This window comes from Sorex araneus, chromosome 3 (genome assembly GCF_027595985.1).
Source record: "Sorex araneus isolate mSorAra2 chromosome 3, mSorAra2.pri, whole genome shotgun sequence".
NCBI classification, from domain to species: Eukaryota; Metazoa; Chordata; class Mammalia; order Eulipotyphla; family Soricidae; genus Sorex; species Sorex araneus.
Genome location: NC_073304.1, coordinates 182,314,750 through 182,375,697, shown reverse-complemented (window position 1 = coordinate 182,375,697; position 60,948 = coordinate 182,314,750). Strand labels below are relative to the sequence as shown.

General features: G+C 57.9%; 3 protein-coding genes across 4 annotated transcripts; all 3 read right to left on the bottom strand.

The window, feature by feature from the left end:
* Window positions 1-1,784: 1,784 nt before the first annotated feature.
* IZUMO1R (IZUMO1 receptor, JUNO) lies at window positions 1,785-3,333 on the bottom strand. Its single transcript, XM_055133465.1, has 4 exons — window positions 3,168-3,333; window positions 2,717-2,909; window positions 2,458-2,613; window positions 1,785-2,392 (listed from the first exon to the last, which is right to left on the bottom strand). The coding sequence occupies exons 1-4, from the start codon at window positions 3,315-3,317 to the stop codon at window positions 2,112-2,114; spliced, it is 780 nt and encodes a 259-aa protein (XP_054989440.1). The 5' UTR covers window positions 3,318-3,333; the 3' UTR covers window positions 1,785-2,111.
* A 2,649-nt stretch (window positions 3,334-5,982) lies between these two features.
* PANX1 (pannexin 1) lies at window positions 5,983-14,793 on the bottom strand. 2 transcript variants are annotated; one of them, XM_004605169.2, is made up of 5 exons: window positions 14,486-14,793; window positions 10,382-10,521; window positions 9,689-9,897; window positions 8,679-9,349; window positions 5,983-8,600 (listed from the first exon to the last, which is right to left on the bottom strand). In XM_004605169.2, exons 1-5 carry the CDS (start codon window positions 14,664-14,666, stop codon window positions 8,539-8,541), a joined length of 1,263 nt encoding a protein of 420 aa, XP_004605226.1. In that variant the 5' UTR covers window positions 14,667-14,793; the 3' UTR covers window positions 5,983-8,538. The 2 variants fall into 2 exon arrangements, with proteins under 2 accessions (XP_004605226.1, XP_054989437.1); XM_055133462.1 differs by having other exon boundaries at window positions 9,689-9,798.
* A 1,928-nt stretch (window positions 14,794-16,721) lies between these two features.
* HEPHL1 (hephaestin like 1) lies at window positions 16,722-47,047 on the bottom strand. The gene is made up of 20 exons (XM_004605168.2): window positions 46,878-47,047; window positions 41,757-42,001; window positions 38,548-38,760; window positions 37,444-37,623; window positions 35,459-35,713; window positions 34,071-34,239; window positions 33,543-33,682; window positions 33,297-33,428; window positions 32,616-32,827; window positions 31,081-31,231; window positions 29,010-29,222; window positions 27,498-27,711; window positions 26,009-26,148; window positions 24,105-24,245; window positions 23,489-23,595; window positions 22,633-22,855; window positions 21,678-21,817; window positions 17,215-17,377; window positions 16,997-17,068; window positions 16,722-16,924 (listed from the first exon to the last, which is right to left on the bottom strand). The coding sequence occupies exons 1-20, from the start codon at window positions 47,045-47,047 to the stop codon at window positions 16,722-16,724; spliced, it is 3,483 nt and encodes a 1,160-aa protein (XP_004605225.2).
* Window positions 47,048-60,948: the final 13,901 nt, after the last annotated feature.

The window sequence follows — 60,948 nt, the reverse complement described above, 5'->3', positions numbered from 1 at the left end:
TCCCTGCCCGCTGGATCAGCATCCACCTGGGTGTTGGCTAGAACCTTTACTCAAAGGCTGAGGTGGATTCTGAGGCTCGCTGCTGTCCATCCACTCTGCATTTCCCCTAGAAGGCGCGGCTCCCTCCCAACCCAGACCAAGGCCCAGAGTTCCCAACCTGGGTCTCAGGTCTTGGCCCTCCTTGGAGAACTTCCTCTCTCGCAGATTGGCCCATGAGCAGAGTTGGTGAGTCTCAGGGGCTGGGCAGTGGGGCCGCCAGCCAGTGACCCTGCAGATAAGGGAGGAGAGAGAGGGGAGAGGGAGAGAGGAAGGGAGAAAGGAGAAAGGGAGAGGGAGAGAGAGAAAAGGAGAAGGAGGGAGGGGAAGAGAATGGGAGTGGGGGGGAGAGGGAGAGGGAGAGGGAGGGTGAGGGTGCCGCTGGGCCACAGCAGCTCCTTGCGGGTGCTGGGACCTGGCAGCTGACAGGACAGTGGCTCCCCCAGCAGTGGTCAGTGAGGCAGGAGTTGGGGTGTGGGGAGTGGACTGCAGGGCCTGGCTGTGGGCACGGGCCATGGGGGGCTGCAGGGAAGATGAGGCAGCTCTGGAGCCTTTGCACACAGATGGGCCCAGAGTGAGCGGCAGGCGTGTGTGAGGGCTCCCAGCCTGGGCTGGATGGGGAGGAACAGGCCTCAGGGCACCCTGGGGTGTGCTGGGGAGCGGCAGACATGCGGCTTCCTCAGAGGTGAGGGTGCTACAGCCTCTGACCCCGAGAAGGGCACTGTGCACCCCCCACCCTGCCACAGAGCTGGGCCCACCCCACTGCTGGTCACCCTCACAGCCCTTCCACCACTGCCTGCAGCCAGGACTCAGGGCCTGCCACCTTCCTGTCTCAGTTAAACCCCAGCCTGACAGTGCCCCCTCGAGCCTCACTGCAGCCAGTGCTCCAGCTCCCACCCGGCTGTGCCTGTCCACACATGGGATAGTTTCCCACCTCGAGCGAGATCCCAGTGGCCTCGACAGCCCACATGTGGTTCCTCTACATGCCCCCAGGAAGCAAAGTTTCTCACCCACAGCCTCCCTGGGGCACCCAGAACCTCATCCCCGTGGCCAGTTAGGAGGACGGCACCCAGCCCGCAAAGGGAGAGAGGCAGCCCGTTAGCCCCTCTGGGGACCCCCAGAGTAGAGGGCGAAGATTGCTCAGGGGGAAAAACCAGCCTGAAAAGCAAATGCCATTAGATCTTCAGTGCGATTTAAAGAGCTGCCACAGCATAAGAACCAATAGCTGCGGGGGAATGGGGACGAGCGAGCAGCCCTCCGTATAGTCAAGAGAAAGAGGACAGAAGAGTGGGGACAGTCACTCAGAGCCGCCCTTTGGGATGTCCTCGGGGTTTGCGGGCCCTCTGCCCCAAGGCTGGCCTGGGTGGCCTGAGGCCACGTCTGTCCCCTCACACTCCCCTGGGGGGGTCTCTGTCTGGAGGTCTCTGGCCTCTGTTCTAAACCCTGTGTTTCTGACTCCTCCAGGAAGTAGGGGTGACAGGAGTCCCTGGGCAGGTGTGCCTGCTCCATCTGCCCCCGCCAGCCTGGTGTTCATCGTCAGGGCCCCCACCTGGCTGGTCCTTAAGAAGCCACACCTGCACACCCCGAAGCCACTTTGCTGCAGGTGAGGTCACTGGAGGCCTGCCCCCACCAATCCCCCTGCCCCCCACTGGCACGGGACTGGCCTCTCCTTCCCTTAGTGAAGTGATCCTTCTCTGGGGGGGTCAAACCCAGTCCCAGAGGCCGGCTTGGGGCCCCAGGGCCAGACTGTCCTTGAGGTCCGCAGGGATGCGGGTGTGGCTTCTGGGCAGGACACTTCTGGCCTCTGGAGCCTGAGGTGAGGGTGTGAGGTGGGGGACCGGGAGGGACCAGCCCAGTGAGCCAGGAGCAAGGGGCATAGGGCTGCAGGTTCCAGGAGGTTCTGGTGGGTGTGGGCTGCCGGCCCCCTCCCCAGCCCTGTCCGAGGGGCCCTGTAAGCCGCTCTGGCCATCTTTGGGCAGGTCATACTGTGCCTCCTAGAGGTGGCTTGGGGTGGTGGAGGGAGCTGGGGTAAGCTCAGGGCACAGGTCCAGCGGTGGCCATGGGGTCCGGCGGGGTCAGGGCCGCAGCAGCAGGGCCAGCATGAGGGGCAGCAGTGCGGCCAGGGGCATTGGCGGGGCAGTGCGGGGTACAGCGGGATCAGCCAGGCGGCGTGCCACATCGTCGTTGGGGTTGGCCAGTCCCGGCTGGAACCACTTGCGAAGGCAGCGGCCGCTGGCCCGGGGCTCCGGGCTGGCCCTGAAGGCGCCATCCCACACCCCTGCACACAGGAGGGCAGGCGTGGGGAAGATGGCGGGGAAGGGCCGGCAGGGTGCTCCCACCGGGCAGCGGCTCCGACCTGAGGACGAAGGGGCAGTCAGCGAGGCCATGGGCACCCCTCGCCCACCCCCCAGCTGTGCTCACCCCTGCTCCAGTGCCAGCCACCGCTGTGCCAGTGGGGCCTGCAGGTGAGGGCCGTCCTGCAATCCTGCCACCACTTCTCACAGTCCTCCCGGCACAAGGGGACGGCCAGCACACGCTGACCGCCGCCTGGGATCTGCGGGAGGGTGGACAGGGGCGCTGCATTGATTGGCACCCACCCGCCAGTCCCCCAGCACCAGCTTCCGTGCACCGGAGACCCCCCTCCCCCGCCCCATGCAAGTGCCCCTGGCTGGCCTCCCACGCACCTTCCGCACCCAGGGCCCCAGGTTGGGCGAGCACTCGTAGAAGCAGGCCGCTCGGGCAAAGTGCTGCTGGCAGGCGGGCGGGAGCAGCCCGCAGTGGGAGAAGCTGAAATTGTAGAGCTGGGAGCCATCCAGGTGGGCGCTGAAGGAGGTGCCAGCCGAGCAGCAGGCCCTGGGCTCCCAGGGGGCACACTGCGGAACACGGGGCTGTGTCCACTCCCCACAGACATGGCTGTGCAGGGGCATCAGATGGCAGTCTCCCCTCAGCCCATGCTGCAGGACTCTGGGCAGTAGGCAGGGAGACCCAAGGGAGGGGCGCTAAGACTCACCTGCTCGATGTGGGCACTGAGGCCAGAGGCCCTCCAGGGGCCCCCCTCTCCAGCACCCTGGCACTGCCCGGGCAGTTGGGCCCCCGCCCTGAGGGCCACCCAGTCCGGGACCACCTCATACCTCCTGGAACAGCTCTTTCTCGGGGCCCGGCGTGGCCTTGTGGTGTGGGCCCCGCACACAGACACCCTGAGCCCCAGCCCTGGCCCACATGGCTGCCACCAATAGGAGCCCACACCAGGCCAGGGGCCCCGCTGTCCCGGAAGCACGCATGGACGCCGGCTCTTGCTGGGCGCTCCACTGTGTCCTGGGCACTGGTGTCCTGGGCGACAGCAGTGGGAGAGCTCAGCGGGACTTGGGCACAGAGACCCCAGTGCCCAGGCTGAGGATGTGCGAATACTCCCAACCCCCAGCCCAGACCCTGACCCAGAGGTGGTCCCGGCCCCACACTGCTGACAAGCAGCTCCACAGGTACCAGAGTGTGGGGCATTGGGTGGGGACAGGTACCACCTCCCAAGCCTGGTCCTGCTCCCCTTCCCTGTCTCTCAGAGGGCACAAGCTCTGTGCCCACCAGCCCCCTCCCGGCTCCTCCTGTAGGCCCTGATCCATGCCAGGTAGCAGCTGCCCTTACACCGGGCTCCCAGAGCACTGTGTCTGGGCCAGGCCCTAGCTGGAGCACCCCCAGGATGGGGCCAGGGCCTGCACCCAGCCTGCCGAGTCATCAGCCTCAGTGGACAGGTGGAGCTGCAGCACCCGACTCACCTCCACCCACTCCTGGGCACAAGCAGAGCTGGGAGCTCGCCAGCCTTTATCTGCAGGCCCAGGTGCTGCCCATCACCCCCCTCCCCCTAGTGGAGCACGTGGCACCTGGGGTATTCCATGGGCTCCCACGCAGATGGTGGGTATTGTGGCTGGCGGGGAGGGCCCAGAGGGAGAGCGGGGTTGAGTGTCCATGCTCCGTGCTTCCCGGGTGGCCTTTCTCGGTTGAGGGGTCCTTGGGGCCGGGACAGAAAGGTGGGCTCGCCCCCAGCTGCCCCAGAACCCCTCCAGGCCCAGGAGACTGGCCTGGGGCAGGATCTCTGCTCACCTCCCCCTCCTTCATGCTGAGACCCGGCTGGACATGTGGTGGGCGGTGGACACTCACGCTGACCCAGTGGCAGCAGCTTGTTGGGCTTCTGCGATGAGAGTTGCTTCCATGGGACCCCGTGGGAAGGGGGCTCGGGTGGGGTCAGGCACAGAGGGGCACCAAGCCCTCCCTGCGTCCCTGTGTGGACACAGGCAGGGGTGGACAATAGGGTGTTCTGAGAGATGCTGCTGGGGGCTGTTTTCACCCTGACGGCTTTGCCTCAAAGTAGGAAGTCTGAGCAAGGCTGGGGCATCGGGGGCTGTGGAGGGTGGGGTGGAGACAGGGCCTGGCGGTTCAGGCGCAGAAGTGAGCTTTCTGGGCACAGAAGGGATCACTCAGGGCTCAGGATGGAGCAGCTGCTGCTGGCAGCTCTCCTCACACCTCCAGGTGCCAAGAGCTCACAGACGGCTCCTTGGCTTCAGCTGGTCTCGCTGGGGGCGCTAATGGCTCCATGCTTGGGGAATCCAGTTCACAGAACAGAAATTCTAACGAGCTAAGTGACTCCTTGGGCTTCAGCTGCTGTCCTTGGGTTGTCGGGTCGCCATGGAGATGAGCCTGGCATGCGGCCAGGGCCTCCTGCCGTGCTGGCCTCAGGCTTGGCTCCACACCAAGTGGCCCTTCTCGTGTTCAAGACACCTTCGGGAGGCTTGGGGGCAGGAGGCTCTGGGCCATTTATCCTTCCGTGAAGAGACACATGCGGCTGTGGTTCTATCCGGCCAGAGCCCGGTCCCTGAGCCCTGCGCATGACCTGGGCAGATAGATAGCTCCAGGGACCTTATACTTTGTCTCTGCTGTGAGCTGATGGGCACCATGGCCACATGTTAAAGGGACAGTTAGAGATGGGAGTGGGGAGAGACTCACCCAGCCCCAACCACGCTGGGGGTGTTAGCCTGTTGGGGGTGGTGGTGCCTCTGGATGTCTTGGGGGGGGGGATTCAGCACCCCTTGGATGTTCTGGTGCAAGGTGCTGACAGCTACTGTGTGACCTGGGGGTGCAGGAGCCTTGGGGACGCTGGGGTCAGTCTGTGAGGACTCAGAATCTGCCTTCTGCCTCCTAGTCCTGTCCTTTCCTCTGACACTGGACACTGGAAAGGTGTCCATGTCCTAACTTGGGCTGGGCAATACAGAGAACATAGGTGGGGATACAGCTTTTTAAATTCATGTTCTTGTGTCCAAGGAGAGAAGCTAAGAAGTTGAATCCTGGGTCTTTAGAAAGCTCTATTCTCTGAGAGACCAGTGGGTCTCAGGAGAGCTCGATTTTTACTTCTCTGAGGAAGCCCCACAGACTAGATGGCATTCCCACCCCTCAGGTGGGAGTGGTCTGCAGCGAGCACCCTGGCACTGGCCAGGACAGGCCATGAGGGCTCCTGTCACCACATCCCACCAAAACTGCTTGTTTTGTCTTTTTGGTATCACGCTACTTCATTGCCATTTTGATTTGCATTCCTTTGACAGTTGTGAGGAGCCTCCTGGACGTCGCCCACTTCAGGGGAGGGTCCTCACCTGCTTTTTGCTACCCTTCTGCATTGCTGGGATTTTTCCTGGCTCTGTGCTCAGGAATTATTCCTGGTGGTGCTTGGGGGACCACATGGGATTTCAGGGAGGGATCCTGGGTCAGTCATGTGCCAGGCAAATTCCCTCCTTGCTGTATTCTCTCTCCAGCCCCTGCTCACTCAATGAGATTGTTGGATATCTTGTGCTTTATAAATCTTGGAAATTAGCCCTTTACCTGGTTAGGTGCAATAATTTTTCCCACTCAATAGGGTGCCTTTTTATGTTAGCCTGAGATTTTTTTCTAGTACACAAACTTTAATGAAACACATTTATTTTGGCTTTTGCTATCTTAGCCTCTGGACTCAAATTATCGGAAGACACCTCTGGTGCCCATATCCGGTGAGCATGCCTGTCCATGGGTCCTGGACCAGTCTCCAGTCCACACTGGGTTGGCGTTTACATACAACGTGAGATGGCTCCAGTCCTCCTTCCTCCTTCCTCACACATGGCCAGCTTCCTCGGCCCCATCTTGGCCATCTGTCTGGGCAACTTTCCACCTCATGCTGTGGCTCCTGTCAGATTTGGTGTCCACAGATCTGAGGGTTCACCTCTGGGCTTAGTTCTAGGTGCTGCCTTGAATGTCCTGAGTCCATGGTCTCCAGACAAACCGCCAATGTGCAGGAAGGGGGCATCTTTGTGCCCAAGGGGAGTGGGCACTCAGAGATGCAGGGCTGTACCCAGGCTCCGGGCTTGGCTGCAGGGGTGTAGCAGCTGAGCACAAGGAGCAGAGTGGTGGGAGAGGAAAGGGTGGGGCATTTGCCCAGCAAATCTAGGTGGTCCATCACTGCAGGACCCAGGTGGCCACCGGACCAGGACCAGACCAGCGACACCCCACAACCTGGGGACCTCTTAGCAGTGGGGATTCCAGATGTGGGGTGGGAAGGTGCTGGGGCAGAGTCCCCGACAGGGCACCTGTGCTCCATGAGACCCCATGGGCGCAGGCCCAGTGTGGGGGGCATGAGGCTGTGCCCACCCCCCCCACTTCTTCGGGGGCCCAGCATTTCCTCTACAGCCCTCAGGCCCCACTGGGGCAAGATGCCATTGCTGGCCCTGGGTGCCTGATGGGAACTGTCGGGAGCAGCTGGGACTGCCTTGCTTAGGCCCTGGCCAAGTTCCATGTCCTTTGTTACAAGGGCTGATGGTGGTTTCCAGGAGACCTTGCAGGGCTCGAGGCTCGGCTGCCTCCTCTCTGGGTGAGCTACAACCCCATTGTTCTACCCAGGGAAGCTACAGGCCTGGGGGCGGAGGTGGTCCCACTGCAGCACAGGCAGCAGGCCAGGTGAGTGACAAGGCTTATGAGGTCATCTCTGCTCCATGTTCCAGCCGGGGGTCGGGAGGGAGCGGCTGGGGTCAGAGTCCCAAGCATGTGCAGTGGGACGCACACTTGCATACACACACACACACAAACACACTCACATGTGTGTACACGAGCTGTCATTGACCCTGGATGTAAAGGGGGCGTCCAGGGACCATGTGCCAGATGTCGATGTGGGGGTCAGACAGGGTAGTGGTGTACATCAGAGGCACGTAGCTGAGTACCCAGGAGGGACGGTCACTTGGAAGGAAGCTGGACAACAAAGAGGCCGTCATCGGGGTTCAGGAATGTGCTCAGGCAGAGCCCTGCCACGTGGGGGATATGCCCGCCCCCTGCAGGCTAGTTTGGACACAGGAGGCCTCAGAGGAAGCATGGGGAGGGTGTCAGGGGCAGCCCAGAGGGTGTGGGAGCTGTCCGAGGTGCTGATCTGACTCCCTCTCTCGCTTCCTTCTGCCTGGCTCAGCATCACAGTCCTGAGGGTCCCAGCAGCTTTGATGCAGAAGTGGGGGGCTCTGCTGCTGCACCGTGGCCCCTGGGATGGCTGGCCCCAGAGCCCCAGGGCTTAATCCCTGAGAGTGAGGGTCGGGGACGAGAGGCTGGAGCACCATGGAGTGGGGTGGGGGTGACCAAGGGCTATAAGCATCTCTCTGGGCTCTGATGGTAACACCTGACTCCCCAGCCATTGGGGCCCCCCGCCATGAGTCCCTGTCCAGCTGGTCACTGGCCCTTTTCCACCCGTCCCTTCTAAGAAGCCCTGGCACAGAGCTGGGCTGTGCCTCCCTCTGCTTCCCAGGGCCCAGCATACAGCCTGACAGACCACGACCTCCCCTCCCTGCCTGTGCTCCCATGCCATGTAACCACGCTGAGCTCCAAGGCAGAACACTGGCTTCAGCCAGGCAATGCGCGGGGCCATGATAGGGCCACCAACAACCCCGTGAAGGTAGGTGCCCATGTCTGTGTGTTTGTGTGTGCTGGGGGTCGGGGGAAGGTACAAGCACAAACATTAGCCAGGCGTGGGCCAGGTCTGAGGGTCCGGTCAGGTAGGCTGGGAGCCGCCGGCCGCCTTGGCCTGAGAATCAAACACGGGCTCCTGAAGTACATCTCCGCTGATCTCTGCAGAGCACAGACCCGGAGGCTCGTCCCGTGCACAGAGCGACACTGGGACTGAGTCTGGGATACAGCAGCAATAAATACACCGATGCAAAATAAGTTAGACCACCGACCGCGTCCCTCGTCTGAGGCCAGGACCCAGCTGTCTCCCACAGAACACTGATCTGACGGGGTAAACGCAGCCCTGGGGGCGGGCGGGGGAGTGCCCACCGGAGTCCCCGGGCGTCCTGAGCATGAGGGGCATATTCGGCTCTGCACACAGGTGCGGCACCTTCTCCCAGACAGGTTGGCCACGGCCTGTGTGTTAGCCGTGTCTCTGCATCTTGCCGGGATGTGGGCTAGTGTCCCCCAGGCCGGGACGTCCCTGGACAGACCTGATGGCGAGCGGGCTCAGGAGCTGTTGAGGAGCCTCTGCCGGGCGTTCTTTTCCTCACTGTTGGCCTGTGTCTCCTCTGTGGGAACAAGGACGAGGGTCAGTCAGAACATGCGGGCGAGCCCTGGGGGATGGGGGCGCCCCTGCCCAGCCCCACCTGTGGTCTCGCGCGCCTGGCCGTCCTGTGCATCTCCGGCCGGGCCCGTGGGTGGGGGGCTGCGTGGGCGGGCCCTGCCATCCAGCACGTCCATCTTGATGAGGCCCAGGTTGGTGAGAAGGAGCATGGGGTCGATGCCCTGCCCACTGCGCTTGATGCTCTCCAGCACCTTCAGGCACTTGTAGGACTTGAGCTCGCTCACGTTCTCCTCCAGGAAGAGGTTGTACAGGCTCAGGTCAGTGTAGCCCTGTGGCTGCAGCTGCAGCACATCGAAGGTGGGCAGGATCTCATAGACGCGGAGCACGTGGGCACGCTGGCGCAGGGGCACGAGCAGCGAGTAAAGCACCACGGGCGCCAACAGCACGTACACAGCCAGGTGCACCAGGCTCAGCACCCGGAACACGCCCACGGCCACCAGCTTGCACTGGACGCGCTCAGGCACGCCGCTGGCGTTGCGCAGCAGTCCTGAGTGCAGGCCGCAGGCGAACTCGTCTGTGCGCGCAGGCAGCCCACAGTAGTAGCCCAGGCAGCCAGTGGCCAGCAGCACAGTGACCAGTGTCAGCAGCCGGCAGCCCAGGTAGAGCCCGATGAGCCGCCGTGAGCCCTTCTTGGTCTTCAGGTACTGCTCCACGATTGGGTACTTGAAGTGGCTCTCGGAGATCTCCCACAGGCTGCGGGGATAGCCTCATTGAGTGCGGGACGCCCCTCAGCACAAGGTCCCCACTGCCCACCTCAGCACACGCACTGCTCACTGTGTCGACCCCACCTTAGCACATGCACTGTCCACTGTGTCCACCCCACCTCAGTGCACGTTCCCTGCACTGTCCACTGTGGTGTCCACCCCTGACCTCTAGTGGGCCCAGTGCAGTGGAGCACGAGGTGCTCGCGTACCCCCCCACCCCCTGTGGTGGGTGAGCGAGCCTCAGGAGGAGTTGGGGTCCCCCCAGCTGCAGGACGGTGAGCAGGGGCCGACTCAGCAGGACACCACCCGGTTCCCGAGCCACACTGACCTCTGGCCCACAGGCTCTGCGCAGCCACCATCATGGGCGTCCACGGCCCGTGCGCTCTTGGCGGCCTGGATGGCCCTGTTGTACACCTTGTCCAGCTCCTCCATGATGAACTTGAGGTCAGAGCAGAGGTGTGGCGCGGCCGTGAAGCGCCAGCAGAGGGAAGGCAGGTACAACAGGATGGCCACGAGCAGCAGGATGTAGGGAAAGAACTGGCCAAGGGGCCGGTGAGGGTTGTTTCTCACCTGGGCCCCACAAGCGCAAATGGCGCCCCCGAGGGTGCAGTGCCCACGGGTGATACTGGGGTAGGGGGCGCTCTGCTTACCCAAGCACAGCCTGCTGCAAGGCTGAGGTGAGTGGGGCCCTGAGGGGCGCTGAGCTAACCCCACTGTGGGCTCCAGAATCCAACCTGGGAGAAGCCTAGGCCCCTTCCGGTGTGGGAGCCATCTCCAAGTGCTACCCTGTGGCTCCATGTTCCAGCAGGGGCGAGGAGTGGGCAAGGGGCACCAGACCTGGATGGAGGTGGGGTGCTCCCACTCCTGAGGGGCCCCTGAGTCTGGACAGGTTCCCGCCCTGAGGTCCAACCGACCTCAGAGAGCATCAGGAGGGCAGCAGCTGGGTGGGTCATGCCCCTTCACCTGGGACCCCGTCTCTGTCCCCCGACCCCGACAGGCCTGTCCTCCACTGGCTCCTCACCTTGTGCAGCCACAGGGGCAGCTGCCCCCCGTCTCCATGCAGGGGGTCCCCCTGCTGCAGCGCCGCCCAGCAGTATGCATCCACGAAGGCCGCCTGGCGCCACGAGAAGGAGCCGGGTGCGAAGCAGCTGATCTGGGAGCCTGCGGAGAGCAGAGGAGGGTCAGGGCAAGGCCCGAGCCTGCTCCCAGGTCACAAACCTTCACTGGGGACTGTGCTGGGGGGCCCGCGGGCCAGGCCCCCCCAGGAGCACTGAAGGGACACAGACCCCCAAGTGCTGCCTGCGGGCTTCCATTGTGGACAAGGATGCCCAGTGGGTCCCTGGAGGTTCTGGGCAGTGACAGTGGGTGGAGGGGACACTGCTGGACCCCTCAGCTGGGCAGAAAGGCGGTCCCTGGGACAGAAGGCAGGTGCAGGGGAACCTGTCCACACCCCCACAATCCCAGCGCAAGGCACCCACTGATGTGGACTCTGAGTAGAGGACAGCTGCAAGGGGGCAGGGGGTGTGGCCACGGGGCTCAGCCAAACATGCACAGAGACACACATGCAGACATGCACACACACACACACACACACACACACACACACACACCACGCAGACACATACACACACAGGCAGGTTCACAGATACAGACACACAACTGCCCCCTGAACTCCTGTACAGTGCTTGGAGCAGCCTTGCTGGTACCCAGCGGAACCGGCCTGGGGAGCTGCTGTGGGGGACCCGGGCTGGCTCTGGGGTCCCTGAGAGTTATTGCGGGTGGCGACTGCCCGCGTCCCCTACACCTATTGTAACCACCCGCCCCCACGGCGCCCATCACAGTAATTACTGAGCAGCCACGCACATCCCACACCCCACTCCCTGCTCCACCCGGCGTCTGGCCCGAGGCGATACCCCCCAAGGTGACACGACGCAGCACGGGAGCCTCTGGCTGGGCATGCTGACAGGGAGTCCCGCAGGCAGGACCCCAGGGCAGGAGCGCCCAGGCCCGCAGGAAGCCCTGCACAGGCTCGACACCCTACACACCTATACACCCCTGGGTGTAGGAGGGACAGTGAGCAGCAGAGTGGCCCGGAGGGGACCAGAACAAGGCTCCCCTCACAGACCCAGGGAGACCACCCCAGGCCTGAGGAGAATGGGCACTGTGGTGGGGCGGTGGAAGAACAGTGTGTGCCAAAGACTCAGTTATCAATAACTGTTGTCTTTTTTCCAGGGGAGGAACCCCACCTGACGGGGCTCAGGGATCACTCCTGGAGGGGTTTTGGGGACATATGGGATGCCAGGGATCAAAGCCCAGTCAGCCGCGTGCAAGGCCAGTGCCCTACCGACTGTGCTATCTCTTGCCCCATCATCTAGTATTTTTATGGTAGTTTTTCTGAACACCGACTCTTGGAGATACGTAGAATTACAGGCCAGTGTTCCCTGGGCGGGGCTGCAACAATCCAGGGGTGATTAGAGCCTCGGGCGGACTGGGGAGCACTTCCTGTCATTTTATTATTTTTGTTTGTTTGGGGCCACACCCTGAGATGCTCATAATCACTCCTGGCAGTGCTCAAGGGATGGGCAAACGCCCACTGTGCTCTCTCTGGCCTGTCTATTCTCTTAAAGGCAGGTTTCCAGGCGACAAGCTGAGTGGCATTGTTCCTGAGAAGGGAGCGATGGTGGCTGAGTGAGACTGGGACCCTCTGTCTAGACGACAGCCCTTGGTCACAGGCAAGAAGGGGGAGCTCCCTGCCCGGTGCTGGGCTGAGCAACAGGGTCACTAAAAGCATTCTCCCCCTTTCGGAGAAGCACACAGGCTGCTCGGGGTGCACCAGTCACCAAGGGAACAGGGAGATGCAGTGGGGGAATCTGTCCGGGACAGAACAGGGGTCACTGTGCTGTCCTCAACTGAGAGACACTGTGAGTTTTGGGCTTCAGATTCAGGGCTTCTCCAGGTCTGTAACCAAGTGTCTAGGGGTCTCCTGTGCCTGGGGTATGTCCATGAGAGCCAGTGGGATGGGGGTTCATGCCACGTCAATGTTCCTCTCAGAGCAGCGAGATCAAAAGCATCAGAAGGGGTACTTTTGTCTTCAGGTGACTCAGGTTCTTTCCTGCCCAGAGTCTGTGCCAGCGGCCACCGTTCAAGCAGTTGCAAGGGTGGGAAGGACTGCATGGCCACTAAGGCAGCATTCCCGACCTCCCCAGCACCCTCCAGTGTCTCACCTCGGGTTCCCCGGGTTAGGAGCCTTCCCAGAACTGTCTATGGCCTCCTGGGGGTGACCCATGTTCAGGCAGAAGCAGCACGTGGCTGTCTGGACAGCACCACTGCCCACTCCTGGCTGAGGTCTTGGTGCAGACAGTCTGGACTCACACCCTGCTGCATCTGCCCACCGGCCTCTTGGGCCAGGCCCTGTCTTGCCTGTGTCTGACCCACCGCAGTCCAGGGCTGTCATGCTGGCCTCCCAGTGTAGCTGGTCAGACCCCAGGAACAAGGGAGAAGGAAGAGTCCAGTGGGAGGACTCAGAGTGCTCCCAGCCACCCAGAATTCCATCCTCCCTACATGACATGTGCACGTGTGTGCACATGTGTGTGCGTGCGCGCGTGTGCACACACACACACACACACACACACCCAAGCCAGCAGCATCCTCACAGATGTAAATACAGCTACTGAATCATGACTTGCTTCCACCCCCCCAAACATGCACCTCACCTTACACACATGCTCAGTGGGAGGACTCAGAAGTGCTCCCAGCCACCCAGAATTCTGTCCTCCCTACATGACATGTGCACGTGTGTGCACATGCGCGTATGCGCACACACACACACACACACACAAGCCAGCAGCATCCTCACAGATGTAAATACAGCTACTGAATCATGACTTGCTTCCACCCCCCCAAACATGCATCTCACCTAACACACACGCTCAGCACACTCGAGCACATGCCAACAACACGAGTATATGCACTCAACAAGCAACAGACACCTCCACAGGCGCAGCACCAGCTCCCTGTGCCTAGGTCAGAGCAGGAGTGGCCCGAGGGCGTGCTCTGTGCAGGGAGCAGGGGGAGGCGGCCATGGGCACTGGAGGCAGGAATGGCCCTCAGCCAGCACAGTTTGCAGGTTCCAGGCACTCCTCCCAGTATGCCCTGCCCCGCCCCGTCTTGCCCCATGCCCCATCCTGCCCCATGTCCCGTCCGTCCTTCTGCAGTGCCCATTGTCCCCTGGTACCCACCCTGCAGCCATGCCATCTCCAATGCACAGAAGCCAGCCTGGTGCTTGGGGAAGGTCCCCCCCAGGACCCCAGCTGCAGGCACCCACCCGGGGCCTCCTCCAAGCCTTTCCTGGGTTTCATGCCTGGGGATCCAGCCTTGGAGGCCCCCAGTCCCATTCTCAAGGACTGAAGGGCTGGACAAGGCCCGGGCAGGTGGGGGGCTCAAGGGCACAGCTACCATTCTTGTCCCCCCTCTTAAGCTGCTGGCCAACCCATTCCATGGACATGGGTAGACTTGGCCGTCTGAGACCTCCAATCTTGTGTGCTGGGAACCCTATAGGCTAGGCAGGAGAAAAGGGCAGGGCTAGTGGCTTCCAGGGTGGCTGGGGAGGGCGCGAGATTATCTGGGGGATCCGGGACCCGGTGGCTTTCCTTCCCCCTGGAGCCCAGGGCAGGCAGTGGCAAAGCCACAGCTGTTCCTTCCAGGGCTGAGTTCCCGCCGGCCGCTCAGGGGCGGGGCCGCGGGGCTCTTCCCTTCTTCCCGTGGCTCCCCCTAACCACCCGGCACAAAGCGCCCCGCGGGCCGCCCTGTCCCCCTACCCGCCCTCCCCGGGACCTCGCCCCTCCCCGGGCACCCACTCTCCCTGGGCACCCGCCTCTCCCGGTCGGGCCACCTGGTCCACGGAACTAGGCGGAACCGCGCGGCCGGACGCACCGGGGCCATGGAAGCACGCGGCCGTGCCGGGTCCACGGAACCAGGCGGGCCGGGCGCACCGGGTCCACGGAACCGCTCGGGTCGCGCGCACCGGGCCCACGGAAGCACGCGGGCCGGGCCGGGCCCCCGGAACCGCCTGGGCGGGCGCAGGGGAGTGGCACCGGGACAGCCCGCGGGGACAAAGGCGCCTCACCCGTGGAGATCTCCTGTGCGAAGGCCAGCGAGACGAGCAGCAGCGGCAGCCCCACGCCCACGCACGTGACCAGCTTGTCCAGCGCCAGCTCCAGCCGCAGCCCCTTGAACTTGGGCTCCGGCGGCTCCTTGAGCAGGAAGTCGGAGAACACGTACTCGGTGGCCAGATGTGCGATGGCCATGGCGCAGTCAGCTGCCTGGCCCGAGCCCCCTGCTCTGCTCTCCCCCGCGCCGGGGCCCCGCGCGCATCCCCGCCGAGCCCGGCCGCGCGCTGCCCGCGCCCGCTGCCCGCAGCCCCGGCGCCCGCGCTCCTGCGCGCTCCGCCCCGCCCACCGTTCGCCCCCGCCCACCTCCGAGCCCCGCCTACTTCCCCAAACCCAGAACGCAGCACGACCCTGGGACCCACAGGCCCCGCCCACCGCACATGACCACACCCACCTCACTTCCTTGGCCGAGGCACGGTTCGGTCGGCCCCGCCCACTTCCTGCGCTATGCCCACAGTCCCGCCCCATAACAAGTCCCGCCCCGCCTCAATCCCCGCCCATGCCCACCCTCGGGCCCGCCCCCACCCGCGCCCCCTGCCCGCCGCCAAGGCCCGGATGTTCTCCCGCCCCCCGGCCCCGGGGCTGCCCGGGACCCCCGGAGGTGGCGTGGAGTTTGGGCCTTTCCCGGGCCTGGGGCATCCCCCAGCTGGGGGTTGAGGGGCTCCTTGCCTGCTGTGAGGGGGTTCTGCCAGCCCCCGGTAGGGGTGCGGCGGGGAACGCGCCCTGCGATGCAGCAGGCCCACAGGGAAGGTAGAGACGCTGCCCTTTGTGGAGACTACCCCTCCCTGGTACGGTGGCCAGGCTCGTGGTCTTCACACCCTCACGCCCGGCTTAGAGACAAAATACCATCTCACAGTACACGAAACTTTATTAAAAAGAGAGGCTGTATCACACTGTGCTGTGGATTAGCTTTCATTAAAAAAATAAACTAAGGACTGGGCGGGGGGGAGGGGCTAGCGCAGTGGGTAGGGCACTAGCCTTGCACCACTTCCCCCACTCGGGTTCCAATACCGGCATCCCTTGTGGTCCCTGAGCACCACCAAGAGTGATCCCTGAGTGCAGAGCCAGGAGGAAGCCCTGAGCATTGCCCTGTGTGACCCAAAACAAAACAAAAAACCAAAACGAACTAAGAGGAGAGAAAAATGCATAGGGAACCCTTAGCGGCCAGGTGAGCATAAATAAGGTATCATCGTCCTGTCAGGCCACTGCAGCCTGACACAGAGCCCTAAGCACGTGCTGCAAAGTCACATTCTCAGGGGTTCCCGGGCCGCCCCAAGAATCCTCTGGAAAACCTGTTTGATGGGACAGCAAAGCAAATAACCAACAGAAGTACCAGCAGCCTCCACCGTCAGACTAGTGCACCTACCAAACCCACAAGCCCCGCCACCTTGAAACCATGAACGAGATGAGAAAGTGTGTGAGCAAGCGTATGTGGTCCCTCCACCAGTGTCTCCCAGCCCTAGGGCATGCCCAGAGCAGTCTCCCCTCACCCAGTGCTCCCCAGTGATGCTGCCCGCCTCACACACTTGGGCTGCAACCGTGGGTGGACACTGCTGAGTGCTCAGTCATTCATTTTCACACATGGGAGACCCTGAGCACTGTCACCGTGTCCCCACAGAGACGCACCCCACCCCGTGCTGCCTGGTGCCCCGGGAGGAGGAAGCCACCTGCTCCAGGCCTCGCCTCCCTACCAGGACCCTCTCCCGTCCATTTGTGAAAACAGCACGTTGATGGAGAAGCGGTTAACATCTTGTCATGTGAAGTGAGTTGAGAACCTTCAGGTCTGTAGCGATGTGAGGCTCGGGGGGTGGGGGGGAGGGCACAGGCAACAGCAGGAAAAGGCCAAAGGGAACTGGGGACAGGCAGTGCCAGGAGCAGCTGCAGACTCCTAGGCCAGCTGCCGAGACAGCACCGAGGTTTATCCTTCCAGAGAGGCTGGAGGCAGGCAAAGGAAGCCTGGTTTGGTCTCAGGCTCAGCCAGGGGGAACCAAGGCTCAAAGCATGATGGAGGGTCCTTTGGCCAATGAGGACAGTCTGGCGAGGCCTTCACAGTGCCACCTGCTCTCCGCGTCACCCCCAGGGCCACTCACAGCCCATTCGGGAGTAAATAAATAGGAGCCACTGGCCCTGTTGGGAGCAGAGCCTGGCTCAGGACAGGCGCCTTTGGTGGCAGCCTGGTGCTGGGCAGCCGGGTCACAGCACTTCGGTGGGGAGGGCGCAGGTCTGCACCTGCTGGTACACCCCCCGCTGGTGCGCAGAGCGCAGCCGGAAGGCCAGGAGCACGGTGGCCAGCAGGAGGAGGAGCCCCATGATGAACAGGGTCACTAAGGCCGCCTTGGCTCCCTGAGGCCCCAGCTGCCGGCCGAAGAAATAGAGCTGCTCCTTGCCGGGCTGGCCTGTGGAGGAGAGAGGCACATTCAGGGCTGTGCTGGGCCCCGAGGCCGCCCACTCAGAGCCGGTGTCCTTACCTTTGGCGGGCACTATCTCTGCAGGGGACGCTCCTCCGGAGGGAGGCTTGGTGGAGTAAGGAACCCTGTTGTCTGGCGGGGAGACAGGAGGTTTCACACAGCAGACACGGCTCCTCCCGGGCCCCACATCGACCTCCCGCCGCCCCCTCCCCACTGCTCCCCATCAACCCTGTCCCCGTCTGCCAGGGCTGCCCTGGCCTGGCTCTGAGCCCCGGTACCTATGTTCCGCAGGACTGTGTAGGTGGTCTCCATGCCAGCATGGATGTGGTCAGACACGTGGCAGTGTATCAGCCATGTGCCCGGGTGGTCCGCAAACAGCTCGATGGTCTGGAATGTGCCAGGAAAGAGGTCGTATACGTCTTCTCGGTAAGACTGGTCAATCTGCAGAAGGTGGGCACGAAGAAGGGCAGAAACTAATGAACACGAGAGCAGAAACGTGATACATGTGAATCAGAGAGGCCAGATGCAGGCTATGGCACAGACCCATGAACTCAGCACCCTGGACATGAGGGTCCCAATATCCAGCAGGCCTGTGGCGACTCCTGCCCCCCAGCAAGGGCAAAGGCTGGGCCTGGCTTTCAGGGCCTTCTGGCTTAGACCTCCTCTGCAGTGCCGTTCTCTGGGGCTGCTACCCCACCCCATCTACTCCCCAAATCTATCAGAGATGCTACATCACAACCAACCAGCCCAACACCTGCCACGGGAGCTGGAGAAATGGTGAATCCTGAGTATTTGGGTCATTTATTATGTCACAGTCAATAACTAACACAGACATCTAGACAAACTGACTCGGAGGAAAGGAAACATGAGACAAGTGTTAGGAAGGAGAGAAGGGAGATTTTTTTTTCTTTTTGGGTCACACCCGGTGATGCACAGAGGTTACTCCTGGCTCTGCACTCAGGAATTACTCCGGTGCTCGGGGGGACCATATGGGATGCTGAGAATCGAACCTGGGCTGGCCACGTGCAAGGCAAACACCCTACCTGCTGTGCTCCAGCCCCATGAGAAGGGAGATCTTTAACACTAAAGAAATTAAAAAGACAGGAAGGAATATCATGAACAATGTTTTGCCCTTGAGTCCTGCAGCTAAGTGTCTGAACAAGTGCCTTCAGTTGGTAGCAGCCCCAGATTACTATTATTTATTTAAAGAAAGTGAAATCGCATTAAGAACTTCCAACAAATTGAGCTGCAGGTCCAGATGGCTTCCTTGACAAATAAAGAGAAAACATCGATTCTAAACAAATTCTTCTAGAACCCAGGAGAGGAGGGAGCACCAGCAGCTCATCTGATGAGGCTGACCTCACCTTAACACAGAGCCAGACAAGGATGTTACAAGAACACCACAAGCAGGATTGTTCAGGAGCACAGAGGCTAAAGTCCTTGAGACTCACACAGAATCCACAGTAGGGACAACGGAGCATGACAGTGAGGCTTGTCCAGAACAGAACATCCAGTATTGAAAATCACTCTCTCATTTATACACTCAAGACTGCCAATAGGTAGTCGGGCCCGTGCTCGGCTCCGGCCGGCCGGGTTTTCGGCCCGGGCGCCCATGCCCCTGCAGAGCCGGTGTATGTGGAACAAGCGGGAACCAGAGACAGCTTTAGGAATTGGGGTTCCAGCAAGTGCCTGCACCCATGTATGGAGACTGTGAATTAAGCCTTTGCCCCACGCCGGCTAACGGAGGAAAGAACCTTCCTTCTTGGTCTCTCTCCCCTCCGGGAGAAGGCGTGGTGTCCGACATTTTGTGGGTCCGTTGAGAAGGTACGAACTTGGTGGCGCGGAAAAAAAAAAAAAATGTGTGCTTTGAACTTGAAACAGCCGCAGGATACAGAGCCAGCCCTAGTCGGGCCCGTGCTCGGCTCCGGCCGGCCGGGTTTTCGGCCCGGGCGCCCATGCCCCTGCAGAGCCGGTGTATGTGGAACAAGCGGGAACCAGAGACAGCTTTAGGAATTGGGGTTCCAGCAAGTGCCTGCACCCATGTATGGAGACTGTGAATTAAGCCTTTGCCCCACGCCGGCTAACGGAGGAAATATGTAATTTCTGGCAGAATTTTCCCAGGACTTTATACAGAAATCCAAAACCGCGCGGACGCTGCCGCGTTCGCGCGACTTAACATTTATAATTGTCATCAATGTGAAAGGGTTCCATTTGAACAGGTCAGACTTGGGGGGGAAACTCCAAATAATAACAGTAAGTTTTTGTTGAAATATTGAAGGTTCTTAATGTAACAGCCACCTCTGGACTATGAGCTAAGCAAAAGCCCCACGCTGGCCAACGTGGCGTGGAGTACACCATACTATGAGGCGCAGGAAGGGGGATGAGGGGGAAAAATTAAAAAAAAAAAATGGAAAAGGAAAAAGAGAAAAAAAAAGAGAGAGAGAGAGTTATGTCAACTATAGTGAGTTTTGTGTTGAATTATGGAATGTAATCAAGGTAAAGAAAAAATGAAGTGAAATTCATTAGTTATACAGTAGGGGGTAGGGGGTGGGGGCGGGGGGTAAACTGGGGTTTCTGGTGGTGGAATTTGGGCACTGGTGAAGGGATGGGTGTTTGAATATTGTATAACTGACATATAAACCTGAGAACTTTGTAACTTTCCACATGGTGATTTAATAAAAATTAAAAAAAAAAAATAAAGAACTATACAGAGGAACTAAAAAAAAAAAACAGGGAATAAAGTTCTTTCTTGAACTTAAAAAAAAAAAAAAAAAAAGACTGCCAATAGGTGGTGGGCGGTTGCTAAGAGAAGGTCTCACCTGCAAACTGAGGGGAGGAAAGGATTCTGCACCAATGCCACGATGGGGATCTGGCTGCCTCCCTCCTGGTAAGATCCAGGCAAGGATGTTCAGTGAATTCCCACCCCGCACTGGACTATGAGTCTAGCCCATGCAGATGGCAGAGAAGCGAAAGGCTCATGGTAAATAAAGCATCTCTTTCCCAGAAAACATGGCTGTCCAGGCCTGAAACCCCCCAAGCCTACCAAACGAGCTAGAGAACTAGATTAGCAGAAGCCACGATGTTGCAAACATCAATCCCATTTTACTTACAATAAATATTAGACCATGTATATTATCCTCAAGGCCCATATTAAACTTCTGTTAATAACTGTAACAGAATATAGACAAGAACTTTCTCTGGAAACCATCAAACTCCAATGACAGAAAAAATACGTGAAAAGGTAGAAATGTCCTTAGTTCAGGAAGGTCTGTTACACTTATCAGTTCTCCCTGAACCGATGTATAGATTCCGTGAGACTTAATAAAAATCCCAGAAATCTTAAGAACAACAACAAAAAACCCACTGAGCTGTTTCTAAAATGTATCTGGGAAGACAAGGTTCTTGGAGAGCTGAAACCACTAGACTTAAGACCAGACCGGTCACTGCAGACTCCAGACACTGGCCATGGGAAAGACCTCACGCAACCAGCAGAGACTGGGCAGGCCGGCAGGAAGCACCAAAGTTTTTCTGTGCACAGGTAGAAGTATCAGCTGCACGCAGGAAGTGGTGAGAACCGCTGAGGCGAATAGACAATGAAGGCCTGTGTAAGTCTCCAGCTTCCAGGCGTCAGTCAGGCTAAGGTACCATCCATCAAAGGAAACAAGTGTTACCAGGCCTCACCACATAGGATCCATCAAAGGAAACAAGTGTTACCAGGCTTCACCAAGAGGAAGCAATACATACGGAATGAAGAAAGGGGTTGCAGGCAGGGAGACCCCCGTCTGCGGGCTCCAAAGCTGAAAGCGAATCTGAGTCCAGAGTCAGTCAGATCCTCCCATGCAGCGGCAAGGAAACTACAAACTGCTGAAGGTCTGCAGCTTCACCATGATGTATGGCCACAGAGCAGGTGGGCCAACAGGAAGAGGCCAGCAGGAAGCAGGAAGTGAGACCGACCCTCTGCCCCCACACCCTCCCCAGGGAGACCAAGACTGCGGCCACACAGCAACAGGTGTGCGCTGTGTGACCATGAGAACCCACAGACAGGGTGGCGGGCAGCACAGGACAGGGCTGGCCAAGGGGCCTGAGAAGGTGGTGAATCCCAGGCAGTCCTGGTGTCATTTGGGCTTGCACACCGCCCCAGGGGCGATGCTTTGAGGGGGAGGGAGAGTTGTGCCCTTGGCCCTGCACGTGCTATAAAGGCAGAACTCTTTTGACCGACAGTCAAGTGCATCAGGTGTATTTATAACCTTGTCCTTTTGTAGGCTTTATTCAATTTTATCAACTTTAGTGTCATTCTTAGAATGGGTGCTGTGAAAGGCCAGACCTGAGGAGGAACAGAGGCCTTTGGGTAGAGCAGTCTAATTCTGCTGCTAATCCTTGGGGTCTCGCCCTGCAGAACCAGCAGAGGGGTGAGCCCGGGAGGGAGAGCGTCTGTTCCCTAAAGGACAGGACAGCTTTTCATTCCTTACTCTGAGCATTTAATTTAGCAGGTCTGGGCTGGGGCTACCTCTGCTGCACTCATGGCCCAGCCCACTCTCTAGCACAAAGGCTAAGTTTGGAGCCCAGCACAGGGCTTGAACTATGTGCTTCCTCCTGTGGGTCAGTGGCTCAGGGGAAAGAGAGGGAAGCAGAGGCGGAAGCTATTCCTGAGGCGAGAGTTCTCACAGGTGCCCACGGAAACACAGACATGGGTCAGGGGCTCCACGGGTCTCTCTCAGCCGCGCCCGCCGCCCACACGTACTTTGAAGAGGAAGCTCTCCGCGTGGTAGTGGATGGTGTGGATGTCCACCTCGCTTCCCAGCCCCAGCAGGTACCAGTTTGTCATGGTGTCTTCATTCATGATGAGGCCGTGCAGGTTCCCGAAAATCTTCCCGTTGATAGCTAGACAGTGAAGCCAGAATAGCCTCTCATTAGTGACCACAGCTTCACCTGCCCTGGGAAATGGCTCTGCAGAATTGTTAGGGCCCCGATCTCCCTGTGAATATGTCATCTCACTCAGTCCACAAGGTCTAGTGTATCGAGAAGCAAGTGCAGAGAGTGATGGCGACTGTGCGGATGACGGGAGTGAGTGTGGAGGGCCATAGGCTCCCTGGGGCCCCAGGCTGAGAGTCCCTCTGCACATGGCACGAAACACAGGGATCGTGTTTCTGATTCTACTAGAACCCAACAGAAGCTATTTTTAATATCTTGTTTGCTGGAACTAGCTGTATCGGATTGCTTGGCTTGGATCTGTCATTTCCCGGGGCTGAACTCTGGGACCCAGCTGGGAGGAGGGGAGCCCGGCTGATGCGGAACTCTGCGCCTCACTTTCTTTCCCTCCAGCTCTGACGTGACCAGATGGGGAGGTGTTCCCTTAAAGGAAGTGGACCTGGAGTGTGGGCGGGGCCGTGAGTGGGAGACTGCCCTGTGGCCAGCCTTTTGCTGGCTGCTACAGAAGGTGCCAGAGGCTGGAGCTGAGGCGGGGCGTGAGAATGGTCACACAGGCGCATAGACCCAGGCTCAGTGCTGGGCTGGGTCTGGAGGCAGACACAGCCCTTCAGGTGGGGCTGGCTCCAGGCCTGGTGGGGTTGCACCAACTCTGCCACAAGTGCAGGAGGCTCTTTTGGGAATCATCCACCAGCACCCCTGCACACACTTCCCGAGACAGTGGGTCCAGCACCTCCCTGGGGGGAGGACTCAGGACTCTCGCCACACACCGTGCATCTTGTTGCTCTCCTCAAAATCTTCAGTGCGCTGGACGTCCCGCGGGTCTTTATTGAGATACTTCTTAATGTTGTCGTCCAGATACCAGGACTCGTTCTCATTGAACACCAAGAACAAGAGGGCAAATTCATAATCCACATCGCTTCTTCTTCCCTTCTCGTTCAGTACGCCCTCTCTGCACGTGATCAATGGCCCCATCAGCCCACTGTACGTGTCCTGGAAGAGGAAGAGGCTGTGGTCACTGCAGGGTTCGGAGCCAGAGAGTGTCTGAGAGCAGCTGTCGGAGTAGCCGAGCTGCCGGGCCTTGATGCCCAAGGGTGTACACCTAACTGGTCTGTGTGTGCATCTTCCAGCCACTGGGCCCAGCAGAGAGCACGGGCACTGATGTTCCCTGAGCAGTGCTGACACGTCCAACCAGGCAGGTCTCTTGATTGTGGACGTTGGTTTATGATGTGCAATTCAAGCCTCGGCCATGCCTCATGGCACTGCCTCTGTATGTCTCTGAAGCTTATCTTACCAAGGTCCGATTCCCAGCTTCCGGGGTCAGAGTGCGCACCTTCCCCCGAGTCTGATGACTCCTGTGAAAGCTGTGGGTCTCACGTGGCCACAGTCTCATCACCTGCTCGCACACGCTCTGACTTGAGGCGACCATGGGAGTTTGAAGCCTGGCACCTGAGCTCTGAGGCTGGCAGGTTGGCCCTCCTCTGCCAGGCTGGATGCAGGGGTCAGCCAGCCCTGTGGGTGCCGCCCTACGCGGCGAGCAGGCAGACTGTATCACCTCTGGCATGACTCAGCCCAGACTCCGGGCCTTCTTCTCACCTGCACACCATGTATTGCTCCCCACCTCACCTTCACAAAGTCCACAGTGGAGTAGTAAACCCATGGGATGCAGTTAGGGTCAGAGGGCCCAGGGCCGGAGCGCTTGGGCACATTCCACCTGTATGTTCTTATCTCTCCTGAAATGGGAGAAGAGGAGGATGTGTTGGTGTCACCTCTCCCTGGTTGACTGGCCTCAAGAAACACCAACGTGAGCGTCAGCTACCAGCGCCCAGGACCCACCTGAAATCCTCCCCTCTGCTCCCACGCGAGATGCCCCCATGCTGCAGGGGAGGGAGCAAAGAGACTCCCCATGACAACAATCACGCCTTCCCCATCAGCACCCCCTTCCCCTCCACAGCCTGCCTTGGCCCAAGCCCCCAGCAGAGCATTTCCGAGTGGGGACTGTCTCCGCAAAGTCACAAGCACAGGCTGCTGGTGGCCCAGACAACGCCCAGGGAGATGCTGCCCCCACCCTGTTTGGGCTCCCAGGAGGCTGGGGGTTGGCAGGGGACCATCCGGGGAGGTTGGGGGGTGGCAGGGGGCCATCTGGCTGCTTTGGCTGTGTGGCTGCCCTGCTACCTGCTGGGCTCCCAGAGTCTCGGAGTCCAGGACCAGGTCCCCAGGACAGGGGTGGGGTGGACCCTACCTGGGTTGGTGGCCGGCACTTGGAGCTGCCTCCCGCTGTCCATGGCCTCCACGCCCTGGGCCCAGATGGAGTAGGGTCGCTGGGCTTTGTTCTTAAATATGACCAGGATGGAATCGCCCACTTCCGCGTGGATCATGGGGCCTAGAGGCAAAGCAGTGAGGGATCATCTTGGCTCCTCTTGGCAGGTCAGACCTCATAGTGTGGCCAGCAGCCACGAAGCGCGCAGGGAGGACCCTGGTGAGTGACGCGGGCCACGGGAAGCTGCAGGGTCTACCTCCTGCCAGGGGCCTCTAGCCCTCACCTGTCTGAGCCCATGGCTCTCCCCAGCTGGACGGACCCCACAGCCTGTGCATACAAATGTGTCCTGAGTAAGGCTCACGCACGAGCCTGTCAGGAAGGCTGACATGTGCCCTTCTGTCAGCACCAGACTGTGTGCATAGGCACTTGCACAGCCATGTGTTTTCTCGGGCAAGTCTGGGATTGCTCATGACCCATGCGTGACAAGGATGCGTGAGCTGGTGTGTGTGCAAGGGGCAGGAGAAGGCATCAGGCTCCAGCCCATCTCTGGCTGCCCGGGCCCAGGAGCTGCTGCCTGAGGGTTCCCTGGCACAGGGCCAACCTGAGCAGGGACAGTGGTGTCCATGCCAGCCCAGACTTGCCCCTGGCCCCATGGACTCCTCCTCCGACTGCCTGTCCAGGGAAACTGTGCGGGTCAGGCCAGGCCTGAGTGTGGGGCCATGGACAGGGATAGGTAAAGGGAGGGGAGGTGGGGAGCTCCGAAGGGTGACTCTGGAGCTCTGCTCGGCCCGGGTGACCTTTGTGACCTGGGTGTGCCTGCTGCCCTCTGACCCCTCCGTGCTCACTCCGTTCCCCGCTGCCTTGAGGTGATGTCAGCGTTCCTGACGGGACACCAGCTGTGTTCCCGGGAGCTCAGTGATTCACTCCAACAAGGGTGCTGCCCGGGCTGACTCATGGGCGGTGGCACGAGAGCTCTGTGCTGGCACTCACGGGCAGGAGGGTGGGAGCTGGAGCTGCTGCAGGGCTGGCTCTGGCCTGGAGCCGCAACACCTGGCCCGCTGCCCGCTTGCCTGCTCTCTGCCTCAGCCTGTCCCTCTCCAGGCTCAGTGGCCTCAGCAGGACACAGTGGGGCAGGTGGCCAGGAAGAGCCAGTTCGGTCACCAGGCCAGGGAGCAGTGAGCAGAGGATTTCCAGGAGGCCATGGGGCGGGTCCCTGGGGCCTGCTTCCCTCAGGGTGCTCTGGGCAGTGCTGCTGTGGCCGGGGGACAGTGCCCGGGAAGTTTTTCAGGGACTCACAGGCCTCCAAGATGACTTCCTGAGGCAGCCAGCCCTCCCACCCGGCCGCTGGGACAGGGCCTCTGAGGGGAGTGAGCAGACATGACCCCTGGGCCCCCGTGTCTGTATGTGCAGCTATGCGTGGGTGAGGGTGCATGTGAGCATATGTGTGTATCTATGGGTACATGTGAGTGAGCGTGTATTGCGTGTGCACATGTATGTGTACATGAGTATGTGTACACATGCATGCGGGCATGCGTGTGTACATGTGAGCCAAGGTGTATGTAGGTGTGCACACATGTGTGCATGAGTGTGTACATGCATGTACATGTGTGTACATGTGAGCCAGGGCATATGTGTGTGTGTACATGTATGCATGCACGAGTATGTGTATCCGTGAAAGGATGCATGCCTGTGTGTACATGTGAGCCAGGGTGTATGTGTGCATGCACATGTATGTGTGCATGAGAATGTGTACATGTGTGCATGTGAGTTCATGTGAACACGTGTGTCCCTCTGTGTGCATGTGTACATGTGTGAGGGTGTATGCTCATGCACATGTGAATGCATGTGTGCCCATGTGAGGCCGTGGCCCGTGGTCTGTGCTGTACCCAGGAGTTCCAGGTGCTGCTCGCGTGGAGGCCGAGCCTTGATCTCCACGAACTCGCCATCGGTATATTCCCGGTACACCACTTTCTTATACTGCGAGCCGATCCAGTGGTCCGTGTGGTTCATGAAGATGTCCCCATGTCTGCAGGGCAGAGGCGGCAGAGAGTGGCGTTACCAGGAGGCGGGAATGCCAAGAGGGTCCAGCGACAGGAGAGCCGGGCAAGTTTCCAGAGCAGGCCCTGGACAGCTCCTAGGAAGGGGTGGTGACCGTGCAGGACCTACAGCAGCAGGAAGGGGCGGCCTGTGCCATACCCAGGAGACTCCCCCATGCAGACACGCTCTGGTCCCTGCAGCCAGGCGCTCACCCTCAAAACGATGCCCAAGCATGCCTCTTTCGCACCCCTGCTTGTCCTAATGGCCCCTGCACTGGCCTTTGCCCACACTGTGGCACCCTCTGCCCAAGACTATGGGCTCTCAGCAGAGCTGCCCTCGCCAGCCTTCAGTCTGCCAGGCCATGACATGACATCCCTTCCGTGCCCCAGGTCCCTGCTCTGGCCCATGGTCCTCTCTGGGGCCTCCTGGGACTGCCAGGGCCCAGCTCTGCACCACCAGCTGATCTGACAAGCAGGTGGGCCTGGCCTGGGCAGAGGGGCTCAAAGTTAGCCTGTGTGCACATGCGGGCTTGACCCTGTCCTAGAGAGGCTCCCGGGGGACTGTGGTGCCCATGGGCCGGGTTGCTGCCTGCACACAGCTCTCCCGAGTGCTTCCAGAGGGGCATGTCTCTGTGCCAGGCTAGGTATGTGGACAAGTGCACTGCGGGTCTGGATGAGGCCCCAAGGCGCTCTCCGGTGAGAGCAGCGTCTGAGAGCCCAGCTTCTCAGACTCCTTGGTGACCGTCTCCCGCCTTGTACCACCATTTAACATGCTTCCCCTGGGGCCTGGCTAGGCAGGCTGGTTGAGATAAGCAGGGGCAGACCACCATGGGGAGGCAGGGGATGTGGGTCCTGCTTCCATCCAGCAGCCTGACTGGCCACAGAGGCTGAGGGAAAGCGTCTGGTTCAACAAGCAGAGCTGAATAACCTGACACTCCTCCCAAATGCAGTCTGGGCTCTTCGTTGGTCCACAAGGTGGCACTTGGCCTGGCCAGCCAGCAGAGGGCACAGCAGCAGATCGGGAGGGCCTAGATGGTGCCCTGCACTGCTCTCTGGGGCCTGGTCGGCTTCGAGGCCAGGGAAGGGCAGGGTCTGCTCTCCCCCCTGCACTAGCCCTACCCGCCCGCACTGAGCTCCTCGGTCTGCAGCAGCCTGGCTCAGCCCTGTGCTGTCCACACAGAGTGGCCTCTGCCCCTCCCCGCTGCAGTGACACGAGGACCAGCCCTCTGGGAGGCCCCCACGCCCCTCCCCCATGCCCTGTCTCTGCTGCCTTGCGGGGGGCCGAGCGGGGCGCTGTGAGAGAGTCCCCCCAGAGCCGTGGCGGCTGGGCCCGTGGTACCTTTCCCCTCCTGCGTCCAAGTGCTGCTTTTCGAACTCCCAGTTTTTGTTAGGGGCATAATCCCATTCTACCTCCTCGGCGGCGATGTAAAAGGTTCTGATCATCCCATAAGGCTGCTCAGAGGGCTCCTTGTGGCCGCAGCTGCCCACCTCGTAGATCTGGTTCATGCCTCTGGCGAAGTGGTGCAAGGTGGAGCAGAAGACCCGGAAGAGACCTGCGGGGAGGATGTGTCCAGGCTCTGGCCCAGGAACCGCAGCTTTGATTTCAGAGTGAGCTTCCCGGGGGTGGATTCGAACAGATTGGTTTATACAGGGTCTTAAATCAGGCCTCAGAGACACAGAGCCCTGAACACAGGGGCTGGCCCAAGGAAGGTCACTGTGATGGGCAGCTGGCCCCTTGCACAGACAGTCCTGCCTCCTCTGATGGCCCCACCCCAGGGGCCAGCTCAGGCCCTGCCAGGGTAAGAACCAGTCTCCCGCATGGGATCCCAGCAACGTGCAAGTCAGGTCACATGGCTAAGTCCCGTGTTTCCCTGAAAGCTTCCTTAAACTGCAGTGAGTTTGACAGTAGGGGCATTGTGACCCTCTGGGCCTTATGACGCTGCAGGCTGGCACCCAGGCTGCAGGACATGGACAGGAAACAAGCCCACCAAGGTCTGACTGGGGATCTGGGAAGGTCCTTGATGCTTGCGAGCTGGCAGAGAAGAGGGTCAGCCACGTCAGCTCCAGCCCTCATGGCAGAGACCTCGCGCTCTGTAAGACTGGCCGGGCGCCCCGAGAACATGAAGCAGGGCTGGCCAGCAGCACGGGAGCCAGGAGAGCCGCAGGCTGGGCTGAGGGGAGCCCAGCTGTGTAGAAAGGACGTTGGCGCTCAGCCAACTGCCAGGGTCTGGCTCCGGTGTGGGCGCAGTCAGAGGGGCAGGGAAGGGGCCAAGTGAGCTGGAAAGTCCGTAGAGGCCCAGAGCCCAGGAAATGGGCCTGGGGTTTGCGTGGTGCTCATGGCCTGGAGCCCGTGGCCTGGTCCTGCATCCCCTGGACCCCACCATTCTGAATTTGGAGAGAATATTCTAGAACATCTGGGACCCTGTAGACCCAGCACCCAGTCACACCAGCCCCAGCAGGAGGAGACAGGTAGAGCAGAATCCGGGGACCCTGACCATGAGGCCGTGGGGTCTCCGGGGGCAGCAAAAGGCCACGCGTGACTCCTCACCCTGAGGCCGTTCCTGTCAGACTAGTGTGCACAGGCCTCTACGGGCAGGGGTGAGAAATCACCTCCACCCTTGCCCACCAGCTCCCGGAAAAGGAAGGCCAGAGAACGTGTGGAGCCAGAAGGCCCTGGATGGTTCCCCTGAGGGGATCCCCACATCCCTTCTCAGTGTGTGTGCTGTGGGTGGGCCAGAGCACTCTGTGCCAAGGACTCTGAGCCCCTCTTTTCCCCCACCCCCCCGTCTGAGCCTTGCTGACCCTGCCCAGAGTGTCACGGGAGTTGACACGGAACGTGGTCCCTGCTCACCTGCGTGGTCGGGCTGCATGAAGGCCGTGGTGGCGACGTGGGGAAACAGGGTGAGGCTGTCGCGGTGGGTCCCCCGCAGGTGGACCGTGTTCCCTTGGAAGTAGACCCCGTGCATGTCTGTGTCGGTGCCCATTCCGACCAGGTGCCAGGCCACACGGTCCCCTCTGCACATCTGCAGGCCGGGCTGGTTGCCATACATGTAGCCATTGATAGCTGAATGGTGATCCAGAAAGAACGGAGAACGGTCAGAGCCCAGGGGTGTGGGGACCCGCGGTCACGGCAGGGCCTCACTACAGACCCTGAGCTCTGGGGCCAGGTCGCTGGTCGTGCCCATCCAATGGAGGCGAAATTCACAGGGAAGCAGAAGGAAACTAAACCCGTGAGATGGCCCTGCCAGCCCCCACGCAGGGCCCGATCCGAGCTTGGCACGCCCTCCATGCCGCGCTGCACCCCAATTCTGGGCAGTCCTTCTCACTGTCCCTGAGGAAGCAGCTCCTCATGGAAGTCCCCACCGAGAGTGACCGCCTGGAGAGGCCCCTGGCCGAGGCATGTGTCCTGGCACTGGCTATGCCAGATGAGGTCACAGCGGATTCTGTGCGCTGCTCTCAGCTCCTGGCTCCTAGCCTGGCCAGCAGGGTCTTGGCTGAGGTGGGGTGCGGCGTGTCTGCCGGGGAGGAGGGTGTGTGGGTGCTGCTGCTGCTGTTTGCTGGGGTTCAGGCTCCCTCAGGGGCTCAGAGCTGCCATCCTGAGCCAGGGGTATGAGCTTGTGTGAGCGAGAGCCTGCTCTAAGGAAAAGTCTGTTTCCCGAGGCCGCCTAAGGAGGGACCTACAATGAGCCCTGGGGTCTGAAACCCCTCAGCACTGGTGTGGATCCAGGTCATCCATGTCTTTTATGGGACCCTCAGACCCTGACAGTTGGTTTCGGGGTGGGGGTGGGCGATTAGGAACCTGCACATGGGCTCTGAAGCCGCAGGGCAGAGAGAAACAGGGTCTGCCCCCAAGGTTCAGCGTGGGGAAGGATGGCTGCTGGACACTGGTGGGATGGCTGAGAGTGACCTGCAGAGCCAGGCATGCCCAACGTGACTCATGGGCCTGGACCAGTGCAGAAGGCACATGAGGACGGTCTCTGAGGAGTGTCCACTGTACAGATGTGTCCCGACAGTGCCTGGCCCAGCACAGCCTCCTCCTGGGCACAGATGGGGGGAGGAGGTCGCAGGGACTCCTGGGGCCCCAGAGAGCCTTGTGCTGCCCGGGACTCGCACTGGACGCTGGAAGGACCCCTGGCTGTCTGCTCCTCCCCCAGCTGCTGAACTCAGCCTCTGTCAGGTGCCACCAGGCAGACCCGCCTGGCATATGTGTTGGCTGTCCCTGCGGCAAACCAGGGCTAAGCCGGACAGTGGCTTCGGACACTGTGTCCCTTGCGCTCGCCTGTGGAGCAGCAGGTCTGCATGTCCGACACGGGGAGGCCTTTCCTGCCCGCAAACCAGGAAGGCTGTCTCCCAGCATGGCCCCGGGAGGCGGCGACTCCTCCCTGCCCATCCACACGTCTCACGGCCGGTCTGCACAGGCCCACCCATGCCACACTTTCCCGTTCACGGGTCTAGTCATTGTGTCCCCGAGTCTGCACTTGGGGGCTGCACTGGAGAGGAGAGATTGAGCACTGTGTGTTGACGGGGGTTTGCTCTGCTACTGACTCTGCCGGTCACCAGACTGCAGCGGGCCTGCTATCACAGCCGCCAAGATCTGGACTGCTCTGCAGTGAAGATTTTGGGGGGAAGGACAGCCCCTCCCTTAGCCTGCTCTGAGAGGCTCTGAGACCACCAGTCTCCATGATCACATGGGCCAGGGGCCTCTGAGGGTCACTCGGGCCTCAGGGAGGCTATTGCGCCAGGAGTTCTCTACATCTGTGATCTGTGGTGACTGTTGCTCACCCACATTCTCTGCTCGCCTAAGATGTGTTGAGTTTCACATGCCGGCAAGAGGGAGATGGCACCGTCATGGGCACATCTGGAAAATGAACCAGGACCCGCTGTGAGAGGCCGGGCCCCCATGCCCCAGCCCTGCTCCCTACCGTGCATCCGGTTGGACTTGACAAACTCCTTGTTCTCCTTGTCAACGCTGAAGGGACGCCACGTGAACTTCTGGATGTTCTCGTCAAGATACCTGCTCAGATTCTCGTCGAAGACGGTGAAGAGGAGGTAGAACTCCTTGTCTATCCCTTTCTGTCAAGAGGAGAGAAACAGTGCTGGGAGGGGCCGGGGATGGTTGTCCTGCAGGTCAGCATGTGTTGGACTTGCATGGGGCTGGATATCAGTCAGCCCCTGAGCACAGGCTGGCCGTGAGCGCACACCTGAAACCCAGCCGCTCTCACCCTGCCAGCACGACAAGGAGGTCGCATCCAGCAGAGCAGATGGAGACCCGCTGGAAAGCCCGAGACCTGAGTTTCAGAGACATGCAGAGTGGGCAGGAGCAGGAGACAGTGCTCAGAGCACCCACTTCCCGTCAGTGCTCGCAGCTCATCAGCTCCCTCACAGACCAGTGCCTCAGCAGGGACAGAAGCTTTGCCTGCCGTCCTATCCCCCACCCTCCACTGCATCCATCACAGAACACTCTGAGGATTGCTAGAAGTACGAGAGAGAGAGAGAGAGAGAGAGAGAGAGAGAGAGGGAGGGAGGGAGGGAGGGAGAGAGGGATAGAGAGAGAGAGAGGGAGGGAGGGAGAGAGGGAGAGAGAAAGAGGGAGAGAGGGAGAGAGAGGGAAAGAGGGGGAGAGAATGAGGGAGATAGAGAGAGGAAGACAGAGAGAGGGAGAGAGAGGGAGAGAGAGAGAGGGAGAGGGAGAGAAAGAAGGAGAGAGAGAGAGAAGAGAGGTGTCTGCCATAGAGGCAGGCTGGGCTAGGGGATGATGGGAGGGAACCTGAGGACACTGGTGCTGGGAAACATACACTGGTGGAGGGATGGGTGTTTGAACACAGTATGACTGAAACCCAATCATGAACAGCTTTGTAAGGGTCTATCTCACAGTGATTGAATAGTAAAATCTTAAAAAAACAAACAAACCAAAAAACCCTGTAAAACAAAGTAAGTGTTACTTGTGGCCATTGGGGGGAAAAAAAGAAAAAGAAAGAAACGCACAAGGAGTCTTCGTCTGAGCCAAGGACCGTCCATGGTCAGCCCCGTACACAGACTCCATGAAAAGAATAAATAGCCACAGACAGGGTGGCCATGTCCATCCCTGCGGGTTTGCTCAGAGAGAAATCCGTTAGGCAAGAGAGGAAGTTGTTTTCAGGGCGAACTATTCTCTTGAACATGCAGTAGGTGAAGTGTCTGCCACAGCCGAGGCCGCCTGGAGCAGGAGAGGCAGCTGGCTGGGAACCAGGGACAGCCACTACCCCCACCACGCTGCTGTCATCTGCCCACACTGGCCACTCCAGCCCTGAGGCCCTGCTGTCCCCCTCCCATCTGCGCTGAGCCTTTAGAGGCACATGGAGCTCTAACAGCCGTCGCCCCCAGCCCCACACTGGGTAGAGAGAAAAAGGAAAAGCGGCGTTTTGCAGCGGCCTCCTCTCTCCACGGGCTCAGCACCCGGAGGAGCGTGGCGGCCCACCTGTGAGCCGTCAGGGTTGAGCGAACCCTGCTTGCAGACTAGCAAAGGCCCCACCAGGCCAGCGCTGGTGTCCTGGATGGGCTCCACGGCCGAGAAGTAGAGGTAGGTGATGCAGGACGGGTCTTCATCCGTGGGGCCCACGCTCTTGGGCACTGTCCATCTGTACGTGAAGGTCTCCCCTGGTCTCACATGTGCCCCCGGTTTCAGAAACCCTGAGGAGGTGGGGGAGGCGGTCACTGTGGGTCAAAGGCCCGAGACGGGCCTGGGTGGGCCGGGCAGCACACACAGGGAAAGGGGAAATTCCAGGCGAGTGGGTGCGAAGCTGGGAGTCAGGCTCACCCCGAGACCTTGGGCAGCTTGCCACGGAGAAGAGCTGCCGATGGCTCAGGGGTACTTTCCTGAGGGGGGCGGAACCAGGGGTGGCCAATGCCTGCCTGAGCACTCGGGCCCCAAGCAGCCTATAAGGATGGTCAGCCCTGCTCTGACAGGAAGGGGCACTGGGCTGGGAGGTCCCAGCCCCATGGCACCTGGACAGGGGAAGGGCCCGACCCCAGGGATCCTGGACAGGGAAGGGCCTGACCCCAGGGAACCCGGACAGGTAAGGGCCCAACCCCAGGGCACTCAGGACAGGGAAGAAGGAAGGGCCCGTTTCCAGGCCACTGTAGTTAGGGCTGTTCTCACCGTCTGCGTTGGGGGCTGCGTCGGAAGCCTTGTCGTAGAGCACGCCGTGGGGTAGCAGGCTGTAGACCCTGTCCGCCTTGTTGGCGAAGGTCACCAGCAGCGTGTCACCCACCTCAGCCTTGATCACAGGGCCTGGGAAGGCAGAGTAGAGGCCATGCGGTGGGCCCGGAAGGTGCCCTGCCATGCTCTGGCACCTCCCTCGGGTCAGCGCCCACCCCTGGAGACCAGGCAGGGGCATCCCCGTACCCAAAATCCCGAGGTGGGCTTCTGCCTCGGAGGTCATCCTGCGCCGCGTGAAGGCCGCGTCCTCGTAGGCCACGTACTGCGCCTTCCAGTACCGGCCTCCAATCCGGCTGTCCCCTTGGGTGAAGTAGAGCGCGGAGTCACTGTGGGGAGGACAGCCCAGGGCCTCGTCATGCCCTGAGGGACGCACAGGTCGCAGTGGACGGGAGCAGGCCAGCCGGGAGGCATCCTTTCCCGCTCTGCCCTCTGCTGCACACATCCGTATGATTGTGACTTTGGGAAAGGGACATTCCAGACGCCAGTGTTGCTGCTGCCCAGTCCCTGCCTGGCCTATGCATGGAGAGTCCTGCGTGCTCGCAGACCCTGGTGCCAGCCCTGCACGGGGCTTGCCGGACTTTCCTCCTCCCCCTCCTCCCCCTCCTCTGGGCTTGCTGCCTGCATCTGCCGCCCCGCTGAGGGGCGCAGGACGTGCAAGGGGCCTGGGACACATACCTGGAGCTGGGCACAGCCTGACTCTGCTTCAGGGCTCACCTGCCGGAGGCATTGAGGGGGAGGCCGCTGAACTTGTTGTAGCCTTGTGGGGCGTAGTCCCAGAGGACTTTCTCGGCCGCTATGAAGTAGCGTCTCTGCTTGCCTTGCATCTTGGCAGGGGCCTCAGCACTCTTGCAGTTGCCAACCATGTACTGGCCCAGCATCCCCGCTGCAGAGAGACCGCCGTCCAGGGTGAGCCCCTCCCTCCCCCAGCGCACACGGATGTTCCAGGAGCTTTAGAAAGTTCCCACACACTGTAGGTCTGGTCACAAGAGTGCATCTTGAATATGTCTCCACCCCCCACCAGGAGGAGGACATGGGTTCTTGTCCTGTTCATCTTTGTCTTCCCAGAACTGTTTCTGATCCATGGGAACTGAGTGCCCACATTGGCTGAGGGGCGCTGTGCTGAACCAGGGCAGCCCAGCTGACCACTGACGACTGGCTATGCAGAGGGCTACCAGTGCTCCCTGGGACTGCTCTGTGAGTGAGCAAAGCCATATTACAAGTGTCAGCACAGATCACATCCCCTGGGGCTCTGCTTTCACCCACTGATCCCAGATTCTCAGTGTCCAGGGCCCAGGTCTCTGCCCAGCCTCTTTTCTGTACAGACACCCTGTCTAGTCTACTGATTGCTGTCCTGTCACCCAGAGGACCTACGAGGACTTACTACTTCCTCCCGATACATTGTCTTTCTCCCCAGAGTCCAAATCCCTTCCTCAGTATCTCTCTCATCACTCCTCAGCCACCCGCCCAGGGTCCAGCTGTCTGTAAAGACCTCATCTTTGAAGGCCCGGAAGCAGCACAGTCACTCAGCAGGTGTTAAGTCACTCAACATGGTCACTAAATATTGCCTGTTCCTGAACGCTGACGTTACCAAATGCGGTCACTGAGCACCTCTTGGCGTAAGGCTGCCCGTCCAACACCAATGGAAGCTCAGCAGCTCAGCAGTGGGTGTTGGGCAGGCCTAGGTTATCTGTAAGTTCCTGTTCAGCACTGGAATGTCTGAACATCACCCTCTTTCAGGGCGTTTCTTTATTAAAGCTTCCTCCAGACACCTGTTTAATTCCCACAGTGGGTCCAGGCCCAGGCTGTGAGACACCTAGTATTCCAGGGAAGTGTTCCTGCCACTCGCTGTGTCCGACTACGTGATCACTGGTGGAGGCTTCCCGAGTCCTGCCCCCAGAGCCTCCCCTGTGTTTCTGGGTCTGACCACTGGATACTCGGAGGCTTCTCCCTTTCAGCCCCCACTAGCCTTGCTCGAGGAGAGGGGATCAATGATACCCGCGGTGAAGGCCAGACCAGCCAGCACCATGCCTTGTCCATAGCACTACTCTGTGCATGGCCCCCCGGGCTCGGAGGCAGGTGGCTAGTGCCTCAGGTCCCTGTACCTTGCAAGTGGTCGCTGACTTGGCAGGTGACCATCCACTTGCCAGGGTTCTCGACCAGCATCTCTGCCGTTAGGAAGGTGGCCGGGAAGAGGTTGACGACATCGGTCCGATGGCCTCGGCTGATGAAGGTGTTGCCGTAGAAGTAGATGGAGTGGATATCGATCTCATTGCCCATGCCAAACAGGTGCCAGGACACTGACTCGCCCACGCACATCTCGGGCTCAGGGAAGTTCCCAAAGAGGAATCCATTGAGGGCTGGAAGATACCGGAACACCATGGCAGGGCCCCCTGCAGGGTGGAGCGCCCTCGTGGCCTGGGAGAGCCATGGGGGCTGTCAGAAACTGCACAGCCAGTGCCGCTCATGGCCCGACACTACCAGACCCGTGGAAGGACCGGCTACTTCAGTCTGATGGTGCCGATATGAAAAGACCAAGACCTCACACTCTCTAATCCCCTGTCAGTTTCTCCACTTCTTTGGGGCCGTGGCCCCTTGTGCTTGCCCCATCCTGCCTGCTGCCCCCCTCCAGGCTCCCGGCTGAGAGCGAATCGCATGGCGTGTGACCGCACGTGCTCAGTAAGCACTGCTGACTGGAATGTCTGAACATCACCCTCTTTCAGGGCGTATTTATTCAGACTATCACCGTGGTCTTCCCTTTTCATGGCAGAAAACACTTGTCCTATGTGGCCTGGCACTTGTATAGCAGCCAACATCTGCAGCCCTGGGAGAATGTCACCGTGCCCAGTGTCCTGTCTCATGCATCTGCCCAATATCAAAGAGGAAGGCAGGATATGGGGGAGGCCCTTCTGCCCCCTCCCTGCAGGCCCCTGTGCTCAGGGACAGGCGAGGTGAGCAGGGTGGCCCTCCCAGATAGACCCCGGGCCCTTGGGTCCTGCCAGCCAAGGTGCCCAGAATGCCAAGATGAGATGGAAGAAGCGGCTTACAGAGCCGAGTCCAGACCCCCTCACTCCTTCCACTCCCCCGAGCGTGGCTGACTCCGGCTCCTGTCCTGCTCCCATAGGCCCTACAGCCCCTATGTGATAGCCACAAGTCTCATCAGGCTGGGAAAGGGATTCCTCATGATACCCTCCTCCTCTAAGGGGTGCCTACAGGGGTGCCCACTTGTCTTGCAAGTGACTGATTCTGGTCTTATCCCCTGACCACACATGGTCCCCTGAGAATTGCCAGGGGTGACCCCTGGGCACAAAACCAGCAGCAGCTGTAGAGGCGTGTCTGAGGGGCAGTGAGCTGCCCTGCAGCCAGTGGCGAGAAGATACTGAGAGCCTCTGACCCCCGCCCAACCCCCAGGCTCTGGGCTCAACCCTGGACACTTTCCTGACTCGGGCACTGACCCCTCACTTCACACTCACCTGCTCACACTGACCTCCACCTCGGACTACGGGGTCCCCCTCAGACTGGTTAGGGTCTCCCATTCTCAGGTGGTTTGGGATGTGCCCATTGGCCTTCCTAACAGCAACAGGTGTGGGGCAGCGATGCACACAAATGCACTCTGCAGGCACTCAGCACACACTCAGCAGGCACTCAGGCACTCAATACACACTCTAACACACACACTCAGCACACACTCAGCACACATAAACACACACTCAGCACGCACTCAGCATGCACTCAGGCACTCAGCACACACTCAGCACGCACTCAGCACACACTCAGCATACATTCAGCACGCACTCTGCACACACTCAGCATGTACTCATCACACACTCGGCATGCACTCAGCATGCACCCAGCACACACTCAGCACACACTCAGCACACACTCAGCACACACTCGGCACTCACCATGCATCTTTTTTTTTCTTTTTGGGTCACACCCAGCGATGCACAGGGGTTACTCCTGGCTCATGCACTCAGGAATCGCTCCTGGCAGTGCTCGGGGGACTGTATGGGATGCTGGGAATTGAACCCAGGTCGGCCGCGTGCAAGGCAAATGCCCTACCCTCTGTGCCATCGCTCCAGCCTCTCACCATGCATCTTGTTGCTCCTCTGGAACACGGCATCCTCCTTGTTCACGGAAGCAGGGTCTGTGCAGAAGTGCTGGATGTTCTCATCGAGATACCAGCTCTGGTTCTCATCCACCAGAGTAAACATGATGACAAACTCCCGGTCCACGTCCATCCTGGTCCCCAAATACTGGTTCAGGACACCTGAAGGCACATCCAAGAGGGAAAAGGGTCAGCATGGGGCCTGAGCTCAGGTGAGGTGAGCCGGAGCGTGCAGGGACCTGGTGGACAGCAGGGACAGCCTTCGGGCCAAAGGGCCCTGCATGGGGACCGGGGTAGGGGATGGGCCTGGTGTTCAGCAGGGCTCTCTCTGCACTGTGGTCACGTGAGGGGCAGCATGGTCCTGGCATTGGTCCTGTTCCTGCATGGGTCTGAGTGTGGCACGAATGCTATGGGGAGGAGATGCTGCAACTTCATTTTCTTTTACTTTTGAGAGGGGGGCCCCTCCCAGGTGGTGCTCCGAGGGCCTGGGGCCATGTCCAGCAATACTCTGTCCACCAGGCTGGTGGCCCCGAGCTTGGGCCTGAGGGTTCTGGGAACCCCAGACCCACCCAGTGGTGTGGGAGCAGACCCAGATCTGGCACATGCAAACCTGTACCCCAGCTCTTACTTTCTGGGGGAGGAAGGGAAGGGGAGGGAAGGAAGGTGCGGGTCCCAGGCCATCTGGTGGGCCCTGCTACTCTGTGGGCCTCTGGGGCAGGGAGGTGGGCAGAGCCTGACCTGGGGGGTCCTGCAAGACTCCCCCACTGACTCCCACAGATATACCATCCCCCTTGCTAGGGGCTGGAGAGATGGTACAGCAGGTCAGGCCTTTACTCGCACACAGCCAACCCTGGTTCAATCCCTGAAACCCGTGTTGTCCCCAAGCCTGCCAGGAGTCAGCCCTGAGTGCAGGGGCAGTAGTCAGCCCTGAGCACCGCAGGCTGCGTCCCCCAGACAAACAAGCAGAAAAAGCAACTGCCCCTAACAATTGTGGGCACGGGACCTGTGGGCATGGGAGGAAAGGAGGCCACCCCCTCTGGTCCCGTGAAACTCCACAGAAGTACCTGGGGTGCGGCGGGCACCCACCTTCCTTGCAGACCAGCAGGGGGCCGATGAGCCCAGAGCATATGTCCTTGGGGGCGTCGATGTGGGAGTGGTACACCCAGGTCAGGCAGTTGGCGTCAGCTGGGGCAGGCGCGTACTCCTCTCGCACCGGCCACACGTACGTGTAGTTGGCACCAGGAGGAACCATGTCGTCATTCTTGTTCCGCCCGGATGTCCCATCTGGGTACAAGGCTCCTTCCGAGAAAGCAGACGACAGTGAACAGCAGGATGACGTGCTCTGGAGGGAGAGTCGGAGCCCAGGCTTGGCGCCCTGGGGCACAGAACCCAGTGCAGGCACTTGGGGGCACAGCCCACAGTGACACTAAAGGACATAACTCACAGTGAGCACTAAGGGGCACAGTCCATGGCGGGCACTCAGGGACATCCAGGGGCACAGCCCCTTGCAGGTACTCAGGGTCACTCAGGGACACAGCCCACAGAGGGCACTCAGGGGCACAAAGCACCCTCCTCTGAGCAGGGCACACTCCCCATGGCGCTGAGCCCCTGACAGACTCCAGAAGGGGAGAAGCCTGGCCGGTGCAGTGGGAGGGAGCAGGACAGGCCTCCTGCCCCAGCACTGGCAGTCTGCAGGCCAGCCAGAGTCTGGAGGGCAAGGCCTGGGCCTCTGCGCTGATCTTTCACAGAGGCTTTCCCAGCCTGCCGCTCTCCAGCACGGGCTCCCTTGCTTGGCCACCTCGGCCTCCTCCCTCCCCGCTTCCCAAGCCCACACAGTGTTTCCGGCTCAGAATCATACACGTGGCCCCTCTCCCCATCAGGACCCGTCTCCACGGCACTCACTGCCTCCCCTCCTGAGCCCAGGTCCCAAGTCCCACAGGAAGGCCCCCATGCAGGCCTGTCCATGGTCCAGACACTTCAGCAAAGAAGCAGGAACGCGTCCACCAGGCGTGTACAGGCCTGGCCCAGTCTTTCGGCAACACTGAGCCCCCCTGCATTGCTCGCTTTAGAACCCACTCCCTCAGGGAGACGGACAGCCCTGTGCAAACCAGGATCACCAGCCCCAGCAGAAAAGCTTCGGAAACGAAGCTCGCTGCAGAGACTGAGACGGGCAAAGGTGGAGCGAGTCTTGGCAGCCTCCAGGACACTCAGTGATGGCTGGGAATGGCCCATCCCTGTCAGGGCTGTACAAGCACACCTTCCTTCTCTTACAAAAAATTCCTTAGAGTCATAAAATAAAGTCTGAAGTATGACCTCATTTTGTTCGACTTTTATGAGACATGCAACAAATACTTCCACAGTAAAAAAAAAAAAAGCAATAAAAGAGGGAAAGAGCAGGGCAAAGCTTCTCTATTTTAAAAAGGGACCAGTATGACAATAATAGTTGGAAATTATTACTTTGGGCAGGAACTGAGTGTTGAAAGTAGGTAAAGGGATACATCTGATAATCTTTCAGTACCTATATTGCACACCATAAGGCCCAAAAGGAGGGGGAGAAAGAGAGAGACTGAGAGAGAGAGAGAGAGTGAGAGAGGGAGGGAGGGAGGGAGGGAGGGAGGGAGGGATGGAGGGAGGGGGAGGGAGGAAGAGAGGGAGGAAGAGCAACAGAAAGAAACAGAGAGAGAAGAAAAGAGAGAGGGAGACAGAGAGGAAGAGAGAGAAACAGAGAGAGAGATAGTGTCTGTCACGGAGGTTAAGTGGGGGTGGGGGTGGGAGGGAAACTGGGGACATTGGTAGTGGGAAATGTGCACTGGTGAAGGGATGGGTGTTGTAATAGTATGTGACTGAAACCCAATCATGAACAAATTTGTAACTGTATCTCACTGAGATTAAAAAGAAAACATTTTCTCTATTTGTGACCAAAACTAAATTGGTAAAAAAAAGTGTCCGACTGAAATGTCTATTATAATCCCTGGTCAAGCAATAAGAAAACAACTCAAAAATGCATAGTTTGGGGCCAGAGTGATAGTACAGCGGGTACTTGCATGCCTTGCATGCAGCCAACCTAGATTCGATCCCCGGCATCCATATGGTCCCCTGAGCACTGCCAGGAGTCACTTCTGAGTGCAGATCCAGGAATAACCCCTGAGCATTAACAGATGTGACCCAAAAAGCAAAAAAAAATGCATAGTTCAGAAATCAACAGAAATAGTAACCATCATACTAAAAAATGTTTGAACCAAAGAGGAACTAAAGACAGAAGCATTTAGAAATTAATTAGCAAAATGACCCGTTAAATCAAACCAATCAGAAATGCCCCTGAGTGCAGGAAAGTCGATATACATAGGCTGTGGATCTGGCACAGACTCGGTGATTCCGCAGCTGGCGCCAGACTCAGGTGCAGTCACAGACCCGCCAGGTGGAAGCAAGAGCAGCTGGCAGGCCAAGGCGAGAGTCAGCTCCATAAAGCCAGTTTTTGGCAGCAGACAAGGCAGATCTCAGAACACAAGGACTTTTGTTTTGTTTTTGTTTGGGGGCCACACCCAGCAGTGCTCAGGGGTCCTCCTAACTCTGCACTCAGGAATCACTCCTGGCAGTGCTTGGGGGTCCCTATGGGATGCCGGGGATGGAACCCAGATCGGCCACAGGAACCCAGAGGCCTATGCACCTCTAAGCCACAGCCCCCGGGTGACAGTCCAGGAAACTTCCCTGTCTCTGTGAGCACAGACAGAGCCAGCCTGGGAAGACACCAGGGCACTGGGGACTGGCAGTCGTGGCCTCGCCCCTGTGGTGGCTGTGGCAGCGGGGGGTGGGGAGGGCATCACTCCTCTCGCCTATGAAGGAGCACAAAGGAACCCAGCACCCTGGGGCATGCCCACAGGGGCTGGTGCCCAGGTCTCAGCCAGCAGGAGGAGTGCAGCCCTTGTGCCAAGGCCAGGCCACCTGAATGCGCCTGACCCCACTCAGCAGGCGGAAGGAAGGGGAGAGAGCAAGAGGCCGGGAGGAGCGGGCCCAGGTGCAGGGGAAGGAGCTTCAGGGGGCTGGCTCTGAGGGCTACACAGCATCCATGGAAGCCCCCTGGTTCTGAGAGCCAGCACAGCGTTCACGGCAGTGCCCAGGCTCCCAGGGCCAGTACTGTGTCCACAGCGGTGCCCAGACCCTGAGGACTAGCACTGCGTCCACAGTGGCCCCTGGACCCCGAGGTCTACACAGCATTCACGGCAGCCACTGGACTCCGAGGTCACAGCAGCCCTCGGACACCGACATCAACAGTAGCTAGCATCCATGGCAGTTACCTTCTGAGTCCTTGTTGTAGAAGACGCCGTGCGGGTGCAGAGAATAGGGCCGGGAGGCAAAGTTCTTGAGGTGGATGACGAGCACGTCCCCCACCTCGGCCCTCAGGATGGGGCCCAGGAAGCCGAGCCAGGCGGGCTTGGGGATCTCGGTGGAGTAGGTGTTGTCCGTGTAGCGCCTGTACACCGCCTTCTTGTACAGGCCGCCGATCCTGTTTGGGCCTCGCTCCAGGAACAAGGTGGCGAGCCTGAGAGTGAGAGGGGATGGGAGGGGACAGTCGCAGGCACGGGGAGGCCAGGAGGAAGCAGGACCGTGGCCTGCACGACTGGCCAGTGTCCCCCACGTGCCCTGGTCCCTGCCATCTCCACCGGCAGTGAAGAGGCTCCACACTCGTGAGCACTCAGCAGAGCATCAGTCTGCTGGGCAGGGATCCTGGGCCCAGGCTGAGGGTCCCAAGAGATGCTGGGGTTGGCGGTCTGGTAGGAGAGCAGCAGGCGCAAGGATGGAGGCAGCAAACAGGGTCTTAAAGCTGAGCTAGACAGGAGGTCCTGGGTGCATCCCTCTCTGAGGGGGCCACAGCCCTTTCCCCGGAGCTGCACCCTTTACCCACTGCTGGGTGCTGCTCCTAAGGGGCTCCCTGGACATTTTCTGGAACAGGTCAGCAGAAAGCCTCTCACAATGGAATACTATGCAGCTGTTAGAAAGATGAAGCAATGAAATTTGCTTCTAAGTGGACAGACATGGAGTCTCATGCTGAGTGAAATGAGTTGGGAAGAGAAGGACAGAGTGACTGCACTCATTTGTGGGATATAAAATAACATGAGACTGACGTCCAAGGACAGTAGACACAAGGGCCAGGAGCATTGCTCTGTAGTTGGAAGCCTGTCTCATGAGCTTGGGGAGAAGGCAGCTGGGATAGAGAGGGGACCACTAAGTCAATGGTGGTTGGAGGGATCGCAGGGGATGGGAGATGTGTGCTGAAAGTAGATAAAGGACCAAACGTGATAGTCTCTCAGTATCTGTATTGCAAACCATGATGCCCAAAAGTAGAGAGAGAGTATGGGGAAAACTGTCTGTCATAGAGGCAGGGGGAGGATTGGGAAGTGGGGGTGGGATATTGGGGACATTGGTGGTGGAAAATGTGCACTGGTGGAGGGATGGGTGTTCAATCATTGTATGACTGAAACTCAATCATGAAAGCTTTATAACTGTATTTCACAGTGATTAAATAAATAAATCAGAAAAGAAATCCTCTCAATGCCTGAACTACAGGTGAGACAGCCGGAGCATCAGCAGCTGAAGTGTGAGAATGAGGAAGAGGCTCTGCCTAGCACTGGGGGGCCCCACTGTGCATGGGGAAGGGGAGTGGGAGAATAAAGTGATTTTATGGCTGGGAAGGGGGAGCAGTTTGGCAAATGGGCTGTAAGTGGGTGGGCACAGGTCATTCCATGGCTGTGGCAGGACACCCATTTCCTGCCTCCAGGTGCCCAGAGGAGATGGGGCCTGAGGCCAGGAGCCCAGGGAGGCAGCCTGTTGGCCCAGCACAGCTGTCCCTTTCCATACAAGGAAGGGACAGGAGACAGGGCGGACGAAGGAGGGGGCACTGGGGAGGGGCCCTGCATGTCATTCTTTTGTCCACCCAGCATAGGGCTGAGCCACTGGGGCGGGGGGGGGGTGTCCTGCCTGGCTCGGGTCCCTGCAGGGGTGCTGTGAGACCAGCAGCCCAGCCCCGGTTGCTCTCACCATTGCTCCGGGGAGCAGCGGTGGCACGGGGGTTCAGTGTCCTGGGGCATGGTGCCAGAACACGCGCCGAGGGATGGTGTGTGGCCGGGGGTGGGGGGACAGGAGTGGATGGGCTGTACCGGTGGGCAGGGAGAGGGTGGAGAGGGTGAGTGATCCTGATGCAACCTGAGCGGCCACGCCCGCAGGACGAATTAATGGTTTTCCAACCAGCCGGGCACTCCTGCTCGCACTGGCACCAGCCCCACCTAGAGTCGCTCTTCCTTCTCCCGCGTCTGCCCCTCAGCTGCCGTGAGCTCGCCTGGGGTGTGGGCCGCAGCAGCCCAAGGAGGGACGCTGCCCCGCACCTGGAGATGCTGGGTGGACAGGGCGGAGGAGGTAGGCGCGTCCTGCCGTGCCAGCCCGGGGAGGGGGGAAAGATCCTTCGCTCCTTCTGTAGATGCCTCTTGGGGTGCAGAGCCTTTGGCCAGGGACTTCCCAGTACCCTGAGTTGGTGATGCCTGTGCTGACTGCAGCTCTGAGGGGAGGCGCTTGCCTAGCTGTGGGCCCCTGAGTGCCCCGGGGGTCCGTAATCAGACCGGGCTGAGAGGGGCGGCCCCCAGGACAACCTGCTTCTTCACTGGAGATGTCATGACATCCAGAGAGTGACCAGAACCCCACAACTGCCCAGCAAGCACTGGACTGTCAGGCCATTATTGGGCTCACCGGGCTGGGGGCCAGTTTGGTCTCCCAGTGCCCTGACCAGGAGCTGGCCTGTGTCCCCTCTGCTGCCTCACAGGGCCGGGGCAGAGAAGGAGCTGGTGTGTGTGTGTGTTGGGGGGAAGGGTGGCGGTGCTTTGGCTCACCGGCCTTCAGACACTCCCCAGAAGGGGGCAGGGAAGGGAGAATAACAGGAGCTGTGAAAGAAAGGCCCCGAGCCAAACCCAGATGAGAACTGTTTCTAAGCCGGCCTCACAGCTCTGAGGACCGAGAGCATTTCCAGAAGAGCCTCCAGGCCACTTCCCTACCCTCTGTTCCTGGAACAGAGGCAATGAGGTAGGTGCTCCAGCAGCCCTCCTGGGCCCAAGAACTTCATGAAGAGCAGAGTCACTAGCCGAGGGAGGTGGGTGCAGTGGAAGGGCCCGCAAACCTGCCGGTCCTGCAGGTGGGGGCCTGCGGCTCCCCGCTGGAGGTGACAAAGGCCTCGTCCGTGTGTTTTCTCTGCTGGACTCTGCTGCAGAGATGGGGCTGCTGGGCTCCTCATGGCGAGCACAGTCTCGCCCGCTCTGGATTCGGAATTCCCCGCTTCTGTCTTCGTTCTCAGCATGGTCCTCAGCAAGGAAGCAAGTGCATCGTGGCACAGGAGCTGGAGCCAGCAGGATGGCTGGGCACAGTGGAGGCCAGGGGCAGTGCCCCGGGCTGAGTGGTGTGGGGGCACGCTCCCTCACGGCACTTGCCCTCCCCTGGGCCGCTGGGACACAGCAGCAGCCACAGCTCTGCCCGGTGCAGCCCGGCCCAGTCTCTGTACCTCGGCAGGACTGAGATTGGACAGGCAGCTTCGGTGTGTGGCCAGGACTGCACCCTACGTGCCCCGCACGCCAATGCTCCCCTGCCCTTTCCATGCCTTTCACACAGACTCGAGCTGGGGGTATCCCTGGTGCCCAGCCTAGGCAGTCTCCCGAACCTGGTGGTGTTCAGGACAGCTGGGCAGCTGCCTCACAGACTGTGGCCATCCCCATCATCTCCCTGAGTCAGCGTTTGCCGCTGCTGCTGTCCAAGATCTTCTGTCATGGAAACCCAGGCATGATCTTGTCCACAACTCCTGGATCTGTAACTCTGTCTCCATGGAAGATTCATCCCGCACTTAAGAGCACAAAGGGTGCTTGGCTTTGAAGTGATCCCATGTAACTGGCTGGGTCACTGACTACCATCTCCCTAGGGTGAGGGACAAGGCAGGCACTTTCCAGAATGTTTTTTACCGGGATCCTTGTTTACCCTCAGAGCTGGTTTTCCTCTGGTGGGAGAGAATGACCTTTGCTAAAAGAGCAGGTTGTGGTGAAAACTGCTGGCCCTGGAAGTTGGGGACTTCTTCTGTGGACCTCAGGCACTGCCTGTCAGAGTTCCTAGCCTGTCTGGGAGATGGGGGAGAGTGAAACCCAAAGCCAGCACTGCCTTGGGGGTTCCCAGGCTCCTGCTAACACCCAGCTCCGAGGGGCCGTTGGGGGAGCTCCAGGACCCCACCCCTGTGGGACCAAGGGAGATCAGCCCTCCTCTCAGGGGGCTCCAAGCCAGGGCAGGAACCTGCCTTTCGGGCCTGGGGCCACTGTCACTATGAAGATGCCACCAGTGGCAGGAGAAAGCTCTGTGTTTTCTTGGAAACAGCCCCTGGCCGTGAGTTTCCCCGGCACAGATGAGAAAGAGCACCTGGCAGCCGGCTGACAGACAGACGGAGACTGTGCCCCTGTGTGCTGAGAGCCCAGGCTCCCCACTGGCCCCGAGCTGATGCTGGAGCAAAGGCTGACCCAGTGGGGAGGAAGCCATGATAGACTGGACAGCAGGGAGGGCACTCGCCTTGCACGTGGCTGATCGGGGTTCAAGCCTCAGCATCTCATATGTGGCCCATGCATGGCCGGGAGTGACACCTGAGCATTGAGCCAGGAGTGACATCTAAGCATCACTGGGTATGGCCCAGAAAGGAGGGGGTGGACAAAGAGCAGCTGTCACCTCAGCTCCCCAGAGGCTTCAGAGCACCACGGAAGATGCTCTAAGGGCATCTGGAATGAGGTCATACGTACGAAGCCATGAGCTGGCGACTAAGGGGACTCTGGGGACACCCAAGGCTCAGTGCCTCTGTGGGAAGGAAGGGGCCAATTCTCTGCACACTCAGAGTTGAGGTCCTCAGCTCCTGACATCCTGCACCTGATGGGCAAGGGGAGGCTCCAATGGACCCCTCACCACTGAGAATGCCTTTCCTAAGTGAGTCCAAGAGACGCAAAATATACCACACAATCTATTTTAAGATCCCCGCCTTTGAAACACTGCAAAATAAAATCAGAACTCAACTCTCCGGCTGCCACATATCAGCTCTGAGAGAAAAGCCGAGTTCCCCGCTCCCCACCTTGCACCAGCCCGACTCTGGCAGGAGTGTCTCTGTGTGTGGAACCTTCCCTCTGCAGGCAAGAACACACACGCCCCAGGCCCCCATGTGTGTGGGAACTGCCCTTCAGAGGTCTATCTCTGTCCACATGCCCAATGGTCTCCATGACTCTGCCCCGGCACGCCAGCCCTTGCCATACTCCAGGCCGACAGTGTACCCGATGGAACCACCCTGGGGTCCCCTTTCCCATCACCCAGAGCGGAAAGGAAGTCTCAGCTGACACCGAGGGGTCCCCAGGTTCACTCACTTGTCTTCTGCGAAACTCTTCCCCGTGATGACATTCTTGCCTTGGGGCACGTAGTCCCAGTACTCTTCCACAATGCCCAGGTGGTAGGTTCTGGTCACGGCGCCCCCCGGCCCAGCCAGACCCAGGAATACCAAGAGCAGGGTGCAGGCAGCCTTGCGCTTCCGAGGCATTTGTGGATGTGACCCCGCCGGCGGCCTGCGCCCAGGAGCCGGGCCCTCCCCCGCACTCCAGCTAGTTATAAATCAGGAATGGATGAGGCCCTCCTCCTCAGGTGGCGTGGGGTGGGGACAAGGCTTGTGTAAGCAGAGCTGGTCCGCTGAGGGCGTTGCTGCATGCCGGCACTTTGCCAGCTATCCAAGAAATGTGTTAACTAGTTTCCTGGCTCCCTGCCCGAGCCCAGCACGCCTGCCCTGGACGTCCAGGGTTCTGCTGGGGCATGAGTCATGCCTCCCTACCAGAATGGCACGCAGCAAGGTGGCGCTGGGCTCCCCTTCCCTCCACACCTACGACCGATGGAGCATCCCGACATCCGGAAACCCGGCCTGCCTGCGTGAGCCCTTGGAGGCCCTCTGCGGGGAGGCTGGTGATGTCACCGCCTCCGCCACGGTCGGCCTGCTTTATGAGGCTACATGAAACAATCAGCGTGCATCGTAAAGTCCCTCACAGGGCTGTAAAGCCTCAGCAGGTCCCCGAGATGGGTGCCCTCTCCCCACACTCTCTTAACTTCTGTCAGCGAAAAGGAGGACCTTGTTGCCCAGACTCAGGCATCGGCCCACTCAGGCTCCACAGGAGGGGACAGTCCAGAACGGGCTCTGCAGGACAGTGGGGATGGCTGGCTGCAGGTCTTGGAGTCAAACAGGGTGATGTGCCTCCATGCGCCGAGCCTGTGAGCCAGGGCCTCGCCAGGCACAAGGAGAGAGTCAGCTGCCCCGGGAGGAAAGAGCAGGCAGACAGCATTGGAACCAGGCACATTCAATGACCCAGCAGCACACGGAGACACAGCAGCACACGGGGAGAACACAGATGGGCTGGGACGGTTTCCGTGCCACCTGTGGGCTGTGGGGATTCTGCGTCTCAGCAGCACCAGTGTCAACACACGTGGGGTCCGCTCACCTAAGCTATGATTAAAAAATAACTAATACCAGCAAGTCAAGAATGGGGGGGGTGGGGCTGGGGTTATAGCACAGCGAGTAGGGAGTTTGCCTTGCATACGGCCGACCCAGGTTTGATTCCCAGCATCCCATATGGTCCCCCAAGCACCGCCAGGAATAATTCCTGAGTAAACTCCTGCGCATCACTGGGTGTGACCCAAAAAGAAAAAAAAAAGAATAGAAGGGGGAATCCTTCAACTTGATGCCAGACATTCACGAAAAATCTACGGCTGATATTGCACATAAAAGAGTCTTTAATTCACTTAGACTTTACACGATTATGCAGGGGCTGGGCTCAACTACATCCTATTTGTATTTGTTTTGGACCAACATCATTTGATACTTGTTTCTTTCTTTCTTGACTTTATTGCTGAAAAATAGGAGGAAGACAAAATGGTTACTCACCACTTCTGTTCAAAACTGTCCTAGCAGGGGCTGGAGCGACAGCAGGTAGGGCGTTTGCCTTGCACGCGGCCGACCCGGGTTCGAATCCCAGCATCCCATATGGTCCCCTGAGCACTGCCAAGGGTAATTCTTGAGTGCAGAGCCAGGAGTAACCCCTGTGTGACCCCCCCCCAAAAAAAAGAAAAAAAAAACTGTCCTAGCAGCTGCAGTGAGTCAGAACAAACAGTATTAGATTGGACAGGAAAAGATGAAACTGTCCTAATCCACAAATTACTACATGTAGAAAAATGTATGGAATCTACATATAAAGAAAAAGTATCTATGCTAATAAATGTGTTTACCAAGATTGCATACAAGATCAATATGAAAAATGGAATGAAATGAAATATATAATATTTCATTTTATAAATATATATTTATATGCTATAAATATATATTTATATATAATGAAATATATAATTTGGCTTTATATATTAAGTAAAAACCCACAGATGAACAATCTCATGAAATACTTAATATTATTTTCAGTAGATTGAAACATTAAGTGTCTAGGGATAAATCTGACAAAAGATTTGAAATTTATACATTCAAAAGTTGCAGAACATGGGACTTGAGGATAGTACAGCAGGTAGGGTATTTGCCTTGCACTACGCTGACCTGGGTTCGATTCCCAGCAACCCATATGGTCCCCTGAATCCCACCAGGAATGATTCCTGAGTGGAGAGTCAGGAGTAATCACTAAGCATTGTCAGATTTGACCCCCAAAAATTAAAAAATAAGTTACAGAAGATTACTGAGTGAAATAAAAGAATACTTAAATGGCTTATAATGTTTATGGATGAGAAGATTCAATAGTGTTAAAATGCCAAATTAAAAAAAATTCAGCATATCAGCTAAAAAATAAACTTTTTATAGAAAATAAGATGCTGATGGGGCTGGAGTGATAGCACAGTGAGCAGGGCGTTTGCCTTGCATGCGGCCAACCTGGGTTCGAATCCCAGCATCCCATGGTCCCCCAAGCACCGCCAGGAGTAATTCCTGAGTGCAGAGCCAGGCTAACTCCTGTGCATCGCTGGGTGTGACCAAAAAAGCAAAAAAAAAAAAAAAAAAAAAGAAAGAAAGAAAGAAAATAAGATGCTGATTCTAAAAATTGTAAGATATCTGAAATTATGTGCCACTAAAAATGTATATAAGCTCTTGGTTGGGATAAGTATAAAATACTTAAAAATATTAATGAACACCCAAAGAAATCATTGTGGGTTTTTTTTGCGTGTGGGTAGGAATAGAGGATATGGCAAAAATTTTCAATTCTTCCCAAGCTATAGATCTCCTGCAATTTTCATAAAATCCCCAACATTCCTTTGTGTAATTCTAAACTGAATCGAAAGGGAAAAGAAGGCAGAAAGATCACGGAGATGCCGTACGGGAGCCGGAGCTGAGGGACTCGCATGACTGCCGGGAGTGAACGGTGGGCAGCCGTTCCGGAAGGCAGGTGAGAGCTTCCTCACAGCCCAACCCAGCAGGTGCATCTGGTGACTGTGCCTCGGTGCTCATTCGGGACACCAGTATTTGCACTGCACCTGCACCTGCTCTCTCGGTGCTCACTCGTTTTTTTTTTTTTTTCTTTTTGGGTCACACCCAGCGATGCACAGGGGTTATTCCTGGCTCGTGCACTCAGGAATTACTCCTGGCGGTGCTTGGGGAACCATATGGGATGCTGGGACTCCAACCCGGGTTGGCTGTGTGCAAGGCAAATAAATGCCCTACCTGCTGTGCTATTGCTCCAGCCCCCTCGGTGCTCACTCGGAAGGCACCGCATCTGCACCTGATCTCAGAGCAGCTTTCTTCGTGATTCCAGAACTGAGAAGCAGCCAAGCTGCCCTGCAGCTGGTGAATGAGTGAGTAAAACATGGACACGTGGACAAGGGGAGCTGACGGGTGTCAAGGAGAGCCGGGATATGGGCGGGAAGGCTGCAGCACTGGACGGTGTGTGGGGAAGGTGGAAGGGGGATGGTGGTTAGGACCTGGGGCCTGAGGCTGCAGGGCGAAGGCTGCTTCGGCTCATGTGGACACAGCTGTCCAATCAGCACAGCCCTGTGGAAAGCGAGGGCTGCCAGGAAAGAGAATGGGTCAGGCAGGGTCATTGAAGGTCAAGACGTCCTCCATTCTTTCGGGGATCCTGTGGGGGCAGGGGTGACAGGGGTGACACTGCTCAAAGGGAGGTGGGAAGCAGGCCGTGAGGGAGAGCCCCTCTGCAGCCCTCACAGACGCGGGCACATTCCAAACAGGTGCCTTGAGTAGCCAGTGAGAACCGCTCTGAGCACTGCCATTTCTTCTTTGTCTCAAAGTCCAGTGCTGCCCCCTGGTCCCCTCCAGCCGGAGTCTGGCGCCTAGCCGGCGGCTACAGGGGAAGGGACTTCAGTTTGGCCTCCAAGGAAGTAGGGCTCGAGGAGTTCTTAGAACCTGGAAAGGTCCTGAAACAAAGGCCTTTTTGTTTATGCCCCAGGGAACTCCCACTCGGGCCTCAGAGACTTGGCATGCTATCAGAAGCTGCACCAGGACACGTTTCCCTGAGAGAAACTGAGGCAGCCCCAGGGAGCAGTAGCCCCACAGAGGAGCAGCGCCAGCTCCTGGCTGAGAGCAGAGGTGGGGGTCTAGGGCAGCCCCAGGGCTCCATGCCTTGGCAGGGAACCAGGTGGTCAGGGGCTGAGCAAGCTGACCCGGATCCACTTAAGCTCTGAAGTGGTGTTCTAGAAAGCTCTCTGGAAATCCTCCCTTTTCTAGGGTGATTCGTATACATTGCACGAGAGGAGGAGTCTCATGCCATAAGCTCAGGGCTCCCGTTCACACTGGAACAGAGGGACTGTGAGCAGGACCCCAGCCTCCCGTTGGGGATGACAGGGCCCGTTACCATGGGGATGGCTGTGAGTTCTCGTGTGGGTCCCTTCTGGCACCCCCACGCAGCCCTAGGACAGGCTCCGACCCCCAGAGATGGGGGAAGGGGCCATGGTGTTCCCAGCTGCAGCTGGGGTTGCTCCTGATTGCTCATCCCAGGGGACCCACAAGCCTCGAGAGCAGCCAGGCCCATGTGCCCTCCCCACTGTGGGCCTTGGTGGCCAGCATGCCGTCCATACCACACCAGCTCCCGCAGGCTCAGCCCCCACCCACGCAGTTCCTCTGCGTGTGGGTGGTAGGAAGCATGGGTGGGGGCACTCCCCCCTGCCCCACACTCGCCACGTCCTGCAGATGCTCAGCTCCCAGCCCTGACCACCGAGAGGAGCAAAGGGCCTGCGCCTTCCTCTATCCCCAACCCTGGGCTGCCACAATCTGGGGTCTGTCTGTAGTTCACACTCATTCTGCTGCCTGCTCCTTCCTGGGGCCCAGCCTGGACAGTCCTGTTCTCTCTGAGCCTGTAGGTCACACAGAGGCACTGGGCAGCCCACCTGGGGCCACACATCATGCAGCCTGATGCTCCCCGAGGCCAGTGTCTCCCGCCTTGGTAGGCAGTGGCAGAATCCAAGGCCGGGTGATGGAGGTTAGCAGGCCGCCCAGAGGGGCTGAGGCACCTGCCGTGCGTCTCACACCTGCCCAGGAGCTGGAAAGAAACAGGAGGAGTCCTCCCCCTACCGCAAGCCTGGTGCTAGGGCCCTTCCCTCACTCACATGAGAACTCACAGCCATCCCCACGGTAATGGGCTCCGTCACCCCCAGAGGGAGGCTGGGGTCCTGCTCACAGACCCTCTGTTCCAGGGAGGGAGCAGCTTGAAAACCAAGTGCACAGTGATTATTAGGGAGATTTCCCTGCACCAAGTGACACAGCAGTACTCCTGGTGTGTGTGTGTGTGTGTGTGTGTGTGTGTGTGTGTGTGCGTGTGCTCACATGTGTATGTGTGCATGTGCATATGTGTATATACATGTATGTGTGCATGTGTGTGCTGTGTGTGCATGTGTATGTTCATATGTGTGCATCTGTGTGTGCACATGTATGTGTATGTGTGTGCGTGCATGTGTGCGTATACACGTGTGCGTGTGTGCGTGTATGTGATGTGTGTGTAGCGCATGTGTGTGTGCGTACGTCAGTGCATATGTGCATGTGTGTGAGTATGCATGCATGTGTGTGCACGTGTGTGTGTGTGTGTGTGTGCAGGTTGCCCCCAGCTTCCATTTCAAGGTTTCATTAGAGCTGGGAAGTCCCTTCCCTGGAAGGAGCCCAGGTTGCTGAGCTCTGAGGAAAAGCTTTGGGGCCCCCTCTGGGTCTCACGGCACCCCTGTGCGAGCAGGCTGGGGGCATCTTGGACAACCAGCTACTGGTATGGTGTGAGGGCCCAGGGGGGACTGGGGGCCAGGGCCAGCCTAGGAGTGCCAGAGGGTCCACATGCCAAAGACAGAAATCGGCCCTTGAGCCCACACCTCTCACCCCAGGGCCCTCTCCCTGCCCTTTCCACACTCCTATAAAGCACATTCTGGGCCTGGTGGGGAAACTGAGTCATGCATGCCCTTATGAGCTGACGCCATGGGACTCCTGAAGGCCACCCCAGATTCAGAGCCCTCCTTGGGAGATGCTACACCTCCTTGCCCTGCCCTGGCCCTCAGCCCGTCCTTCCCCACCCGCAGGACACAGGGAAGCAGGACAGGGACACAGGGAGCGTGCTGACTTCCTGAACCCGGGGAGGCCCTGCTGACCCCCAGGGAGCCCCCAGGAAGCCAGCCCGGCCGCATCAAAGGTGCTGCTGCCTGGGTGTCTGGCTCCAGCTGGGGCCTCCTCGGCTGAGACCTCCTGGGGACGGAGATTCCCAGGAGAAAGGCCAGGGCGATCAAAGCCTGGCCTGCCCGTCTGCGGGGAAGGCTTCTGTGGGCAGGCCCCACTCGGGCTGGGCACGTAGGCACATGCGGCGTGCTGGGGTGCGGCCAGCACCTGCCAGCAGAGCAGGGATGCGGAGCGCGCGGCTACCCGACTGGGCTGCAGACCAACCCCGTAAAACCCGAGCAGCCCAGCCATTGTTCTCCCCAGCGACACTCGCCTTCAGTTACGGCTTTATGAGCTGCTTTCCCACGAGCAGCTTCGGGAGGAGGAGGAAGGGCAGCCTGGAGGTCTCCCGGCCCCAAGCCAAGGACCAAGTGACGTGGGGCGTGCGAGTCCTAAGCCCTCAACCCAAACCCGAACTGTTCCATCGAGTTCGATACAAACGTGACTTCCCTTGTCCTGCCGCTGCCCCAGCCTCGAAACCCTCCCTGCCCCGCCGGCCCCTGGCCACAGGCATTCTGTGTATACAACCGTGGATTCCTGGACAGTTCCCCACTGAGAGCGACATTCTGCACCCTTTGCTCATCCTTCCTGTGTTCCTTCCTCACGGCCTCTCCTGCTGGCAGCCTGCAGGTCACAGATCACTGTGTCCGTGGAGCGTTTTGCCGGGCCCTGCATGCCTGGGTCAGGCCAGTGGGCAGACTGCTGGAGACAGGAGCCATTCCCCCACAGAACAGCAAGGACCACCCTACCCCCCCGCCCCCAGCCACACACACAGATGTGCTGTCTCACTGGGCCCCAGTGGCTCCCTGAGACATGAGGCCCAGGCACACAGCAGTCACTCTGCCCGCAGCCCCAGGAATGCACGTCTGGGTGTTCAGGAGCCAGAAGCCGGCCCCAGAGTCAGCCACAGTGAACAGCCCCAGGGAGCAGAAATGCATCCTCTGGCATCCTGTTGCCGGGCTCTGGACACTTGTCTTGGAAAATACACGTACATTTAGGTAGAGTGGCGCTGTCCTGGCATTCGATGACTTCATGTTAAAATGTAGACTTATTCTTGTTGAAAGAGCTTAACGGCTTCGAGCTTTCACACTGTTGTCGCTTGCTTTTCTTCTCCTTACAGGACTTCCCAGCAGTGCTCAGTGTCCTGGGCTGTTCCCAGCACCCAGTCAGGCTGAGAGGGCCTGATGGTCTGGGGCTTAGCCCAGGGAGGCTTGGATGACACTCAGGCTCCAGCCACTCAAGGTATGACCCCAGGGCTAAGCTGGGGCGGGTGGGGCATATCGGCTGCACCCAAGGCTGCTCCTCACTCTGTGCTCGGGGACCATATGTGGTGCAGGGACTCTGGGATCAGCTGTGTGCAAGGCGCGTGACTTAACCCCCGACCTACTTCTCCTCCCTCAGTCTTCATCTTTTAGTATTGAACATATTGGTAGGTAGGAACCACAGAAATGACCATTTTCTAGTTTTTTTTCCACATTTTTTTTTTATAGGTGTCACACTCAGCAGAGTTCAGGGGCCCTCAGGGCTGCCCCTGGGAGAATGTAGGGGCCTGGGGGTCATGCCAAGGGCCTTGGAGGTGCGAGATGTATGCCTGACCAGCTGCCAGGGCCTTAGCTCATCTCGGCTGGGCACAGGGCCTGCTCCCTTCCTCCCCTGCTCCGTTGAGTAATGATGTTTTCCACCTTTCCAAGTTACCAGGATAATTATTTGAGATTTATGTAGCACACTTAGAATGGTGTTTAAAACATGCTAATCACCTCCCAACATGCTATTATGTTCATTTTGGTGGGGCTTACACATCAAAAATATCTATGCACATCATATGGGTGTCTGTCTCTTTCCTCTGTCCCCAAGACCCCAGCAGTATTGTATGACCTGCACACACTGTCACTGGAAGCTTTATTCTGTTCACATCCAAACTTTATGCCGCAGCCGCCAGTGAGAACACTGCTACATGCTCTTGAATTTCATGCCCCATCATCCATGCTTCTGTCAGCTTAGGTAACTATATACATACTTATTCATTGACTTGCATATTTCAGTAATCTATTGTATTATAAGGCTGGAGCAATAGCATAGCGGGTAGGGTGTTTGCGTTGCATGTGGCCGACCCAGGTTCAATTCCTTCGTCCCTCTCGGAGAGCCCGGCAAGCTACCAAGAGTATCCTGCCTGCACAGCAGAGCCTGGCAAGCTACCCATAGTGTATTCGATATGCCAAAAACAGTTACAACAAGTCTCACAATGGAGACATTACTGGTGCCCGCTTGAGCAAATTGATGAACAACTGGATGACAGTGCTACGGTGCTATTGTATTATAAAGATCTTTAGCATTAAAAAGAGAAATGTTTTAGGGAAACAAGAAACAAGCCAAATTCAACAAAATACTCAGATATAAGATCACATTAATATTTCCAGAAGAAGCGGGGTTTGGGGTAAGGACAGAATAGGGTCTCCCAGCAGGGAAAGAGTGTGGTATGTGCAGTCTCTTACAGGGACACACCCCTGAAACTCAAATAATACTGTAAAACAATGTTAATTCAGTTAAAAAATAGTTAAGAAGGAGTTTTCTTCTGGTGCCTAAAAACTATAAGGTCAAAATGTGTGAGAGCGGGCCAGAGCGATCACACATCAGGTAGGCGCTTGCCTTGCATGTGGCTAATCTGGGTTCAATCCTTGACACCTCGTGTGATTCCCCGAGCCCCACCTGGAATAATTCCTGAGCACAGAACCAATAGAAAGCCCTGAGAACTGCTGGGTAAAACTCCCAAAGATACATGAGAGAGAGAGAGAGAGAGAGAGAGAGAGAGAGAGAGAGAGAGAGAGAGAGAGAGAGAGAACTTGTAGCCTTGGGAGAGACAGCTGCAGTATGTGTGTGTGTGTGAGAGAGAGAGAGAGAGAGAGAGAGAGAGCTTGAAGTCCTGAGAGAAGACAGTGCAGTGAGAGAGAGAGAGAGAGCTTGCCAGCCCTGACTGAGTCAGTGCAGTGTGAGAGAGAGCTTGCAGCCCCGAGAGAGACAGTACAGTGTGGGAGAGAGCTTGTAGCCCTGAGAGAGACAGTGCAGTATGAGAGATAGTTTGTAGCTCTGAGAGAGACAATGCAGTGTGGGAGAGAGCTTGCAGCCCCGAGAGACAGCGCAGTGTGGAGAGAGAGAGCTTGCAGCCCTGAGAGAGATGGGCACAGATGTGGATCAGCGCCCAGTTTCTTATGACTGTATTCTTCCCCAAACATGTGGTTTCTGGGTTCTATCACCAGTCTTATTACTTTAAAGTGGACTGAACATACCTCTGAGTTGTTTTTACTTGCCTATTCTAAATTATTAGCAAGGACAGACATTTTATCAAGTGCTAAGATACCCTATTACTCCATTCCCATTGCAGCACACGCTCCTATGCATTCTCAGATACAGAAGGGCCCTTCACTCCTCTCCCCTGTCACCTCACATGGGCACCCTGGAAGCGTAGCCCTGGCTGTCAGCCCTGGGTCTCCTGGCACATGGCTGGCTGTAATACCTTGCTGTGCCGTTGCTCTGAAACTCGCCTGTTGTCTTGTGGATGCTTCAAAGCACAGCTCAGAGACTGTTATCCCCCATGAGAAGATAGCGGTTCTTCCCGGCCCTGACAGAAGGGAGTTCTCTTCCCTGTGGGGGACATTTCTAGTATGCTCTCATGTGATCATCCATTTCTGGGATTTCTGTTTCCTTGGCTGATGAGTCTGCCAGATCCCAGGCTGCCATCAGTGAGTTGAGTAGTTGCCGTCAGTGAGCTAAGGGCTCTGTCCTCACTGACCCACTGTAGCTCTGAGAGTTTGCCTGGCATGCACTTCCTCAGGACCCTTGGCTGACCCTCATGGCCAACATGGGGTCGTGTGTAGCCCAGCAGGTTTCTCTGAGGGTTGCAGGTCCCCACCAGCTCTCCAATCTCCCTCCCTCCTGCTTACCTCAGCCTCCTCTGCCTGGCTCCTGCGACCCTGGGTGTTAGGGGTATGTCGGTGTGGTTCAGCTGTAAAATGGGCCCCCATGAGCCTGTTAGATGCTCCAGGCTGGAGCTGGGGGGCATATAGCCCCACCGAGTGATGTCCCCTACTTCAGCAGCTTCCTTTGTGCATTAGCTCTGTCCACCTGAGAAGCGACAACACTCTGAGGTGCTCTGAGGCCGGGGAGGGAACTTTGGGGGTCCTGTCACCCCACCCACTGCATGGGGCATGACAGAGCAGGAGTTCACTAAATATTAGCAGGGTTTTTATTGAAATTTCTATCACCAATAGCGTGAACTCTGCTTTGAAAAACCAAACTAGGAAAGCAGAAGTTTGGTTGTGTCTGCACCTCTGACCTTGCTATGCACAGAGGGACCCCAAACAGACGCCCCCAAGGGCTCCCATTCCACCTGCCACTCTCCAAACACCTGGCCGCATTCCTGAGGGCCCTGGCACAGTCTCTGGCTTCAGAAACCGCTAGTCTAGCCAAGGCTACACTAGTGCCTTCAGGAACAGAGACCCTGGTCAGGGCTGCTGAGTCCACGTGCCCTGACCTCCTGGGACCCTGCCCTGTGGCATGAAGGTCATCCACACGAACCCTCACTGCAAAAGGGACCTGCTCTCTAAAGACCAGAGGGCATCTCACTGCGTTTGCCAAGCACGATCCATCTTTGTCCATGCCAAGTAATGCCTGAGAAGATAAGATTTCCTCTTGTGACTGGCCACACCGATGCTTCCAACCAAGCAAACAACAGCTCTTCAGAGCAGTCTGCATTTTATTTAATGGAAATGACACTAGAGGGTTTTACATTTTGATATACAGAACTGACCTCCCATCACCAGCCTGACTGGAGTACTTGAGTCTCACATACTGGGCACTGAATGGACTCTAGATATTTGAAAAGAGTAAGAAAGCAGAGGACAGACTTTTCCCCATGAAACTGGGAGAGCTGTTCATTCATAGCTGAGCCCCTGACTAGAACGATGTGAAGCGCATAGTTGCCTGGTCCCCTGGCGTAAGGAACAGGATCACGCGTTTGACCCCTCCTCACCCCACCACTCTGGGTTTGTTCCTTGTCCCAGAACTAAGACTTCTTAGCCTCATCCCTAGTCTGGTGCAGGGCGCTCACAGCACAGACCTCATGAAGTTTTCTTTTTTTTTTTTTTGGCCACATGTGGTAGTGCTCAAATCAGATCACTCCTGACTGCTCTGAGGTCACTCCTGGTAGTGCACAGGGGTCATATGCAGTGTTGGGAGATATATACATATATATGTATATATATATTATATATATACAGCTTCATACAAGGCAAGCACCTTACCTACTGTACTATCTATCTGGCCACACACTGTTTTCATGAGGAAAACAAGCCACAATTAAAAACTTGTAACATGTGGGGCTGGAGCGATAGCACAGCGGGTAGGGCGTTAGCCTTGCATGTGGCCGACCTGGGTTCGATTCCCAGCATCCCATATGGTCGCAGGAGAAATTCCTGAGTGCAGAGCCAGGAGTGACTTCTGTGCATTGCCAGGTGTGACCCAAAAAAAGCAAAAAAAAAAAAAAACCTTATAACATGAAAAAGTTCCCTCTGTACATGAGTGAGATGCTTATGACACAGTAGGAGCAGAGCTGTAACAACATGAGAGAACAGGAAATCTACCTGATAGGACATAGATACGACATAGTAAATGAAGAAGTGAAACCAAGGCATGACCATGGAAAGTAAGGAGCAGAATTTTAAAACACAATTTCCAGAAGAAAAAAAAAAAGAACACACCCTCACTGGAACTGCAAATAGTGGAGGATCAAAAAGCTTATTAGACACTTGAAGACAGGACGAATCGAATGTGATAGATTTCAGGAAGAGGAGGTGGTAGGGGTGGGGTTGTGGTCTCTGTTCATCACAAAGGGCAGAGCCCAGCTTGGGGGCCACACCAAGCCCCAAACCTGGATCAAGATCTAACCTGTGTCTATCCCGGCATGCAGGGCTGAGCTTGGAGGTGCCTTTGGAGGGGAGAAGCACCCGGTGGCAGCCGCAAGTCGAAAGCAGAACCGACGGTACCGTCCCCGTCGGCCTCAGTGAGGACTGTCCTGGGACTCAGGGAATCAAGTTTCAGTAAAGGTGCCTTAGATCGAAAGAACTTCTAACTTTTGCTAGATGTTCTTAGCTCTTCTTGGGAAGAACACAAAATAAAAATGAAGATTTTTGGGCTGGAGCTATAGCACAGGGGGTAGGGCGTTTGCCTTGCATGCAGCCAACCCGAGTTGGATTCCCAGCATCCCATATATTCCCCTGAGTACTGCCAGGGGTAATTCCTGAGTGCGTGAGCCAGGAATAACCCTGAGCATCACCGGGTGTGACCCAGAAAGAAAAAAAAAGATTTTTTTTTTGCTAAATAAAAACATCATTTTGAATTAAAATTAAACATATATATTTAAAACACATACAGAAAGATATCTGTGGACAATACCTATTGGTGTGTCAGTGAGGAGAATTGGCTGGGCTCCATATATGTGATTACTGGAGATTTTAATGTTGTACTCAGAGCTTTTGCTTTAGCTGAGACGACTAGACAGATTTGTTAGATGCCTTCATTGCTAAAAACCGAAATAATCAAAAATCCTTTTGAGGGGGTGTTTGTGGCCCCCAACTGACCCAGTTCCTTTAAGCGCTTAAAGCTCTTATTCCAGACTCCCTTAGCGAGTTCCCAGGGCAGCCCAGGGATGACCACCAGTTTCTATATCAACCAGAGGGGTCTTCCTGCACTGAGGGGCTTGCTGTGGGCTCCCGCCCTGGTTTCCCGTGGCTGAGCCTAACCAGCACTAGAGGGGCACTAGAGGGGCCACACTGTGACCCGGCTCATCTCGGGGCAACTCCAGCTCCAGACACTCCATGCTTCACAGGCTCCACGTCTCTCATTCTGCTGGGAAGCTGCGTAGGCAGGTATGGGCAGCCCAGTACCACGTCACTAGGGAGAACAGAGCACAGTCCTGTAGTCAGGGCTGGCCAGAGCCCCAGAGCCTAGCTTTCTGGGGATCAGCTCCAAAAGCCCTTACAGAATAAACCGTATCTTCCCAAGTGGAGCATACTCAGGGAAGCAACATTGTGGCACACAGAAGGCGGGCTATGTTTATTGTTAGGTATCAATAGAACCATAACAGTATTCTTAATATTAAGGTTCTATATTAATTTACAAGATATCAATTATCCAGACTCATCAGTTTCTTCTGAATATATTTTTCTAAAAAAATTGTTTTGATCAGGGAAAATAAAGAATTCCCACCTCTATTTATTTATTTATGTATTTATGTATTGTTTCTTTAGCTTTTGGGGTCACATTCAGTAATGCTCAGGGGTTACTCCTGGCTCTGCACTCAGGAATCATTCCTGAATTGCTCAGGGGACCATATGGAATGCTATGGATCGAATCTGGGTCAGCTGCATGCAAGGCAAACACCCTCCCTGCTGTGCTATCTCTCCGACCCCCACCACTCTTTAAACAGAAATTATATTACAAAGTATTAGGGGATTTTGTGTGTACACACACACACACACACACACATATTTCCTATACACAACCTGTCTAACAGTTTTATATCTGAGATGTGTGACATTAACAGTTCATGTGGTTAATATTTGATTGCTAAGAATGATGATGAATCAAAGAATGATTTGTGACAGAGGAATATAAGCTGTAACGAGATTTAGGATGAAGACTATTAAGATCAAACATGAGCCAGAAAGGTTGGGTTTATGCCCTTGAAGTCTCTCCCACAGATGACGCAGAAACAG

Coding starts and splice junctions, on each gene's coding strand:
- HEPHL1 (XM_004605168.2), bottom strand. CDS start 47,047: ATGCCTCGGAAGCGCAAGGCTGCCTGCACCCTGCTCTTGGTATTCCTG. Junction 42,002..46,877: donor AAGAGTTTCGCAGAAGACAA/GTGAGTGAACCT, acceptor TCTCACTCTCAG/GCTCGCCACCTTGTTCCTGG. Junction 17,378..21,677: donor CGGAGAGCTTCCTCTTCAAA/GTACGTGTGGGC, acceptor CACCTTCTGCAG/ATTGACCAGTCTTACCGAGA.
- IZUMO1R (XM_055133465.1), bottom strand. CDS start 3,317: ATGCGTGCTTCCGGGACAGCGGGGCCCCTGGCCTGGTGTGGGCTCCTA. Junction 2,910..3,167: donor AGAAAGAGCTGTTCCAGGAG/GTATGAGGTGGT, acceptor CGTGTTCCGCAG/TGTGCCCCCTGGGAGCCCAG. Junction 2,393..2,457: donor TGGCTGGCACTGGAGCAGGG/GTGAGCACAGCT, acceptor CTTCGTCCTCAG/GTCGGAGCCGCTGCCCGGTG.
- PANX1 (XM_004605169.2), bottom strand. CDS start 14,666: ATGGCCATCGCACATCTGGCCACCGAGTACGTGTTCTCCGACTTCCTG. Junction 10,522..14,485: donor CGCACAGGAGATCTCCACGG/GTGAGGCGCCTT, acceptor TGCTCTCCGCAG/GCTCCCAGATCAGCTGCTTC. Junction 9,898..10,381: donor TGCCCCTGTGGCTGCACAAG/GTGAGGAGCCAG, acceptor CCCCTTGGCCAG/TTCTTTCCCTACATCCTGCT.